Here is a 72,089-nt window from a genome sequence, read left to right on the forward strand (position 1 = left end):
ATAACTTCAAATCTGCATGTACTTAAAAAGTGTGTTAAGGGTATACTGAAGCAATATATAAAAAAAAAAAATGGTTGCAAATGTATTTATACTTTTTAAAAGCTACAACAAACCCCTATGGCTGGATTCAAATAACCCCAAGATTCTGATTTAACTGCGCACCTGGGCTCTGCATCCTATTTATATAAACCTATGTACTTTTATCTGCACAAACTAATTGTATTTATTTCAGGAAGCAGAAAAAAAACTAATGAAGTATGAACATTCTCCACCCCAGGAATTTACAAGTTTTGTTGAATATACTGTATTGCTAAGTGTAATTGCAAAGTCTCTCACTGTTTCAGGATTAAGTAAATCGAATACATGAATTAAGACTATGGTAGCCTCATGTTAGAAAGATTACCTTTTTTTTAATGCAAACTTTCACTAAATTTACACTTAACCCCTTAAGGACTCAGCCCATTTTAACCTTAACCCCTTAAGGACCGAGGTAATTTTGGCCTTAAAGGGGTAGTCCAGTGGTGAAAAACGTATCCCCTATCCTAAGGATAGGGCATAAGTTTGAGATCGCCGGGGGTCCGACCGCTGGGGACCCCTGCGATCTCTCTGTACGGGGGCCAGGCTCTCCGGCAAGATAGCGGGTGTCTACCTCTGCACGAAGCGGCGGCCGACACACCCCCTCAATACATCTATATGGCAGAGCCAGAGATTGCCGAAGGCAGCGCTTCGGCTCTGCCATAGAGTTGTATTGAGGGGGCGTGTCGGCCGCCGCTTCGTGCGGAGGTCGACACGCCCCCTTCCCGCGGGCTGTTGGGGCTCCGTACAGGAGATTGTGGGGGACCCAGCGGTGGGACTTCCCGCGATCTGCAACTTATCCCCTATCCTTAGGATAGGGGATAAGTTGTTCACCACTGGGTTCACCACTGGACTACTCCTTTAAGGACCAGAGCATTTTTTGCACATCTGACCATTGGCACTTTAACCCCTTAAGGATTTTAATTTTTTCCTCATCATCTTCTAAAAAATCATAATGCTTTCAATTTTGCACCTAAAAATCCATATGATGGCTTATTTTTTGCACCACCAATTCTACATTGCAGTGACATTAGTCATTTTACCAAAAAATCCACAGCGAAACAGAATAAAAAATCATTGTGCGACAAAATTGAAGAAAAAAATTTCATTTTGTAACTTTTGGGGGCTTCCGTTTCTACGCAGTGCATATTTCGGTAAAAATAACACCTTATCTTTATTTTGTAAGTCATCCGGGTAAAATGATCCCCTACTTATATAGGTTGGATATTGTCGTGCTTCGGAAAAAAATCATAACTTCATGCAGGAAAATGTATATGTTAAAAATTGTCATCTTCTGACCCCTATAACTTTTTTATTTTTCTGAGTATGAGGCGGTATGAGGACTCATTTTTTGCACCGTGTTCTGAAGTTTTTATCGGTACCATTTTTGTATTGATTGGACTTTTTGATCGCTTTTTATTCCTTTTTTCATGATATAAAAAGTGACCAAAAATACACTATTTTGGACTTTGGAATTTTTTTGCGCGTACGCCATTGACAGTGCGGTTTAATTAACGATATATTTTTATAGTTCGGACATTTTCGCACGCAGTGAAACCACATATGTTTATTTTTATTTACACAGTTTTTTTTATGGGAAAAGGGGGGGTGATTCAAACTTTTAATAGGGAAGGGGTTAAATGACCTTTAACTTTTTTTTTTCACTTTTTTTTTTGCAGTGTTATAGCTCCTATAGAGGGCTATAACACTGCACACACTGATCTCCTATGCTGATCCCTGAAAAGCCATAGCTTTGCAGGGATCAGTCAGATAGGGGATTGATTGCTCAAGCCTGTAGCTCAGGCTTGGAGCAATCAATCCCCGATCGGACGCAGCGGAGAGAGGTAAGGAGACCTCCGCCTGCGTCCCAGCTGATCGAAACATCGCGATGTCCCGATCAGCCCGACTGAGCTGCCGGGAATCGTTTACTTTTGTTTTCAGACGCGGCGGTCAACTTTGATCGCCGCGTCTGAAGGGTTAACAGCGCGCGGCACAACGATCGGTGACGCACGCTGTTAGCCCAGGGTCCCGGCTATCGTTAGCAGCCGGGACTGACCCGGTGTGATGCGGGGTCACGGCGTGACCCCGTTTTTCCCACCAGGACCAGGCTTAGGGCGTACAGGTATGCCTAAGTCCTTAACCCGTACAGGACCTAGGGCGTATGGATACGCCTTCTGTACCTGGGTCTTAAGGACCCACGGCGTACCTGTACGCCCGTGGGAATTTCGGTCCCCGCCGCGCGCCGGGCGGGGACCGGGCCGGGGTGACTGCTGATATCGATCAGCAGGCACCCCGTGCAAATGCCCAGGGGGGTCATCAGACCCCCCCATGTCGGCGATCGGCGCAAATCGCAAGTGAATTCACACTTGCGATTTGCGCAGATTCCGGGTCATTCGGGTCTATGGTGACCCGGAATATAAGGGGGATCGCGGTTGTCTAAGACACCCACGATCCCCCTATAGCAGTAGGAGTGAGGGGGCAGAGGTGCCACCCCTCCTATCTCTGCTATTGGTGGTCTAGACGCGACCACCAATAGCAGATTAGGGGCGGGGGGGGTTTACTTTCATTTTCCCCGTTCTGCCCACCCACAATAGGCGGGGCAGGACGGGGAAATGACGGGGATCCACTTACCCGTCGGTGGAAGCTGCGGGACCGGATCGGCAGCGGTGATCGGCGCGGGCAGCAATGTCGTGCGGCAGAAGAGGACGGCTCCCTGGATCCGACGGAAGCCGGTAAGTTGCCTAGCAACATCTAGAGGGCTACAGTCTGAGACTGTAGCCCTCCAGATGTTGCAAAACTACAACTCCCAGCATGCCCAGACAGCTGGAGGTCTACAGTTTAGAGACCACTGCACAGTGATCTCTATACTGTAGCACTCTAGATCTTGCAAAACTACAACTCCCAGCATGCCCACATAGCTGTTTGCTGTCTGTGCATGCTGGAATTTGTAGTTTTGCAACATATGGAGGTCCACAGTTTGGAGATCACAGTGCAGTGGTCTCTATCTGTAGCCCTCCAGATGTTGCAAAACTGCAAATCCCAGCATGCCGAAACAGCTGTCTCGGCATGCTGGGAGTTGTAGTTGCGATTCCTCCAGCTGTTGCATAACTAGATCTCCCAGCATGCCCTTCGGCGATCAGTACATGCTGGGAGTTGTAGTTTTGCAACAGCTGGAGGTTTGCCCCCCCATGTGAACGTACAGGGTACATTCACACGGGCGGGCTTACAGTAAGTTTCCTGCTTCAAGTATGAGCTGTGGCAAACTTTTCGCCGCAGCACAAATTTCTAGCGGGAAGCTCACTGTAACCCGCCAGTGTGACTGTACCCTAAAAACACTACACTAACACCTAATAAAGAGTAAAACACTACATATACACCCCCTTACACTGTCCCCCCAATAAAAATGAAAAATGTATTGTACGGCAGCGTTTCCAAAACGGAGCCTCCAGCTGTTGCAAAACAACAACTCCCAGCATTTCTGGAGAGCCACTGACTGTCCAAGCATGCTGGGAGTTTAGCAACAGCTGGAGGCACCCTGTTTGGGAATCACTGGCGTAGAATTCCCCTATGTCCACCCCTATGCAATCCCTAATTTAGTCCTCAAATGCGCATGGCGCTCTCACTTCAGAGCCCTGTCGTATTTCAAGGAAACAGTTTAGGGCCACATATGGGGTATCTCCGTAATCGGGAGAAATTGCATTACAAATTTTGGGGGGCTTTTTCTCCTTTAACCCCTTATAAAAAGGAAAAGTTGGGGGCTACACCAGCCTGTCAGTGTAAAAAAAATAAAAATTTTACACTAACATGCTGGTGTTGTCCTTTACTTTTTATTTTCACAAGTGTTAAAAGGAAAAAAAGCCCCCCAAAATTTGTAACGCAATTTCTCCTGAGTACAGAAATACCCCATATGTGGGCGTAAAATGCTCTGCGGGCGCATAACAAGGCTCAAGAGTGAGAGCGCACTATGTACATTTGAGGCCTACATTGGTGATTTGCACAGGGGTGGCTGATTTTACAGCGGTTCTGACATAAACTTTATCATAGTGGTAAATTTTCGTCGATACTTGCATCATTTCTTGGTGAAAAATTCAAAAAATTTCATGAAAAACTGAAACATTTTGCATTTTTCTAACTTTGAAGCCTTCTGCTTGTAAGGAAAATAGACATACCAAATAAATTATATATTGATTCACATATACAATATGTATACTTTATGTTGGCATCATAAAGTTGACATGTTTTTACTTTTGGAAGACATCAGAGGGCTTCAAAGTTCAGGAGCAATTTTCCAATTTTTCACAAAATTTTCAAAATCGGAATTTTTCAGGGACCAGTGGAGTCTTCATATTAGAAATGCCCAATAAATTACCCCATTATAAAAACTGCACCAATCAAAGTATACAAAATGATATTCTGAACGTTTGTTAACTCTTTATGTGTTTCATAGGAATAGCAGCAAATTGAAGGAGAAAATTCGAAATCTCCATTTTTTACACTAACATGTTCTTGTAGACCCAGTTTTGGAATTTTTACAAGGGGTAAAAGGAGAAAATGCCCCCCAAAATGTGTAACCCAATTTCTCTCGAGTAAGGAAATAACTCATATGTGAACGTAAAGTGCTCTGTGGGCGCACTAGAGGGCTCAGAAGGGAAGGAGCGACAATGGGATTTTGGAGAGTGAATTTTGCTGAAATGGTTTTTGGGGGGCATGTCACATTTAGGAAGCCCCTATGGTTCCATAACAGGAAAAAACAAAAAACAAAACACATGGCATACTTTTTGTGAATCAGCATCCCTCAAGGCACGTAACAAGAGGTACAGTTAGCCTTAACAGCCCACAGGGGTTTGACAACTTTTCATTAATTTCAGATGTGTAAATGAAAATACATTTTTTTTTTACAGGAGGTAATAGGAGAAAATGCCCCCCAAAAATTGTAACCCCATTCCTTCTGAGTATGGAAATACCCCATATGCGGAAGTCAAGTGCACTGCGGGCATACTACAATGCTCAGAAGTGAAGGAGCCACATTTGGCTTTTTGAAAGCAAATTTAGCTGAAATGGTTTTTGGGAAGCATGTCCCAAAATACCCACATGGCATACTATTTTGGAAACTAAACCCCTCAAGGAATGTAACAAAGGGTACAGTGAGCCTTAATACCTCACAGGTGTTTGATGACTTTTCATTAAAGTCTGATGTGTAAATAAAAAAAAATCTAATTTTTCACTAAAATGCAGTTTTTTCCCCAAATTAACTATTTTTACAAGAGGTAATAGGAGAAAATACCCCCCAAAATTTGTATGGAAATACCCCCCAAAATTGAGTATGGAAATACCCCATGTGTGAACGTCAAGTGCTCTGCGGGCGCACTACAATGCTCAGAAGAAAAGGAGCTTTTGGAGAGAGAATTTGTTTGGAATGGAAGTCGGGGGCCATGTGTGTTTACAAAGCCCCCCATGGTGCCAGAACAGTGGACCCCCACCACATGTGACCCCTTTTTGGAAACTACACCCCTCACAGAATTTAATAAGGGGTGCAGTGAGCATTTAGACCCCACTGGTGTTTAACAGACTTTTGGAACAGTGGGCTGTGCAAATGAAAAATTAAATTTTTCATTTTCATGGACCACTGTTCCAAAAATCTGTCAGACACCTGTGCGGCGTAAATGCTCACTGTACCCCTTATTACATTATGTGAGGGGTGTAGTTCCAAAATGGGGTCACATGTGGGGAGGTTCCACCGTTCTGGCACCATGGGGGCTTTGTAAACGTACATGGTCTTCAATTCCAGCCAAATTCTTTCTCCAAAAGCCAAATTCCTTCTCTTCTGAGCCCTGTAGTGCGACAGCAGAGCACTTTACATCCACATGTGGAGTATTTATCTACTCAGATGAAATGGGGTTAAAAATTTGGGGGGGGGGGGCTTTTTTCCTATTACCCCTTGTGAAAATGAAAAATTTGGGATAACACCAGCATTTCAGGGAAAAAATAAAAAATAAATAATTTTCAACGAAAATTCTTCAAACACCTGTGGGTAGTTAAGGCTCACTATACCCCTTGTTACATTCCTTAACCCCTTAATGACGAAGGACATAAATGTACGTCCTATGCATAACCGCGAGCATCGGAGCGATGCTCGCATCATGCGCGGCAGGTCCCCGCTGCTGATAGCAGCCAGGGACCCGCCTGTAATGGCGGACATCCACGATCGCGCGGATGTCCACCATTAACCCCTCAGATGCCGTGATCAATACAGATCACGGCATCTGCAGCATCGCGGTACTTTGAATGGATGATCGGATCGCCCGCAGCGCTGCCGCAACGATCCGATCATCCAGCATGGCGGCCGGAGGTCCCCTCACCTTGCTCCGGCCATCTCCCGGGGTCTTTTGCTTTGGTGTGTGATCGTGCAGACCAGAGCAGAAGATGACCGATAATGCTGATCAGTGCTATGTCCTATACATAGCACTGAACAGTAAGGGGACTATTAAAGTGTAAAAATAAAAGTTAAAAAAAAAATGTGACAAACCCCCTCCCCCAATAAAAACGTAAATTGTCCCATTTTCCCTATTTCACCCACAAAAAGTGTAAAAAAAAATATTTTATATACATATTTGGTATTGCCGCGTGCGTACATATCCCAACTATTGAAATAAAATGTTAATGATACCGTACGATGAACGGCGTGAACGTAAAAAAAATAGCTGCTTTTTTTTTATAACATTTTATTCCCAAAAAAAATTAATAAAAAAAAGTTTTATATAAGCAAATATGGTATCAATAAAAAGTACAGATCATGTCGCAAAAAGTTAGCCCTAATACCGCCGCTTATACGGAAAACATTTTAAGTCATAGGTCTTCAAAATATGGGGATTTTAAACGTACTAATTTGGTTAAACAGTTTGCGATTTTTTTTTTAAGCGCAACAGTAATAGAAAAGTATATTTTCATGGGTATCACTTTAATTGTATTGACCCAAAGAATAAAGAACACAGTTCATTTTTACCGTAAATTGTACGGCGTGAAAACGAAACCTTCCAAAATTTGCAAAATTGCGTTTTTCTTTTTAATTTACCCACAGAAATAGTATTTTTTTGGTTGCGCCATACATTTTATGGTAAAGTGAGTGATGGCATTACAACGGACAACTGGTCGCGCAAAAAACAAGCCCTCATACTAGTCTGTGGATGAAAATATAAAAGAGTTATGATTTTTTGAAGTGGAGGAGGAAAAAAGGAAAATGTAAAAATAAAATTGTCTGTGTCCTTAAGGCCCAAATGGGCTTCGTCCTTAAGTGGTTAAGGGGTGTAGTTTTTAAAATGGGGTCACATGTGGGTATTTTTTTTTTTTGCATTTATGTCAGAAACGCTGTAACGATCAGCCACCCCTGTGCAAATCACCTCAAATGTACATGGCGCTCTCTCTTTTTCCTAAGCTTTGTTGTGCACCCTGAGAGAATTTTACATTCACATATGGGTCTTTTTTTCCCTTTTACCTTTTGTGAAAATAAAAAGTATGGGGCAACACCAGCAAGTTACTGTAAGAAAAAAAATTTTTTTTACTAAAACATGCTGGAGTAGACCCCAACTTTACCTTTTCATAAGGGGTTAAAGAGGAAAAAGCCTCCCAAAATTTGTTAGGCAATTTCTCCCGACTACGGAAATACCCCATATGTGGTCCTAAACGGTTGCCTTGAAATACGACAGGGCTCTGAAGTGAGAAAGCGCCATGTGCATTTGAGGCCTAAATGAGGGATTTGCATAGTGATGGACATAGGGGCAACAATTGGTGGTAGGGAGGGCCAAAGTTCTTATTTATACTTAGTAGTAAGAGTGCATTTTAGTATTTGGTGCACTTTTTCCCCCCAGACCCTACATACTTTTGTTAGCTACCCAGTAAGTATGAGACACTGTTCATTTTATTGTGACTATTCATCTGAATGATGGCACATGATTTTTCTCTGTTTTCTTTATGATTTTTTTCAGTAATTTAATAAAAAAAGGAATTATTTTATGCAGTGGTTATGCTTTTTATTATTTCTTTTCTAGTGTACAATGTTCTCTTTATTATGTAGCTCAATGCGATTAAAAATGTATAGTTTTTATATTATTGTAATACTTTAATAAGAATTCAATTTTTATTGAACAAAATCGGTATATTTAAAATTGTCCTCTTCTAACCTCTATAGGGGAGATTTATCAAAACCTGTGTAGAGGAAAAGTTGCTGAGTTGCCCATAGCAACCAATCAGATCGCTTCTTTCATTTTTCACAGGCCTTTTTAAAAATGAAAGAAGCGATCTGATTGGTAGCTATGGGCAACTGGTCGACTTTTCCTCTGCTCAGGTTTTAATAAATCTCCCCCTATATCTTTTTATTTTTCCATATACATGGATTTTGAGGGCTCTTTCTGTGCGCCGTAATCTGTAGTTTTTATCGGTACCATTCTTGTTTTGATGTTTTTTTTATCAATTTTTTTTACATTTACACTGCTTACCATACAGATCATTAACATATTTTAAATAATCAGACATTTCTGCTCACGGCAATACCAAGAATGTTGATTTATTTTAATTTTTTAGCCATTTTTTTTTTTAACCTCTTAAGTGTGGCTAATACCGGATATCACCGATCGCGGTGATGCCCAGTAGTAACCCTTTAGACGCGGCGATCAAAGTTCATCGCCACGCGTCTAAAGTTAAAAAAAAAAAAAAACATTCTCGGCAGCTCAGTCGGGCTAATCGGGACCACCGTGATGAAACAGTGTTGTCCCGATCAGCTGTTAGGACAGGAGGAGCGTCCCTACCTTCCTACTCGTTGTCTGATTGCCAATTCACTGCTCCAAGCCTGAGATCCAGGCAGTAGCAGTGGAGCGCAGATAACACTGATCAATGCTATGCTATGGCACTAATATGGGGCATGGAACATCTTGGCTATGAGGAAAGATTAAAAGAATTACACTTGTATAGTCTTGAAAAGAGGCGTTTAAGGGAGGGATATGATCAACATACATAAGTATATAAATGGCCCATAAAAAAAATATGGACAAAAACTGTTCCAGGTTAAACCCCATCAAAGAACAAGGGGGCACTCCCTCCGTCTGGAGAAGAAAAGGTTTGGTCTCAAGGGGCGACACACCTTTTTTACCATAAGGACTGTGAGTTTATGGAACAGTCTACCTCTGGAACTGGTCACAGCAGAAACAGTTGAAAGCTTTAAAACAGGGCTAGATACATTCCTGGAACAAAATAACATTAAAGGGGTACTCCCGTGGAAAACTTTTTTTTTTTAAATCAACCGGTGCCAGAAAGATAAACAGATTTGTAAATTACTTCTATCTTAATCCTTCCAGTTCTTTTTTGGGGATGTATACTATAGAGGAAATGCTTTTTTTTTTGGGGGGGGGGGGGGGGATTTCTCTTCTGTCATGACCACAGTGTTCTCTGCTGACCTCTGTTGTCCATTTTTGGAACCGTCCAGAGCAGGAGAAAATCCTCATAGCAAACATATGCTGCTCTGGACAGTTCCTAAAATGGACAGAGGTGTCAGCAGAGAGCACTGTGGTCGTGGCAGAAGAGAAATTAAAAAAAAACATTTCCTCTTAAGTATACAGCCCCTAAAAAGTACTGGAAGGATTAAGATTTTTTAACCCCTTAACGACGCAGGACGTATATTTACGTCCTGCGCCGGCTCCCGCGATATGAAGCGGGATCGCGCCGCGATCCCGCAACATATCGCGTCGGTCCCGGCGCTAATCAACGGCCGGGACCCGCGGCTAATACCACACATCGCCGATCGCGGCGATGTGCGGTATTAACCCTTTAGAAGCGGCGGTCAAAGCTGACCGCCGCTTCTAAAGTGAAAGTGAAAGTGACCCGGCTGCTCAGTCGGGCTGTTCGGGACCGCCGCGGTGAAATCGCGGCGTCCCGAACAGCTGATCGGACACCGGGAGGGCTCTTACCTGCCTCCCCGGTGTCCGATCGACGAATAACTGCTCCGTGCCTGAGATCCAGGCAGGAGCAGTCAAGCGCCGATAATGCTGATCACAGGCGTGTTAATACATGCCAGTGATCAGCATTAGAGATCAGTGTGTGCAGTGTTATAGGTCCCTATGGGACCTATAACACTGCAAAAAAAATGTAAAAAAAAAGTGTTAATAAAGGTCATTTAACCCCTTCCCTAATAAAAGTTTGAATCACCCCCCTTTTCCCATAAAAAAAATAAAACAGTGTAAAAAAAATAAAAAATAAACATATGTGGTATCGCCGCGTGCGTAAATGTCCGAACTATAAAAATATATCATTAATTAAGCCGTACGGTCAATGGCGTACGCGCAAAAAAATTCCAAAGTCCAAAAAAGCGTATTTTGGTCACTTTTTATATCATTAAAAAATGAATAAAAAGTGATCAAAAAGTCCGATCAAAACAAAAATCATACCGATAAAAACTTCAGATCACGGCGCAAAAAATGAGTCCTCATACCACCCCATACGTGGAAAAATAAAAAAGTTATAGGGGTCGGAAGATGACATTTTTAAACGTATAAATTTTCCTGCATGTAGTTATGATTTTTTCCAGAAGTGCGACAAAATCAAACCTATATAAGTAGGGTATCATTTTAACCGTATGGACCTACAGAATAAAGATAAGGTGTAATTTTTACCGAAATATGCACTGCGTAGAAACGAAAGCCCCCAAAATTACAAAATGGCGTTTTTTTTCGATTTTGTCGCACAATGATTTTTTTTTTCCGTTTCGCCGTGCATTTTTGGGTAAAATGACTAATGTCACTGCAAAGTAGAATTGGCGACGCAAAAAATAAGCCATAATATGGATTTTTAGGTGGAAAATTGAAAGGGTTATGATTTTTAAAAGGTAAGGAGGAAAAAACGAAAGTGCAAAAACGGAAAAACCCTGAGTCCTTAAGGGGTCAATAGAAGTAATTTACAAATCTGTTTAACTTTCTGGCACCAGTTGATTTAAAATAATATGTTTTCCATGGAAGTACCCCTTTAACCCCTTAAGGACACAGCCCATTAAGGACCAGAGTGTTTTTTGCACATCTAACCCCTGTCACTTTAAGCATTAATAACTCTGGAATGCTTTTACTTATGTATTTGATTCCGAGAAAGTTTTTTCGTGACATATTCTACTTTAACACATTGGTTAATTTTTGGCGATACTTGCATCATTTCTTGGTGAAAAATTCAAAAATTTCATGAAAAATTTGTAAATTTTGCATTTTTCTAACTTTGAAGCTCTCTGCTTATAAGGAAGATGAATATTCCAAATAAATTATATATTGATTCACATATACAATATGTCTACTCTATGTTGGCATCTTAAAGTTGACAAGTTTTTACTTTTGGAAAACATCAGAGGGCTTCAAAGTATAGCAGCAATTTTCCAATTTTCACAACATTTTCAAAATCGGAATTTTTCAGGGACCAGTTCAGTTTTGAAGTGGATTTGAAGGGACTTCATATTAGAAATACCCCACAAATGACCCCATTATAAAAACTGCACCCCTCAAAGTATCCAAAATTCTGTAAGTGTGTTAACGCTTTAGGTGTTTCACGGGAATAGCAGCAAAGTGAAAGAGAAAAATAAAAAATATATTTTTTACACTAAAATGTCCTTGTACACCCAGTTTTTGAATTTTTACAAGGGGTAAAAGGAGAGAAATCCCCCCCAAAATGTGTAACCGTATTTTTCTCGAGTAAGGAAATACCACATTTGTGGATGTAAAGTGTTCGTCAGGTGCAGTAGAGGGCTCAGAAGGGAAGGAGCAACAATGGGATTTTGGAGAGTGAATTTTTCTGAAATGGTTTTTGAGGGGCATGTCACATTTAGGAAGCCCCTATGGTGCCAGGACAGCAAAAAAAAAAAAAAAACACATGGCATACTATTTTAGAAACCTCACCCCTCAAGGAACGTAACAAGGGGTACAGTAAGCCTTAACACCTTACAAGTTTTTGACAACTTTTCGTTAAAGTTGGATGTGTAAATTTTTTCACCATAATTTTTTCACCAAAATGATGTTTTTTCCCCAAAATTTTACATTTTTACAATGGGTGATAGGAGAAAATGTCCCCCAAAATTTTTTAGGCAATTTCTCCCGAGTACGGAAATACCTCATATGTGGCCCTAAACTGTTGCCTTGAAATACAACAGGGCTCTGAAGTGAGAGAGCACCATGTGCATTTGAGGCCTAAATAAAGACCCGGATGCAAGAATTTGACTTTTTATTTTGTGTAAGTGTAGTGTAGTGTTTTTAGGATACATTCACATGGGCGGGTTCACAGCGAGTTTCCCGCCAGGAGTTTGAGCTGCGGCGGAAAATTTGCTGCATCTCAAACTTGAAACTCTCTTTAAACCCAACCATGTGAATGTACCCTGCTGTTGCAAAACTACAACTCCCAGCATGTATGGTCTATCAGTGCATGCTGGGAGTTGTAGTTTGCCACAGCTGGAGGCACACTGGTTGCGAAACACTGAATTAGGTAACAAACTCAGTGTTTTGCAACCAGTGTGCCTTCAGCTGTTGCAAAAACTACAACTCTCAGCATGCAGTGACAACTGAAGGGCATGCTGGGGCTTGTAGTTATGCAACAGCTGCAGGCATACTACTAACACTCCCAGCATGCCCTTTGTCTGTCCGTGCATGCAGGGAGTTGTAGTTTTGCAACAGCTGGAGGCACACTGGTTGCAAAACACAGTTTATTACTTAAATCAGTTTCCCAACCAGTGTGCCTCCAGCTGTTGCAAAACTACATCTCCCAGCGTGCACAGACAGCCGAAGGACATGTTGGGAGTTGTAGTTTTGCAACATCTGGAGTGCCACAGTTTGGAGACCCCTGTGCAGTGGTATCCAAACTGTAGCCCTCCAGATGTTGCAAAACTACAACTCCCAGCATGCCCAGACCATCCAGGCATGCTTGGAGTTGTTGTTCTGCAACATCTGAAGGGCCAGATGTTATGGAACTACAACTCCCAGCATGCATGGACTGTCTGGGCATGCTGGGGGTTGTAGTTTTGCAACATCTGCAGGGCTACAGTTTGGACACAGTGGTCTCCAAACTGTGGCCCTCCAGATGTTGCAAAACTACAAGCATGCCCAGACAGCCTTTGCCTACGCCGGTCTCGTAGCTGCCTCCCGCGATCGCCAGTCCCGCCGCTGCCTCCCGCGATCGCCGGTCCCGCCGCTGCCTCCCGCGATCGCCGGTCCCGCCGCTGCCTCCCGCGATCGCCGGTCCCGCCGCTGCCTCCCGCGATCGCCGGTCCCGCCGCTGCCTCCCGCGATCGCCGGTCCCGCCGCTGCCTCCCGCGATCGCCGGTCCCGCCGCTGCCTCCCGCGATCGCCGGTCCCGCCGCTGCCTCCCGCGATCGCCGGTCCCGCCGCTGCCTCCCGCGATCGCCGGTCCCGCCGCTGCCTCCCGCGATCGCCGGTCCCGCCGCTGCCTCCCGCGATCGACAGGCCCCGGTACCCGCCGACATCCCCCCGCCCCCAAACGCCGACCGATGACAGGGGATAGGAACGAGGTCCTATCCCTCAGGATGATTGGGGCTGTCTCTGGCAGCTCTGATCATCCCTATTTTCCGGGCAATCTGGTCACCAGAGACCCGATCAGCCCGGAACTGCCATGAACCCTTCAAGTCCTTGTCCTTGGCCAGTCACTAAGAAAGTGTATTGGATGTGTATACAAGTCCATTTGCGTTGTCAGGGAAAAAATGGACGTCTATACACGTCCATTTGCGGGAAGGGGTTAATGCTTATGCAGAAATATAATCACTTCCCTTTCCCTTCATCCAACCACACCCCTTCCCTTCAATCCCTTGGTTGAACTTGATGGTAATATGTCTTTTTTTGACCATACTAACCATGTAACTAGGAGACTGGGTCAAAAACTGTCAGTAATACAGCAAAAAAAGTTTATTTCTATAAAAGAGGACAACTTTTAAAAACATAATTATTCAATCAGGCTGTGGAGCACTGATTTCACTGTTCAATGTTGTGCTATAGCATAGCATTGAACAGTGAATGCAGTCTAAAGATTGCATGTAAGAGTCCCCTTTGGGGATTTAAAAATTGTGAAAGTAAACCCTCCCCTAATAAAACATAAAATCAAATCCCCCTTATTTTCCCATTTTACAAATAAATTAAAAAAACTAAATAACAGTAAGAAACATATTTGATATCGCTGCATGTTTAATTGTCCAAACTATTAAAATATAATGTTTTGGATTCTTCATGGTAAATGGCGTAAAAGTAAAAAAAAATGTATACCAAAAGACAAAAATGATTTTTGGTCACATCATACACCAAAGATTAAAAAAAATATATATATAAAAAAAAGTCCCATTAAAACATAAATGGTACCAACTGCAGATCACGACACAAAAACATGATCCCTCATACGGCCCTGTATATAATTAAATTTAAAAAACAGCCAAGTTAGCGCAACTGGACGTATGCATATGTCCTAGCGATCTCCTTCACAGTGCGATGCGCTGCAGGAGATCACCAGCAGGGCCCCGCTGTCAATCACGGCCCCCGCTGCAGCTGCTGAGACTGGGAACGTGCCATTCTCGTCAGCATTAACCCCATAGAGGCAGTGATCAGTCCTGATCATGGTGACAAGGGGATGGGGGGCCCCCCCTTGTTCACCACCAGCGATCCTGCGATGCGATTGTGGGATCCCGTTAGTTGCCATGGCAGCAGAAGGCCAGCTGATGGACTCCTGTCTGCCTAGTATGACAGCCTGTGTGGTCTAGCCATAGGCTGGATAGCACAGGTTGGATGTCAGTGTAGTACTGACTGTTATACTGAAAGGGTTAAGATTTTGAAATAGAAATCTTTTACAAATCTGTTTAACTTTCTGGCAAAAGTTGATTAAAAAAAAAAGTTTTTTTTAGGGATAGATATAAGGTTATCCTTCATATAATATAGGGATAGGTATAAGGTTATCCTTCATATAAAATAGGACCAGGGACTATTCATAGTATTCAGGATATTGGGCAGACTAGTTGGGCCAAATGGTTCTTATCTGCTGACACAGTTAATATTGGTATTAGCTGAGCTTGCTTCATACATGGCAGACAAAATGTATCCCCTTGTATATGCTCAAGACATATGTGGCACACTATGTAGGAACTGTAGACCGATATTTGTCTTACCAATGAGTCTGTGGACACTTGTGTGTCTGTGGACCTTATGGAGTCTTTGAAAACAAATTTATCTCTAAATTAAAGCCCATGAACTTCAATTGTAACTTCAATATAATACTGCAGCATAGAATAAACTATAAAAGTTTTTAAATAAATTAGTGTAAAAAAATTAAATAAATGCCCCTTTCTCATACGTCTTAGGGTATTGGTGCTTAAAACTGTCCTCTTCTGAATTTTTTTTTTATTATATACAGGGCCGTATGAGGGCTCATGTTTTTGTGTCGTGATCTGCAGTTGGTACCATTTATGTTTTAATGGGACTTTTTAACATATTTGTATACTAAACAGGAAGTTCTTTTCTTTTTGAATTTCCTTTCTGCCTGACCACAGTGCTCTCTGCTAACACCTCTGTCCATTTTAAGGACTGTTCAGAGTAGGAGCAAATACCCCCCGCCCCTGGACAGTTCCTGAAATGGACAGAGGTGTCAGCAGATAGCACTGTGGTCAGGCAGAAAGGAAATTCAAAAAGAAAAAGAACTTCCTCTGTAGTATACATCCAGTTGATAATTACTGGAAGGGTTAATATTTTTTAATAGAAGAAATTTACAAATCTGTTTAACTTCCTGGCACCTGTTTATTTAACAGAATTTTTTTTCCCAGTGGAGTACGCCTTTAAATGGGCACTCTCATTAAAACTAATTTTTGCTATTGCACTCCTTATGGTAAATAAAAAATATTTATAATATACTTTCTAATATAAAAAAATGAAGTCTTGGGGGGCGTGGCCTGCTATGCACGCCGGGTAGACGCCCTTTCAGGAGCTCCGTGACTGAACGGGAGAGAGGGTATTTCTACAATCTGCAAATGGTACGGAGGATGAGGAACAAGAGCACAAAAGGTGCCGCAGGCTCCCGGGCGCCTCCAGCACCGATCTCCAACTACTTTTCCCCGCTTGCAGAGCTGTCGGAGTCGCTGAACGAGACCCCCCCCCCCCCCTGGGACAGACGGCATCTTCAGCTTCTTCGCAGCGCAAGGCCCCGCCAACCGCTGCGCGCGGCTCCGAGAAATAGGCGCCATCGCGGTCTGCTGGCGCAGGAGACATGAAGCGGAGGGACCAACCCGGCGGTGAGTGTGGGGACCTGGAACGGAGGCCTCCTTCCCCCCTGCTTATTGATCTACCTATTGGGGACCTGTGTACGCCTGTCCCCACAGCTCCTCTACCTTGGGGCTCCGCATTGCAGCCAGACTTTCCCTGTGCGGCGGGCTCAGGCATCCTCCACACTCCGCTGCAGCCCCGGCCATATCTCCCTGCGGCTCCGCTGTCCAGCCCTAAGCCAGACACGACGTGGGCTGCTGAACCTCTGCCTACATCTCCTAAGGAGTCGGGGGTGGAGTGGCCCCCCCTGGCGCTTGGTGGCCCTGCACACGCTGAAGGGACATTTTGTACTATGGCAGCCAGCCCTGGGACTCAGGCATCACCCCTATTGTACTCAGCTGTGGGGGCTCCCTCACCTCCCCCCCCCCCCCCCGAGATCTCCATTCCCTTATCTTGGATGGGGACCGTCCTCCAGCATCACCAGCCCCCTCATGGACTTCTTCTGGTGGGAGCCCGTGGCCCCTGCAGGGCCCTGCTGGGGACTCTGTCACAGATATTCCTGCAAGCTGCCCCCCACAACCCCCTCAGCCTCCCTTACTGCACCCTACTCCTGTACCTGCCGTTCCTCCGGGCACTTCTGAAGCTCAAATTTTGCAATCCCATCCTGAGCTCCAGGCCTTGCTGTCCTTTTTACCTACAAAACATGACATCTTGGCCCTTAAAGAGGACCTGCGTTCTGCCTGGAGGCGAGACCTCCAGGGGATGCAATCTGAGATAGACACTCTCACCACTAAAGTTGGGACTTTGGAAACATTTCGCTCAGACACTCAGGAGTCTCTTGCTGAACTTAGGGCTGCAGTGGCCAAGCAGGCAGTCAACCAACAACTGTTGCATTCTCACATGGATGAGCAGGAAAACTGCAACCGTCGTAATAATATTAGACTGCGGGGTCTCCCAGAGGCGATACGTCCTGATGCCCTTCTATCCACCTTAACGGATATCTTCAACTATTCTGGGCCACCCGGCACAGTCCCCAATTGCAATTGACCGGGCTCATAGGGCTCTCCGTCCTCCCAGCTTGGACCCCGCTAAGCCACGGGACGTCATTTGCCGCATTCACTACTTCTCAGTCAAGGAAGAAATTATGCAAAAAGCCCATCAACTGAGAGTCATTGATTTTGATGGGGCCAAACTCCAGCTCTTTCCCGATTTATCCAGGCACACGCTCCGTCTGCGGGCCTCTCTGAAGCCCCTCCTGCATGAACCACAATCCCGTCACATTGTGTATCGCTGGGGCTTTCCATTTGCTCTGTATGCCCATCATCTGGAGAAGTCAGCGGTTCTGCGCACCATGGATGATCTCCCTCATTTCCTTCAGACATTTGGACTGTCACCTGTTGCCCTACCAGGATGGGAGGAACTGTCTGCTGACCCATTTTCTTCTCTGCTGCCTCCCCAGCCCAGGATAACTCCTCCCAACAGGACAAGTTCTCCCCGCGGCCCCAGTGCTCCCAACGCCACCCTCGAAGCAGATCTGGCTCCGTTGAGGGACCTGGAGGTTCTAAAGATGGTTGATGGATGACTGTGTGTATTGCATGGCTTGGAAATTATACCCGTTTGCCTGTGCGGTCATATGCTGTCTATGGTTTTTATGCTGGCCTGTTGGGTGCCATCTTTGGTGTATGGTTTATTCTCCGATGGTTTATTTGGTCCGACTGTTCTCTGTTTTCTGCCCTCTCCCCCTAGTACCTCTCCCCTTTTTTCTTACTCTCCTCTTTCCCAATGCCTGTCACTGGAGCTCCGCTTCTCCATCTAGTGTTTTTTTTTTCCTACTGTGTTGCATTTGTTTCCACGCTGCCCCCCGTAGGTCGAGGTAGGATTTCTCCCTGCCTGTAGTTAGCTTTGTGCTACATATTTAGTTACTTGCAGACGTCTGTTGTTCTGCTATTTTGATTTTTCTCTTCTACTTTCCTTGTTCTTTCTACATCTCTCTCCTGTCTGTGTTCTTGCTGTCTCCTCTTCTTTTCCTTGTCTCCTCCCCTTCACCACTCTCCCTCTCTCTCTGACCCGCTAATTCTCCCTTGTCTGTTGTTTGTAACCCCATTTATCCTTGCCCCCCCCCCTCCAGCCCTGAACAGTTTCCTCGCTCTTCTCTTTGGGCATAGCCAGTCTGGTCAATGGCGTCCCTCAAGCTTGTGTCCCTGAATGTCCAGGGCTTCAATGTTCCTGAGAAGAGAGCGAAGATCCTTTACTCAATACATAGACAGAGGGCTATGGTGGTCTGTCTCCAAGAAACCCATCTCCTCCGTGACCATGGTGCTGTAGTTCGTAACCAATACTACCCTGTGTGGTACCATAGTAGTGACCCGAAATCAAAGGGTGTGGCTATTCTATTCCATAAGTCTCTCCCTTTACAAGTTCTAGACATTAAGGCGGACGAGGAGGGCCGATATGTTTTTGTCACCTGCTCTATTCAGGGTAGGACCTACACGATAGCCAACATTTATGCTCCGAATAGTGGCCAATTGTCATTTTTGCGCAAAACACTAGATGACCTTACGTTTTTTTCTCAGGGGGTGTTGATGGTATGTGGGGATTTTAATGTCTCAATGCTTCCTTCCTTAGACTGCTCCTCTGGGACTTCGGTCCTATCACATGCACAGTTAAACAAGATCCGACAGCTCCTCTACTCTATGCAACTGACTGACTGACCCATGGAGACTGACTCACCCGGACACACGTGACTACACGTTCTATTCCCATGCTCGTAAGGTGTATACCAGGTTAGATTATATTTTTGTCAGCCACTGTCTCCTCCCCCAGGTACTGTCCTCCTCTATTGGCTCCATTGTATTCTTAGACCATGCTCCGTTTTTTTGTGACATATCACTACCTAGTAGCCCGAGGAGGGACTTTATGTGGAGACTTAACGAATCGCTCCTCTCTGACTCTTTATGTTTGGCGGATCTGAAAACAGTGATTTCTCATTTCATCTTGGACCACGCGAGCGATCCCACGTTGCCTCAGTATCGTTGGGAAGCGCTGAAGTGCGTGCTCAGAGGCGTTCTCATTAAACATGGCGCCCGTCTTAAGCGGGAAGAGTCTCAGAAATTGCGATACCTTCTCTCCCAACTGAACTCTCTGGAGTCTCAACATAAATCTTCCCTATCAGAGGAGGTCTTCCGTGAATTAATTGCAGTCAGGAGGGAGATACAGGTTCGGATAGACAAAAAATATAATAGATTTCGACAAATTTGTTCTAGTGTCTCCTATGAGTGGGGCAACAGAGCCGGGAGGCTGTTGGCTAGAGCGCTAAGAGATAAGAGGGCGTCCCAATATGTTCCCTCCATTAAGTCACCCTCTGGTACCCTAGTACATCTCACCTCCCAGATTCTAGATTGCTTTAAATCTTACTATGAGAGTTTATACAATCTAGACTGCCATCCCACTGCACCTGTAGTCCCCCCCACCCCCCCCCCCCCCCGGGCCTGCTGGATTATCTACGGAGAACTGAGCTGCCATCTCTCCCGTCTCAATCTCTCCTGGATCTGGAACGGCCCTTTGGCTTGGAGGAGGTGGTGGAGACTATTAAATCCATGCCGACGGGTAAAGCTCCTAGCCCCGATGGCTTTACCTCGAAATTCTATAAGCTTCTCAACGCAGAGTTGTCTCCATGCCTCCTTGAAGCCTTTAATGCAGTCTCTGATGACTCCCCTTTCCCTCAGTCGTTTTTACAGGCCTTTATCACGGTCATTCCAAAGGAGGGGAGGGATCCTAATCTATGCCAGAGTTATAGGCCCATTTCCCTTATAAATGTTAACGCCAAATTGTACGCTAAACTCTTGGCTAACAGACTGTCCCCCCTGCTGGGCACCCTGATTCACCCTGATCAGGTGGGCTTTGTTCCTGCCAGAGAGGCTCGAGATAACATCTTGAAGACCTTCTCCCTGATTCATTACGCACAGGTCTCTCGTATTCCATGTATGCTATTATCCTTGGATGCCGAGAAGGCCTTCGATAGGGTGGCGTGGGTCTTCCTGCGTGGGTCCTCTCTAATCTAGGTCTGGGTCTGTTAATGTTACAACGTATATTTGCCTTATATGCCAATCCTCAAGCTAGAGTTCGTATTAATGGGTCTTTGTCTGCCCCGATAACTATTGGTAACGGTACCAGACAGGGTTGCCCATTGTCCCCATGTGTTAGTCCCCATTGTCCCCATGTGTTAGCCATGGAACATCTCCTTCAGGCGATTAGACATTGTGGAGAGGTAAAGGGTATCATGGTTCGTAGCGAGGAGGTTAAATGTGCGGCCTTTGCAGATGACCTGCTACTTTATCTCTCCTCCCCTGACTCCAGTCTACCGGCTCTCCTCTCCATAATTGAGGAATATAATGGTTATAGCAATTTTAAACTGAATTTGTCAAAAAGTGTGGCTCTGGATGTTTCCCTTGGTCCTGGGGTGCCTGCCCTTAAAGTTAAATATAAGTTTAGGTGGGCCTCTTCGTCCATCAAGTACCTGGGTATACACGTTTCGAGTGATCTTGCCTGTATTTATGACTTGAACTTTGTCCCTTTGCTTTCTTCCTTTTCTTCTGACTTGACTAAGTGGGACAGACATGACTTTTCTTGGATCGGGAGGGTAAACATCGTTAAAATGAATCTCTTACCCCGTCTTCTCTATCTTTTTCAAACTATACCTATTTTTCTCCCTCTCATTTTTTCAGGCCCTGAATAGATTATGGACTAAATATCTATGGGGATCAGCTGGCCACCGTATGGCCCAGAAGGCCCTGGTGAGTCCCAAATCTGAAGGGGGTCTGGCGCTCCCTGACCCCTTCCTGTATTACCTATCTGCAGTAGCCACTAGAGTTCTTAATTGGTTTCACCATTCCCGAGGGAAGCTTTGGGTGCGTCTGGAGGCCCTCTTGACCCCTATCCCGCTCACGTCACTCCCTTGGATACGTGTGTCATACTGGACCTCTACTCGAATGGCGAGCCTCCCGTATGTAGCGCAGTCTGTGCTCCGGGTGAGCCATCGCTTTTTTGGCAAAGAGGGTCTCCTCCGCCCCGATGGTCCCCTTACACCTATACGGGATAACCCTGACTTTTCTCCGGGCACTGTCTCCGGCCCCTTTCTGAATAAATCTAGGGGGACGGTTTTTGTTTTCTCTCACGTCCTTCACTCTGGTTCTCTGAAATCCTTGGAGATTGTGCAGGGTGGCGCCCCTATTCCCTCCCATGTGTGGCAGTACACGCAACTCTTTTATTCTACCTGGAAGCAGGTGTTGAACCTCCATAGGATCCCACTCCCCTTTGAGTTACTGTGTCTAGCTGCTAACCCTCCGGGTCACCTAGTGTATGTTCTTTATACTCTCCTTCTTAGTCGTACCCGTTCGCAGCCGTTGGCGCACCAGGGGGGTTGGTCTTGGGAGTTGGGCTGCACCCTGAGCTTGCAGGATTGGTCCAAGGCCTATGCCCTCTGCCATGGCTCATCGGTCTCTGTGAAATTACAAGAGACCAACTTTAAAGTGTTGGCTAGATGGTACCGTGTGCCTGCCTTGCTGCATCGCTTTTATCCGACAGTGCCAGATGTATGCTGGCGGTGCTTCTCCCTGGTTGGATTGTCCCCGTCTCCTCCAATTCTGGTCGGGGATCCTGGCGACCATTAAGAGAGTGACTGGAGTCGAGGTCCCTAGGACCCCACAGGCTGTCTTGTTGTCATTGATCCCGGGCTCCATTAAATATCTGAGGAAGGGACTGACCTGCATTCTTCTGTCTGCTGCGAGAAGGGTTTTGCCACGGAAATGGAAGTCGGATCAGCCTCCGACTGTTTCCGAATGGATACAGGAAGTGTTGTATGTCTATGGGATGGAGGAGTGTATGGCACAATCTGCATCCAAGTCTGAGCAATTTTTGTTGCGTTGGATGCCGTGGTCTGAATTCATGAACTCCTCTGACTATAGAGCTCTCTGTCCGTCCCCATAGGGGTCTGTCCTATAGATGCAATACTTAGACTATGAATTACTATTCTCCCCATGGAATGCCTGTTCCCTCACCCCCCCCCCCAATTCCCAGGCTTTCCTTTTGTTTTTCCCCTGGTGTGTCTCCCTCCTTTCTTTTTTCTTCGCTTTTTTCTTCCCTCCCCCTCACGTGTGTTGCTCCTCCCCCTTCCCCCCTTTTCTCTGTGTCGTGTTTTGTTTGTCCTCTCTTTTCCTTCTCTTGGTAGTTTAGGTTCATATATAACCGAACTCTGTTGGGTTAGTTGTTCATGTTTTCTACCTACTTTGGCTCCGCCTTATACTTACCCTGTACGGTAGCCCACTTGGGTGTGTGGCTCGACTTTTTTATTTCTTTATTTTTTTTTTTAGTACTGGTTGAACCGTTTTTACATGGCTGACATTGCATTCCTGATGTATCTAGCTATCCTTGGGGCAAGTCCCCTGGGACGTTATATATGTCCCTGCCTTATATTTTCACTTCACATGTTGTTACTGTTACTTGTGTATGTTTTTGGCCAATGATTTGTCTGTACTTCTTTTATTGTTCAATAAAAATCTTTTGAATCAGGAAAAAAAAAATGAAGTCTTTCATGTTTTATTTGTGCTTAAAAAAGCTCAAGAGCACATTCCCTCCATCTCATACACAGACTAATGGCGGACATCTGTGGGATTGCCAATGTCCACCATGGACTGTGAGTGAGCACAGCTCTTGCACTCATTTCATGGACAATTACATTTGCATCAACCCTGTGTCATCTAAGGGTTAAACAGTCACTAGAATGCCCAATGGTGGCAACGTACCGAGACCCCTCCCATCTCAGCATTACTAGACAGAATTAGGGAGGTGAAATGGATGGAATCTGTCTGCCCTCATAGACCATACCATGTCTCAATTTCAGTTGATTTGGTGACCTTGGGACTTGTGGGAAGAGGGACCAGAGGGGATCTAGATAGATTTCATATCTCTCTCAAACCTGACCGTGCGGGTCTGAGTTAAAAAAAAAATTAAGTTTTCTATGTTTTATTTGTGCTTAAAAAAGCTCAAGAGCACACACACAGACTTTGGACCGAAGCCCAAACACAGGAAGTGCAGCCTGGAGTGCTGAGGGGGGTGTGTCCAACCAACAGCATATGGCAGTTAAGTGTGAGAGGAGCTATGATTGGATGAGGCTGGATACACCCCCCTCAGCACTCCAGGCTGCACTTTGTGTTTGGACCTAAGTGTGTATAAGATGGGGGAAAATGTGCTCTTGAGCTTTTTTAAGCACAAATAAAACATAGAAAACTTAATTTTTTTAAACAAAGTACCATATTTATCTGCGTAGAACACGCACTTTTAAAACTTAAATTTAAGGCAAAAAGCCTGCCTGCGTGTTATACGCTGATAAGTCTTCTGATCACTGATTTAACCCCTTAAGGACCAATGCAATTAAACCTGTACGCCACTGAAAGACCAGGCCTGTTTTTTCAAATCGGGGATGTCTGTCTTTATTAGAGAATAACTCTGGTAACGTTTTGCCAATCACGATAATTCTGACATTGTTTTTTTGTCACAAGTCGTCCTTCATGTACATAGTAAAAGTAAGCCGATATCATTTGTAGTTTTTTTTTACAATGCAAAAAATCATGAAATTTTTACAAAAAATTAAGATTTTTTGCTATTTTAACACTAATTGGTTGCATATATTTATACATACTGACCAAATAGTTTATGAAACTTATACTTTCAGATGTCTACTTTATTTTGACATCATTTTTTAGTTTTTAATTAACTTTTTAAATTAGTTAGAAGCCCAACAATTTAACTTGAAATTTTGAAAATTTGAAAAGTACATCTTTTTTTATGTGCTATGCAAGGTTTGCAGAAATTAAAAGGTAGTAGAACATAGGAACACCCCCCCAAATGACCCCATTTTAAAAACTAGACCCCTCAAGGTATTCGCTAGGGGGTACAGTGAGTATTTTAACACCATAGTTTTTTGGCAGGAATTATTACAAAGTCAGTGTTAAAAATTTGAAAATTGCAATTTTTCACAAATGCATCATTTGGGGGGCATATTTTTTGTACATCACTTCTGATATTGAAAGAAATGCACCCTATATTTTATTTAGCTGCTTGTCCCATGTTCGGAAATACCGCCGCTATGAGTGGACGCACAAAGCTACCCAGCCGCAGCAGCGAGCTCATTACCGTGATATAAATGTATTTAATAAATGTATTTTTAATATATATAATTTTTTTTACACTTATTACATTTTTATTTATTTTTACACCTTTATTTTATTTATTTATTTATTTTTACACTTTTTAATGCTTTGGAATACTTAGTATTCCAAAGCATTGCAGTTATATGCTGCCTGCCAGTTTTCACTAGCAGGCAGCATATTTCACTAGCAGGCAATACCCAGGGCAGACCTGGGGGTCTTTGTAGGACCCCCAGCTGCCCAGGTATGCAGCAGCACCCCGCGATGCTCCGGGGTGCTGCAGGAGAGACAGAGGGAGCCCCCTCCCTCTGTCAGAACTCCTTACAGCGCGCGGTCACTTCTGACCGCGGCTGTAAGGGTTAAACTATCGGGAGTGAAGTGAACTTCACTCCCGGCAGTGCGGCAGGTCCCGGCCAGCCGCCTATTACACGCAGCACCCCGCGATCGCGATGCGGGGTGCTGCAGAGGAGACAGAGGGAGCTCCCTCCCTCTGTCATAACACTTACAGCCCGCGGTCACTTCCGACCGCGGCTGTAAGGGTTAAAACTGCCGGGACCGAAGTTTACTTCGGTCCTGGCAGTGCAGCAGGGTCCCGGCTGTGTGATACAGCCGAGTCCCTGCCGCGATCTCGTGGGTGCACTGGGCAGCACCCACGAGAAGAATGGACGAGTATAGACGTCCAGGTGCGGGAACGCCCGCCAACCTGGACATCTATACTCGTCCATGGTCGTTATCGGGTTAAAGCGGCTGCTGCAGCGTCTGCTTGTTAAGTATTAACAGCTCGGCCGCGGCCACTTTAAATCAGTGACCAGCGACGTCTCCTCCCCGCTCTGTCACTTGTTTTCTCCCGCACTATCCACAGGTACTGGTGTGGTGGATAGTGCGGGAGACACTGATTAAAAGGAGCCCTACGTTGCCCGGATCTGCCCTACCTTTTAATCAGCGTCTCCCGCACAATCCACCAGTACCTGTGGATCGTGCGGGAGACAAGCGAGTTTTACTTTTCATTTTCTCTCCCCATCATCCCCCTCCCTCATCATTCCCCCTTTCCCTGCTTTTTATAGTTTTGTTTATTTTCCTTACCTGTCTGCGCTTCGGCAGTTTGCTTTCCTGGCATGCTGGGAGTTGTAGTTTTGCAACATCTGGAGGTCTGCAGGTTGAAGACCACTGGATGCCATAGGAGGAACATGATTGGGGGGGGGGGGTGATGAGACGGGGAAATGATGAGGGGGGGGATGACACAGGGGGAAATGATGAGGGGGGGGGGGTGATGAGATGGGGAAATGATGGTGGGGGAGGCACTAAATGCTTAATGTCTGTATGGCTAGTGGTGGTCTATGACAGGGGGAAATGATGAGACATGGGGAGATGATCAGACATGAGGGTGGCGATGAGAGGGGTAAATGTGGCACAGGGACTGATAAAAGGAAAGGAATGATGTGGCACTGGAGGGGACAGGACCAAACTGAGGTGCAGTAGAAAACAAAGTTGGGGGGATGATGTGGCATTTAGTCCAAGTCATTTATTTTACATTAAATTTGTTTTACTTAAATTTCCCTGTTAAAATGGGGGTGCGTGTAATACGCCAGTGCGTGTTATACGCCGATACAGACGGTATATTAGAAATATTTTTTATTTACCATAAGGAGTGCAATAGCAAAAATTTGTTTTAATGAGCGTTACCCTTTAAGGACTCAGGGTTTTTCCGTTTTTGCAATTTCATTTTTTTCTCATCACCTTTAAAAAACATAACGCTTTCACTTTTGCACCTACAGACCCATATAAGGGCATATTTTTTGCACCACCAATTACTTTTTAAAGACTTCAATAATTTTTCCACAAAATTTTAAGCGAAACCAGAAAAAAAATATTCGTGGGGCAAAATTTGAAAAAAAAATGGCATTTTGTAATTTTTGGAGGCTTCCGATTCTACGCAGTGCACTTTGCGGTAAAAATTACACCTTATCTTTATTCTGTAGGTCCATACGGTTACAAGGATACCTAATTGATATAGGTTTTATTATTTTACTACAAAAAAAAACTACATGCACCAAAATTTGTATGTGTAAAATTGTCCTCTTCTGACCCCTATAACTTATTTTTCCGCATAGGGGGCGGTGTGAGGGCTATTTTTTTTTGCACCGATATATGAAGTACGTTTTTTTGGAGGAATCAAACGCCGATCAATGAGGAGCATGGTAAGGTGCCTCTCAGTCCTCTCAGCTGTACGGGACACAGCGATTTTACCGCAGCGGTCCCAAACAGCTCCACTGAGCTAACTGCCAGAATTTTCTCCCCGTTTAGATGCCGCAATAAACTTTGATCGCGGCATCTAAAGGGTTAATACCGGACATCAGCCTGATGGGCGACGTCCGGTATTAGCCACGGGTCCAGGTTGCCAAAAGCAACCGGAACCTGCCAGGTATGAAGCGCGCTCAGCTCCTTAGTGCGCTTCACATAACGGAAGCCGGCGCAGGGCGTAAATATACGTCCTGCTTCGTCAATTTTACAGTTTTTAGATGGCTTGATCAACTTCAATCACAGTGCCTAAAGGGTTAATGCCGGGCATTAGCCAAATTGGTGATATCAGCCGCTGAGGTGGGTAACAGACCTGCTACATACCTGAACTCCGGAGATCTGTCCCTCTGAAGATCGGCATTCATGTTCAGTGAATTGAACGGTGGAGGTGGCCCGCCGGCTCAATTTAAATATTTATTGTTGCGGGTCAAGTAAGGGCTCAGTCGGCGCAGTGCTCACATGACCCGCGGCAATGTATATACATATTGATCTGGCGGGGCACCTCCAGTGCGCAATTCACTGAAGATGGATGCCGATCTTCGAAGTGTCAGATCTTCGGAGTGCAGGTATGTATTTAACCCATTAACCCCTCAATGGTCTCCTATTCACCCACACTATAACCCAGTGTATTGGGTTTAGTGTGGGTGAACAGATGACTGTTTTCCTTTAATTTTCCTCCTCCTTTATCACGGCACCTAATGGCGGACATCTGTGGGATTGCCAATGTCCACCATTGACTGCGAGTGAGCACAGCTCTTGCACTCATTTTATGGACAATTACCACTCCGGGACATTTGCATCCACCATGTGTTAAGGGTTAAACAGTCACTAGAATGCCCAATGGTGGCAACGTACCGAGACTCCTCCTATCTCAGCATTTCTAGACAGAATTAGGGAGGTGAAACGGATGGAATCTGTCTGCCCTCATAGACCATACCATGTCTCAATTTCAGTTGATTTGGTGACCTTGGGACTTGTGGGAAGAGGGACCAGAGGGGATCTAGATAGATTTCATATCTCTCTCTCGCTCTCTCTCTCAAACCTGACCGTGCAGGTCTGAATATCTCCTTTCTTTCTTTATTTCCTTCTTCCATTCTCGTTTTGTTCTCTTTTCTTGTCTTACTCTTCTTATTCTGTTCTTTATTTCTACATATATTCTTTACAAATTCGAATGGCATATCACATTCTACAATGACTTATGTGTCCATCATGGGGATTCTTTCCTTTTGTCTCCTTCTGGGTAACATCCCCAAAACAGTTATTATCTCACCTATGATAATCCGTAGAGATCTTGGCCGGTATTTATCATTGTAGGTGTAAGTGAAGCATTTATCATTGTAGGTGTAAGTGAAGCATTTATCATTGTAGGTGTAAGTGAAGCATTTATCATTGTAGGTGTAAGTGAAGCATTTATCATTGTAGGTGTAAGTGAAGCATTTTTCGACACCTTTTTTGTGTGCTGGTAATGTGTAGGAGCACCACATTTATGAAATGGTCGCAGAGGAATTGATAGATTTTGTGCAGGTCACATTTTCTGAAATTTCTCTCTTCACATACACCATAAAGCTAAGCTAAGTCTGGGCTGGTGTAGTTTTAGATACTTTTCAGTGGCTTTGCGCCTTTTCACAAAAAGGCGCAGTTTATAAAACCCATCCATATCATGTGTATTGACAATATCAGTGGATTGCAACTCAATCAGCAGAAATGTGTAAACCAAAAGGGGCCAAAAAGGCGCAAATAATCCCTGCTTGCTTCTAGACACAAAAAACAGTCTAAAGACAATGATAAATATTGGCCCTTATACATATTATCCATATGAAACATGAAACTCAGAAAAGCCTATTTTTTTTTGTTATCGTAGACAACTTGCGGACTGTTACTAGATGCTTATAATGTATTGTTATCATTTCACTGGATATATGTTTCTAACGTGTTCGCTTTCCCTTTATATATTGTCCTTTTTCTGTACTTTATTGTGAAAAAAAAATTTAATAAATAAAAAGCAAAACGTCTTTAACCTGTTAAGAACCAGGGCGTACCTGTACGCCATGAGTCCGCTCCCGATCTATAACGCGGGGCCACGGCGTGGCCCCGCATCATAGCAACAACGGCCGGGACCTGTGGCTAATAGCGCGCAGCATTGATCACGGTGCTGCACGCTATTAACCCTTTAAACACGGCGTTCAAAGTTGAACGCCGCGTTTAAAATTAAAGTGAAACCATGGCGGTTAATTCAGGGAGCTGTTCGGGATAGCCGCGGCGAAATCTCAGCGCTGTACAATCGCCGAATGACTGCTCAGTGCCCGAGATCCAGGCATGAGCAGTCAAGCGGCAGAATCATAGATCACTGGTTTCTTATGAGAAACCAGTGATCAATGTAAAAGATCAGTGTGTGCAGTGTTATAGGTCCCTATGGGATAAGAATGATCAGTGTGTGCAGTGTTATAGGTCCCTATGAGAGCTATAACACTGCAAAAAAAAAAAAAAAAAAGTGAAAAAAAAGTGAAGATCATTTAACCCCTTCCCTATCAAAAGTTTGAATCACCCCCCTTTTCCCATAAAAAAAAAAAACTGAAAATAAAAATATACATATGTGGTATCGCCGTGTGTGGAAATGTCCAAATTATAAAAATATATTGTTAATTAAACCGCACGGTCAATGGCGTACGCGCAAATAAATTCCAAAGTCCAAAATAGTGCATTTTTGGTCACTTTTTATATCATGAAAAAAATGAATAAAAAGATCAATAAGTCCTATCAATGCAAAAATGGTACCTATAAAAACTTCAGATCACGGCGCAAAAAATGAGCCCTCATATCGCCCCATACACGGAAAAATTAAAAAGTTATAGGGGTCAGAAGATGACAATTTTAAACGTATAAATTTTCCTGCATATAGTTATTTTTTCCAGAAGTGCGACAAAATCAGACCTATATAAGTAGGGGATCATTTTAACCGTATGGACCTACAGAATAAAGATAAGGTGTCATTTTTACCGAAAAATGTACTGTGTAGAAACAGAAGCCCCCAAAAGTTACAAAATGGTGGGGGTTTTTTTCAATTTTGTCTCACATTGATTTTTTTTTTTTCGTTTCGACGTAGATTTTTGGGTAAAATGACTGACGTCATTAAAGTAGAATTGGTGGCGCAATAAATAAGCCATAATATGGATTTTTAGGTGAAAAATTGAAAGAGTTATGATTTTTTAAAGGTAAGGGTCCTTAAGGGGTTAAAATAAACAATTATTTAAAAAAATTTAAAAAGTCACTAGAAAGCAGTATGACACTAGAGTAGTAACAGCAGCCATATTGCTATATAACTTTTACCAAATAAAAGCTTAATTGGAATATTGATAGATTTCTATAAAAAGACACCACCTCACACTATACTCACACACTGTGGTGTAAAGTGTAACGTTTCCGCCATTCATGAGGTGACCAGGTCTACCACACAACATTAAAAACTTCCCGCCAAAGGAAAACCGTTATCCAGCCAAAAACATGTCTCCCGCCACTCGGGACTGAGTCACTTATATCAACCAATCACAACTCCCGTTGTTAGGACACGCCCATACCCTCAGTGCGGGAACAAATGTCAACGTCAAAACATCCTGACGAGTAATCCTGACGGCAGCCATTTTTAATACGGGCAATTCACTCAACTCCAATGATAATAACCCCCTCACCATTCCGGGCACTTTGTAATAATGACTCCCATCTTTATCTACTGACATAAAACCATAAACAATACGGACGACGCTTACAAGCTCTGATTGGCCGTTGGTTGTGATGACGTTTAGTGGGCGGTGCATTAAGCGGAAACAGGGTTTTCTGTTTGGGCGGATGGTGGGCGTTACGCTGTTGGCGGGGAGAGTGACTGCAGCATATGGTCGCTGAGAGAGGAACGAAGCGGGACTTTTGATGCTTGTTGATGGCAGTGGGCGGGGCTGGTGGCGTAGCAGCGGAGGGCAGTGGGCGGGGCTGATGACGTCGCTGCGGAGGGCAGTGGGCGGGGCGGAGGTGAGGTTGGCGCAGGAGGGAAAGGGTTTGTGCGCGGGAGACAAACGGAGGGCGGGAAAGACTGCGCGGTGAAGCTGACACACCGAGAGGCGAGGGGGAAATCACCGGGAGAGCACACCGGAGGAGCAGTCACCTGGTAACCTCCAGGTAACAATCACAGGACGACGCCCCCTGCTGGTCATTGTCCTGAGGTGTAGAAGTGGTTGGCGGGAGCTGCTTGTGTTTGTACAAAGGGGACTATGGGGTCTGGGGCGACTGTGGTGAATGGGGCATGTGTGTGTACAGCGCTCCAGTATGTGTCAGACACATTATCTGTACTCAAAGCAGGTTGGAGAGTGGAACACATCTATGGCGCCATTCTTGCCTAGGATATGGGAACAAAAGTTAGGTCACCTGATATAAAGGGGGCTTCTGTAGCCCTGCTTTATTGGGGATGGGTATGAGGTGGTCTGGTTGTCAAGGCAACAGTCCAGAAGGGTCAGGGACTGGATTGCTGCCTTAGTGGTTTGTGGTCTCCAAACTGTGAACCTTCATCTGTTGTAAAACTACAACTCCCAGCATGCCCGGACAGCCAACGGCTGTCCGGGCATGCTGGGAGTTGTAGTTTTAAAACAGATGAAGGCTTACAGTTGGGAGACCACTGTTATAACCAATATGGCGCTGTCCACACACATGCCAGGCCTCCATACACATTAGTCAGTCGACCGGCGGACCGTTCTCATGTGGATGGGAGCCTTAAAGGGGTACTCCGGTGGAAAACATTTTTTATTTTAATTTTTAAATTTATTTTAAATCAATTGGTGCCAGCAAGTTATACAGATTTGTAAATGACTTCTATTTAAAAATCTTAAGCCTTCCAGTACTTTTCAGCTGCTGTATAAGGGGTATGAATTCAGCGAGCGGAGATTCAGACAGGCGGCAGGACCGCGCGCCCCACTGTGCCGTCACCATTGACGGCTATGCGGTGCCCGTGGACTTCTGCGGAAAGAATGAACATGTTCTTTCTTTGCGCCGAACAATTTCGGCGCAATTGTCCACCGCTGAAATTCCGCAGTGTGAACGGGTCTCGCGGAAGACCCATTCACATTAATATTAAGTTCACACTTCGGAATTCTGCGGGAATTCCGTAGTGTGAACATACCCTAACACAGGAAGTTCTTTTCTTTTTGAACTTCTTTCCAGTCTGACCACAGTGCTCTCTGCTGACACCTCTGTCCATGTCAGGAACTGTCCAGAGCAGGAGAGGTTTGCTATGGGGATTTGCTCCTACTCTGGACTAGGGATCGACCGATTATCGGTATGGCCGATATTATCTGCCGATAATCACGATTTTGGGCATTATCGGTATCGGCAATTACCTTGCCGATAATGCCCCGCCGCCCGCACCGTGACCGCCCCCCGACCCACCGCGTCGCACCCCCCTCCGTAGTGCTGGGCGGATACCGTTTTTTTTTTTTTCTCCCACGGTATGGATTTTTGCCCATACCGCTATACCGGTCGGGCCCCTCCCCCACCCTCTGAGTCAATAAAAAAAATTAAACTTAACCGTAATGGGGGTGGTCCGGGCCATCCATCCTTCCTGTAGTGTCCGGCGGCATTCCGGGTGGAGGGTGAACCGGTTCGGGGTCTTATTCTCCACTCCGAGTAGGCTCCGGCCTAGTACGCTGCATAGACGCCGGGACGTCAGGTGCGTCGCTGCGCAGCGGCGTCTATGCTGCATTACTAGGCTGGAGCCTGCCCGAAGTGGAGAAGTACAGCCCGGAACGGTTCACCAGGAATTCTGCCGGACACTACAGGAAGGATGGATGGCCTGGACCACCCTGACAGGTAGGGGGAGAGAAGCGGGTGGTGCTGACGGCGGCCTATGGCACCGCAAAAGCCACTGCAGATCATTGATTTAAAGCGCCCGCTTTAAATTAATGATCTGCAGCGGTGTCGCAGGGGGTTAAATAGCCGATAACTTATACCTGAATATCGGTATAAATTATCGGCTATCGGCCCTAACCTCCACCGATTATCGGTATCGACCCTAAAAAAAACGATATCGGTCGATCCCTACTCTGGACAGTTCCTGACATGGACAGAGGTGTCGGCAGAGAGCACTGTGGTCAGACAGAAAGAAAATTAAAAAAGAAAAGAACTTCCTGGAAGTACTGGAAGGATTAAGATTTACAAATCTGTTTAACTTCCTGGCACTAGTTTGGAAAAAAAATTCCACCGGAGTACCCCTTTAAAGCAGTATTTCATTACTTTAAAACTTATCCCCCATAGGTATCTGATCATTGGAGGGGGGGGGGGGGGTGGGTCTCAGACAGCGAAGACTGCAATCCCCAGAACAGGGCTCAGTCTCTCCCTTTCGTCAGCACGCGCTCCATGCACTGTCTATGGCAGTAGAGTACACCTTTCTAGTATCTCTGATTCTTCCATATACCCACACGCTGCTCCATGCACAGGGAGAGGCGGAGACCCATTCTGGAGATCGTGGAGGGTCTCAGAGGTCAGACCCCCCCAGGGATAAGACACTTATACCCTATTCAGGTGATTTAATGGGGTGCTTCAGTGGAAAACATTATTATTTTTTTCATTTAATCAACTGGTGCCAAAAAGTTAAACAGATTTGTAAATGACTTCTATTAAAAAATATTTACCCTTCCAGTACTTATTAGCAGCTGCATACTACGGAGATAATTATTTTCTTTTTGAATGTCTTTTTTTGTCTTGTCCACAGTGCTCTCTGCCCGTATCAGGAACTGTCCAGAGCAGGAACAAATCCCCATTGCAAACCTCTCCTGCTCTGGACAGTTCCTGACATGGACAGAGGTGTCAGCAGAGAGCACTGTGGACAAGACAAAAAAAATTAAGTAAAAAAAAAGGGTAAGGATTTTTTAATAGAAGTCATTTACAAATCTATTTAACCCCTTAACGACCACGATCGCGCGGATGTCCACCATTAATCCCCTCAGATGCCGTGATCAATACAGATCGCGGCAGTGCGGTACTTTGAATGGATGATCGGATCACCCGCAGCGCTGCCGCGGTGATCCGATTATCCAGCATGGCGGCCGAAGGTCCCCTCGCCTGGCTCCGGCTGGCTCCCGGGGTCTTCTGCTCAGATCGAGCAGACCAGAGCAGAAGATCACAGATAATACTGAGCAGTGCTATGTCCTATACATAGCACTGCACAGTATTAGCAATCAAATGATTGCTATAGATAGTCCCCAATGGGGACATAAAAAGTGTAAAATAAAAGTTGAAAAATTTAAAAAAATAAAATAAAAAAAAAGTGAAAAATCCCCTCCCCCCAATAAAAATGAAAATTGTCCGTTTTTCCCATTTTACCCCCAAAAAGCGTAAAATTTTTTTTTTTATAAACATATTTGGTATCGCTGCGTGCTTAAAGTTTTATATATACAAATGTGGTATCGACAAAAAGTACAGATGACGGCGCAAAAAATGAGCCCTCATACCGTCCTGTATACGGGGAAAATGAAAAAGTTATAGGTGGTCAAAATAGGGGGAATTTAGATTACTGATTTTGTACAAAAAGTTTTAGATTTTTTTTTTTTTAAGCGGTACAAAACTATAAAAGTATCTAGCCATGGGTATCATTTTAATCGTATTGACCCACAGAATAAAGAACACGTCATTTTTACCGTAAAGTGTACAGTGTGAAAACAAAACCTTCCAAAATGAGCAACATTGTGGTTTTCATTTAAATTTCCTCTCTAAAAAATATTTTTTTTTTGGGTTCGCCATACATCTTATGGGATAATGAGAGGTTTCATTACAAAGTACAATTGGTCACGCAAAAAACAAGCCCTTATATGGGTCTCTAGATGGAAATATAAAATAGTTATGGATTTTAGAAGGCGAGGAGGAAAAAACGAAAATGCAAAAATAAAATTGGCCTGGTCCTTAAGGGGTTAACTTTCTGGCACTAAATGATTTAAAAAAAAATAAAAGGTTTCCACTGGAGTACCCCTTTAAGTGCAAAGTAAACACATAAAATGTTTATCATGACTTGTCCAGACATGTCCAGTGTTTTGATTGCACCAGGTTTCAGAAGCAGCGCTCGACTACTCGGGTGTCAATCAATTCTGACCCTTTCTCTGCATAAGTCTATGCAGAGAAAGTCAGATGGTGCACTGTTGTCCGGAGCACAAAGGCCGTGTGATCGAGATCTGAGAGCTGTATTCCTCAACCTGTAGCTCTCCAGCTGTTCCGAAACTACTTCCATTGTGAACTGACAGCTGCAGGTTTTGCAACAGCTGGAGAGCCACTTGTTGGAGATCATTGAACCCAAACATTTTAGGGTGTGGCAGACCACGTAATCTGTATGAGGACCTAGCAACTTACCCCAACTTCAGATCTCACCAGAGGAAAGGATCAGACAGCTGGGTCCCAGTATGCCTGATCCTTTTGTTCCCAGGATAGATGCAACCATAGCAGTCTGGAGCTTTAGGGTCTATTCACACGTTCAGTATTCTGCGCAGATTTTCTGCTTCAGATTTCAATGTAAACTGACTGAACACAGCTTGTAATCCTGCACATCAAATCTGCGCAGAATGCTGTACGTGTGAATAGACCCTTAGTGTCTGTCATGTAATTAAAATAAAATATATATATGTGCTTTTGATGTGTCAGACATGTCAAAAGATTTAAACTCTCTAGGTCTCAGTGCTCAGATCCCCACCATTCTGTACATAATTCCAGAAGCTTAAAGGGGTACTCCAGAGGAGAAAAAAGTTTTCAAATCAACTGGTTCCAGAAAATTAAATAGATTTGTAAATTACTTTTATATAAAAATCTTAATCCTTCCAGTACTTATCAGCTGCTGTATGTTAGAGTAATTTGTGTAATTCTCTGTCTGACCACAGTGCTCTCTGCTGCCACCTCTGTCCTTGTCAGGAACTGTCCAGAGCAGGAGATTTGCTTCTAATCTTTACAGTTCCTTACGTGGACAGAGGTGTCAGCAGAGAGCACTGTGGTCGAACTGGAAAGAACTACACAACTTCCTCTGGAGCATACAGCAGCTAAGTACTGGAAGATTTAATATTTTTAAATAGAAGTAATTTAGATATCTGGTTTGGGGGGGGGGGGGGGGAGGAGAAAAAAAATTATTCCAAGTACCCCTTTAATCTTGCACTTTTCCCATCTCATTATAAGGGTATATTCATTTGGGTGCTTTCTGGCTTGTGTGGATTTTGCGCAGATTCCGTGCAGTGTGAATGGGAGTGCCATTGAAGTCTATTGGGCTTTAATTTGATGCAGAATCCTCAAGCGGAAATTTTTCTGAGGGAATATAGCCTTAGGATTAGGGAACGACCAATATCGATTTTTTTTTTTTTTTTTTTTTTTTTTAGGGCCGATAAATCCCCCCATCTGTCCCCCAAGCAGGCGCTTTAAATCAATGAACTGCAGCGGCTTTTGCGGTGCCATAGGCCGCCACCCGCTTCTCTCCCCCTGCCTGTCCGGGGTCCTCCTGAGTCCTATCACCGCAACCTAACCCCCACTGCACCCATTGCCTCCCCCATCCCCGGTTTTATAATGACCTGTTCCCAGGGCCCGGGGTACACTCTACATCTGGCTCCGGTGGCGTCCTCCTGAGCTGTCACTGTGCGCACCGACGGTGATGTTGAGTCACGTCACTCGACATTGCGCACAGCGTAACGCAGGACGCAGCAGGAGCCAGAAGTAGAGTTGACCCTGGCCCCCGGGAACAGGTAATTATAAAACTGGTGATGGGGGCGGTGCGGTGGGGGGTGCAACGCGGTGCGGCATGGTGGGGGGGGGCGGTCGCAATGCGGTGGGGGCGGGGCATTATCACCAAAGTAATTGCCTATAACGCACAAAATCGTGAATATCGGCCGATAATATCGGCCAAACCGATAATCGGTCAATCCCTACTTAGGATCAGTTGAGATCTCAGCACTTAGACCCCGAATGTTCAAAATTGTGACATGAAAGCGGGTAGGTACCTTACCCAACACAGTTTTCCTGCTTTTAGATGACTTGATTAACTTTGATCAAGGTGCCTAAAAGGTTAATGCCAAACATGCGCCTGATAGGTTTAAAAAATAAATAAAACTGGTTTCTTCCAAAACAGCACCACATCTGTCCTCAGGTTGTGTGGTATTAAATATCAGTTCTATTGAAGTTAAGCCAAGTAATCCCTCTGTAGTGTAGTTGTAGTGCTGTTTATGGAAGAAATATGCTCCTTTTTTTTACATTCCTGGATAACCCCTTTAAGATAGATTCCAAACCACCCCTTTCCCCCCTGCCTTTGGAGAGGCTTCAGCTAAACAAGGATGAGGGACGATGTGTTTTTTCTGGTTAACACGGTTTCTCTGTTTATTCCCACCAGTTTATATAGGAAACACATAAGAACATCACCAGAATCATGGCGAAAGTCCAGATATTGAACATGGTGGTCCTCGATAACCCGTGCCCCTTCCGTAATCCTTTCCAGTTTGAGGTCACTTTTGAATGCATAGAGGATCTACCCGATGGTAAGTGTTCACACCCACCCACCCAATCTGATATCAGACAAGAGGGTTCAGTCAGTATGGTTGGTAAAGTGAGCGGTGGGCACCTGTCGAGAATCACGCCCTTTGATATAAATTATAATATTCCTATAGGTGGTGGCTTCCATTTTACCATTTATATTCTAATCTTGTAGTTTTCAGTCTGTCCACTAAGCCTAAAAAGTTATTTCATGTTCTGTGTAGAGAACTTTTCAGCATTCTGTATTAGGGTGCGTTCCCACAGGGCGTATACGCAGCGTATTTGACGCTGCGCAAAATTTACGGCAGCAGCGGGAAATACGCTGCGTATCCCTTGCTCACTATACACACAGGGCTTTCCGGCGGCAGCCCTATGTGTGTAGTGAGTTTTGGAGGCGGGGCTGTGTGCCGGCGTGTCTGTGACGCGCGGCTCCGCCTCCAAAACTCACTGCACACATAGGGCTGTCGCCGGAAAGCCCTGTGTGTATAGTGAGCGAGGAATACGCAGCGTATTTCCCGCTGCTGCCGTAAATTTTGAGCAGCGTCAAATACGCTGTGTATACACCCTGTGGGAACGCATCCTTAACATCACTATAATCACATGCAGGATTAGTGAACTCTGACACCATGGTATAATTAAGACTAGATCAGACAATTCACAACAAATAATGGACAGAGTTCCCCTCCCTGCACATTAAAGGGGTTATCCAGGAAAAAAAAACTTTTTAAATCTATCAACTGGCTCCAGAAAGTTAAACAGATTTGTAAATGACTTCTATTAAAAAATCTTAATCCTTTCAGTACTTATGAGCTGCTAAAGTTGAGTTGTTCTTTTCTGTCTAAGTGCTCTCTGATGACACCTGTCTCGGGAACTGTCCAGAGTAGAAGCAAGTCCCCATAGCAAACCTCTTCTACTCTGTGCAGTTCCCGAGACAAGCAGAGATGTCAGCAGAGAGCAGTGTTGCCAGACAGAAAAGAACAACTCAACTTCAGCAGCTGATAAGTACTGAAAGGATTAAGATTTTTTAATAGAAGTAATTTACAAATCTGTTCAACTTTCTTGAGCCAATTGATATGTATAAAAGTTTTTTTTTTTCCCATGGAATACCCCTTTAACCTCTGCACAGGTCAGAGCATGCCTAGAAAACTCTCCTGTAGAAGTCAATAGGGTTCCCTCAAGTCTATGTCCATAAGGCTGCTGTAAATCCTCTCTGTAAATGGTAACAGAGCAGAAGCTCAGGCAGTACAGTTGCCCATAATGTCCAAAATAACATTTGTCAGAAATTAGGAAAAAAAATGTCAGTAATTGGCTCTACTCGGTTAAAAAAATTATATAAAAAAATATATAGATAGAATATGCAAAGGAGCTCTATCACACCACCTTTACCTGTTGCATTCCCTAAAGGTGGTGTAATTGAGATCCTTTGCATATTCCTTTTCCCAGAATGCCCAGTGGGGTGCTAATGGCCTTTGAATCGCCACACACCAGATGTGGTGTCTCCGCTAGGAGCGTACTTGTCCCTTATGTCTCTCTCTAGGTGACCCTTTCCCTTTAAGGGTATGAGAACAGCTTCTAATGGGCAGTTACAAATCCTGCGCAGGATCCTGTACGTGTGAACGTACCCTAAGGGTTTATTCACACATACAGTATTCTGTGCAGATTTAATGCGCAGGATTTCTAGTTGTGTTCAGTCATTTTACAGTTTACACTGAAATCTGCAGTAGAAAATCCTGCGCATCAAATCTGCACAGAAAACTGTGAATAGACCATTAGGTTACGTTCACACGTACAGGATCCTGCACATATTTGATGCACACATTTTGAGCCTGCAGATTTGATGCTGTGTTCAGTCATTTAGTTTACATTGAAATCTGCAGCGCAATCTGTAGGTTCGAAATATTCGCATCAAAACTATCAGTAGAAATCAAATTTATCAACCCATGGAGGTCTGGATATGGAGTCACACTCAAAATCATAGTGGAAAACCGCACTACAGGCTGATCCAACTTTATGTAATGTCCTTAAAACAAGTCACAATGAGGCTCAGTAGTGTGTGTGGCCTCCACGTGCCCGTATGACCTCCCTACAATGCCTGGCATGATCCTGATGAGGTGGCGGATGGGCTCCTGAGGGATGTCTTCCCAGACCTGGACTAAAGCATCCGCCAACTCCTGGACAGTCTGTGGTGCAACGTGGCGTTGATGGATGGAGCGAGACATGAAGTCCCAGATGTGCTCAATCGGATTCAGGTCTGGGGAATGGGCGGTCCAGTCCATAGCATCAATGCCTTCCTCTTGCAGGAACTGCTGACACACTCCAGCCACATGAGGTCTAGCATTGTCTTTCATTAGGAGGAGCCCAGAGCCAACCGCACCAGCATATGGTCTCATAAGGGGTCTGAGGATCTCATCTTGGTACCTAATGGCAGTCAGGCTACCTCTGGCAAGCACATGGAGGGCTGTGTGGCCCCCCAAAGAAATGCCACCACCCCCCATTACTGATCTACCCTCAAACCGGTCATGCTGGAGGATGTTTCAGGCAGCAGAATGTTCTCCTCGGCATCTCCAGACTGTCATGTCTGTCACATGGTGAGTGTGAACCTGCTTTCATCTGTGAAGAGCACAGGGCGCTAGTGGCGAATTTGCCAATCTTTGTGTTCTCTGGCAAATGCCAAAATGGCCTGCATGGAGTTGGGATGTAAGCACAATCCCCACCTGTGGACATCGGGCCCTCATACCCACCTCATGGAGTCTGTTTCTGACTGTTTGAGTGGACACATGCACATTTGTGGCATGCTGGAGGTAATTTTGCAGGGCTCTGGAAATGCTCCTCCTTGCACAAAGGTGGAGGTAGCGGTCCTGATGCTGGGTTGTTGCCCTCCTACGGCCTCCTCCACATCTCCTGATATACTGGCCTGTCTCCTGGTAGCGCCTCCATGCTCTGGACACTACACTGTCAGACACGGCAAACCTTCTTATCACAGCTCGCATTGATGTGCCATCCTGGATGAGCTGCACTACCTGAGCCACTTGTGTGGGTTGTAGACTCCGTCTCATGCTACCACTAGAGTGAAAGCACCGCCAGCATTCAAAAGTGATCAAAACATAAGCCAGGAAGCATAGGAACTGAGAAGTGGTCTGTGGTCACCACCTGCAGAACCACTCCTTTATTGGGGGTATCTTTCTAATAACTTATAATTTCCACCTGTTGTCTGTTCCGTGTGTACAAGAGCATGTGACATTGATTGTCAGTGTTCTTCCCGAGTGGACAGTGTGATTTCACAGAAGTGTCATTGACTTGAAGTTACATTGTGTTGTTTAACCCCTTAAGGACTCAGCTTTTCAGTTTTTGAACTTTAGTTTTTTCCTCCTTACATTTTAAAAATCATAACTTTCAATTTTCCACCTAAAAATCCATATGATGGCTTATTTTTTGCGCCACCAATTCTACTTTGTAATGACAGCAGTCATTGTACCCAAAACTTCACGGCGAAAGGGAAAAAAAAATTGTGCAACAAAATTGAAGAAAAAAAACACCATTTTGTAAATTTTGGGGGCTTCAGTTTCCACGCAGTGCATATTTCGGTAAAAATGTCACCTTCTATTTATTCTGTAGGTCCATACGGTTAAAATGATCCCCTACTTATATCGGTTTGATTTTGTCATACTTCTGGAAAAAATCATAACTACATGCACGAAAATAAAAATGTTTAAAAATGTCATCTTCTGACCCCTATAACTTAAATTTATTTTTTTTTCTTCCGTATATGGGGCGGTATGAAGGCTCATTTTTCCGCCGTGATCTAAAGTTTTTTTCGGTACCATTTTTTTCATGAGACTTTTTTGATTTGTTTTTTATACACTTCTTTAATTTTTTTTTTTTTTTTTTAATGATATAAAAAGCGACCAATAATACGCAATTTTGGACTTCAGAATTTTTAACGTTTACGCCATTGACCGTTCGGTTTAATTAACTATATATTTTTATAGTTTGGGCGTTTACGCACGTGGCAATACCACAGGTTTATTTACAGTTTTTTTATTTTTTAAGGGAAAAGGGGGGTGATTCAAACTTTCATTATGGAAGGGGTTAAATCACATTAACTCTTTTCTTTTCCTTTTTTATTTTTTGCAATGTTATAGTCTCTATAGAGGGCTATAACATGCACTACATTGCCAGCACTGTTTAATGCTATGCCACAGCATTGCATTGATCAGTGTTATCGGCGGTTGATTGCTCAAGCCTGGATCTCATCGGCGATTGGACACGCCAGAGGCAGGTAGGGACCCTCCTACTGCGTCCTAGCTGATCGGGACACCGCGGTAGTCCCGATCAGCCCAACTGAGCTGCGGGGAATGCGTTTTTTTTTTTTTTACTTTTTAGACTCTGCGATCAACTCGCCGTGTCTAAAGATTTAATAGTGCTATTAGTCCCGGCTGCTGGGACCAATCCGATATGACGCAGGGTCACCGCGTGACTCCGCATTGTGTCGCGGGTGCAGGGTGTATAGGTAAGGAGTTAAGTCTTCCCTTTTGTTTTTTTGAGCAGTGTATTTGTGGCGGGAAATTGATAAGACCTCAAGTTGATCTTGGTCTCATCTGTCCATAGGATGTTGTTCCAGAACTGTGAAGGCTTTTTTAGATGTCGTTTGGCAAACTCTAATCTGGCCTTCATGTTTTTGAGGCCCCCAATGGTTTCCATCTTGTGGGGAACCCTCTGTATTCTCTCTGGTGAAGAATTCTTCGCTCATCCTCCACAGTTGTTTTCCTTGGTCTTCTGGGTCTTTTGGTATTTCTGAGCTCACCGGTGCATTCCTTCTTTTTAAGAATGTTCCAAACAGTTGTTTTGGCCTCACCTAATGTTTTGGCTATCTCTCTGATGGGTTTTTGTTTTTTTCAGCCTAATGATGGCTTGCTTCACTGATACTGACAGCTCTTTGCATCTCATTTTGAGTTGACAGCAACAGATTCCAAATGCAAATAGCACACTTGAAATTAACTCTGGACCTTTTAATTGCTCATTGTAATTGGGATAATGAGGGAATAACACACACCTTGCCATGGAGCAGCTGAGAAGCCAATTGTCCCATTACTTTTGGTCCCTTAACAAGTGGGAGGCACATATGCAAACTGTTGTAATTCCTACACCGTTCACCTGATTTGGATATAAATACCCTCAAATTAAAGCTGACAGTCTGCAGTTAAAGCACATCTTGTTTGTTTCATTTCAAATCAATTGAGCCAAAAAGTTTAGAATTGTGTCGATGTCCCAATATTTATGGACCTGACTGTATATGTGATATATATTCTCATTAAGAAAATATATATATATATATATATATATATATATATATATATATATATATATATATATATAACGTTACATTATATTTTATATTATTTGTACAATGGGAAAAAGGGGTGATTTCATACATTTTATTTTTAAAATTGGGGAAAAAAGGGGTGATTTAATTTTTTTTATTGGTGACTTAACATTTAAGACCCCAGAGGGACTATTTATAACAATCTATTGATTGCTATTACTGTTTAGTGCTGTGCATTGGCATAGCACTGATCAGTAATATCTGCTAACCACTTGTATAGTCTGCCAGACAGACAATCAAGCCATCATCTTGACTTATCGGACACCCGCAGTCCTGCTCCTGGTGGCTCCATGAGTCCCACAAATCCCCCCCCCCCCCCTATTGCTTAAGATTTTGTGATCAGTATTGATCACCACATCTAAAGGGTTAAGGTTGGACATCAGTATGATCGCTGATGTCTGCCATTATTCATAAGGTCCTTGCTTACGATCACTGTAGGGAGATGCGGTGATCGCGAAACCCCACAACGTGTGTGTACTTTGCTGTGCACGATGTACCAGGCCATAGCAACATAGATGTGAGTTACTTGTCCTCTAGAGGTTAATAATGCTGCAAAAAAAAAAATTGTGTATTCTCAAACCTTGCTAAAAAGAATAATTTCAAGAATCCACACAAGCATGACCAGTAAAAAAAATATTAGACTGCTTAAATGTAGAGGGACAAATGGAAAAAATGAAGGCATTAAGGCCCGGACAGTCCTGTTCAGTGTTGTCCATATACATTTTTCTATAGTTGGGTAAAGACACAATTTACTCATCGGCCTCTTGACTTCCTGCTGCTGCCTTTATGGTACTGAACCCAATGCTGAACACTTTGTTCCCCTTCCCAATAAATAAGATATGGAGATTCATTTTGAAGAACAAGAAGTACTCAGCAGCAGCTATCGGTGAGTTTAAAAAAAAGTTATTTTTTTCTGTAGCTAGAAAAATAACGTAAAAAAAATTGCAAAAAAAAATTGCAGTTATACTTGAACAGTGCACCTCCAAAATGGTATTATTCATAGATGCAAGTTTGTGCCCACCTGTCCTTCCTCTATAGGAGCGCTACAGGGGAGCACCGCCATGTTCTGGAAAATGGGCTCGTAGGTCAGACGCCCACAATCACACACTTATCCCTATTGCTGGCCATGCGGGTGGGTGGACTGGATCCACCTTCATATCTTATGGTTTATCCTCTTTATCTGACCCTGCATTCCTTTGGGAAAAAGTATTTGAAACTGCACCTGCTAATACTCCTGGCGGCCAAAACACTGATAGCTAAATTCTGGAAGGGGTCAGCCCCAGTCCTTGGAATCACTCGCCTGAATGACTAGGGGGATCTGTTTTCTGCCATTTGTGAAACCTGGGATCGGTTCCTTTAATAGGCAGCCTCCCTGATCTTATCCCCTCCCTCCTCTTTTTTTATTTTTTTTTCATTTTACTTTTTTGTCTCCTTTTTTTTTTTTTTTTTTTTTGCTTTTTTATGCTGTCTGTGGAACTGCCTTCATTTTGTATGATTTATTTAGTTATTTCAAAAATTCTAATAAATATTACTCAAGTATAAGCCGACCCGAATATAAGCCGAGGCCCCTAATTTTACCCCAAAAACCCAGGAAAAGTTAATGACTGGACTTTAAGCCTAGGGTGGAAAATACATCATCCCCCATGTAATCATCCAGACCCCCGTCATCACCTCCCCCCCCCCCTCCCCCCTTCATCATCACTGCCTGTCAATCCTTCAATCAGTGGTCTTCAACCTGCGGACCTCCAGATGTTGCAAAACTGCAACTCCCAGTCATCATACAGCTCCCCCCCCCCCCCCCCTTTGTTTTGTACTCGCCTCCCCTTGGTGGGAAGTTAGGGTGATCTGGTCTGGGCCATCTATGCTGCAGGGACCGTCTGGTGGGGATGGTTAGTCGTTGCAGGCTGTCCATTTTCACCGGGGGGGTGGCCTCTTCTCCGTGCTTCGGGCCCGGACTAGTGCGTTGCTTTGACGACGACGCACAGGGACGTAGCGCAATGAACGTCCCTGAGCGTCGTCGTCAAGGCAACGTCACTACTCCGGGGCCGTGTCCGAAGTGTGGAGAAGAGTTCCCCCCCCCCCCCCCCCCCCCCCCCCCCCCGGACGGTCCCTGCAGCATAGCTGGCCTGGACGAGCTCACCCTAACTTCCCACCAAGGGGAGGTGAGTATAAAAACAAAAGGGGGCTGGATGATGACGAAGGCCGCAGTGGTCTTCAACCTGCAGACCTCCAGAGGTTTCAAAACTACAACACCCAGCATGCCTGGACAGCCGATGCTGAAAAACTCGGCTTATACTAGAGTATATACGGTAGTTTTTAAATAAATCAGACACTTAACCTCTATATCTTTTTAAGTAGTGGAGTACATCCTTTAAGTGATCAGTTTTCCTTATAAGGTTTTGGCACCATATATTGTGTTTTGTGGATAAAATTGCAGAAATATTCTTTTATTTTTTATCTCTCTATAATTTGTTCCCACAGATCTGGAGTGGAAAATAATATATGTGGGTTCAGCAGAAAGTGAAGAATATGACCAGGTTCTGGACTCGGTGTTGGTTGGCCCTGTCCCTGCTGGGCGTCACATGTTTGTTTTTCAGGTAAGCAGCTTAGTAATGATATCGGTCTGACACCTTTATGGAAGGGAAGATAAGGCTACGTTAACTCATGGCAGGTTTCTTGTAAAGTTTTTCACTCTTTTTGAATTTAGTCAGGCAGCACGTGGATTTCTGCAAACACTATTCAGATAAATGCGACCATTGCAGAAATTTCATCAACTGGATAAAATCGCATATATCAAATCTAAAGCTCCTTGATACTGTGTTGTTTTCAATTCTTCCTAAATGCTCACTGTCATTTCAAATACCTTGACTGCAAGTAATAATCGATGTGATGATTCCTAAGATATTTATAAATCACTTAATGTACCAAAAATGACTCCTAACCCCACAATAAAGCCCTAAAATCTTGACCACTAGATGTCTCCCTTCCCTGCAATTTGCTATCCACTGTCTGTTAGGGGAATCTGTCTCTAGTTAGAGTACTGTTGTGCACATTTTTTTCATCCTATTGTGCCTGGGCTTAAAAAAAGAAAACAAACATTAATTCACCGTCCTCTGGTCTCCTTCCTTACTTCTCTGTGACAGGATCGTCACGCTGCAGTCAGCGTGTCGCCGGCCGCAACAATGTCCCTCCTCGGTCGGTGATACACTGAGTGCAGTGTTATGTCAGCGTATCACCGGCCGAGGCGTAACATCGCTGCAGCTGGGGATGCGCTAATTGCACTGTGACGATCCAGTCACATGAAAGGAGGAGACCGGGACCAAAGAGCTATCGCAGGAGAACGGAGGAAGGTGAATTATGTTTTTTTTTTGTTTGTTTTTTTGGCAGACCGGGCTTAATAGGATGAAAAAGCTAGATCAGGACAGAATGCAGAAGGTGGGGTGGAAATTTTGTGAAAAATTGGAAAATTGCTACTGAACTTTGAAGCCCTCTGATGTCTTTCCAAAGTAAAAACTCGTCAATTTTATGATGTAGACATATTGTATATGTGAATAAAAAAAAAAATTATTTGGAATATCCATTTTCCTTACAAGCAGAGAGCTTCAAAGTTAGAAATATGCAACATTTTTCAAATTTTTCATCAAATTTTGGGATTTTTCACCAAGAAAATTTCACCACAAAATTTTACCACTATGTTAAAGTAGAATATGTCACGAAAAAAACAATCTCGGAATCAGATTGATAATTAAAAGCATTCCATAGTTATTAATGCTTAAATTGACAGTGGTCAGATGTGCAAAAAAATGGCCGGGTCCTAAGGTGTAAAATGGCTGGGTCCTTAAGGGGTTAATATATTTAATTTTTTATTTTATTTTTACACTTTAATAGTCCCCATAGGGAACTATTTATAGCAATCACTTGATTGCAAATATTGTTCAGTGCTATGCATAGGGCACAGCACTGATCAGTATTATCGCCAATCTTCTCTGGTCTGCTCGATCTCAGACCAGAGCAGAAGACTAGAGATGAGCGAACTTACAGTAAATTCGATTCGTCACGAACTTCTCAGCTCGGCAGTTGATGACTTTTCCTGCGTAAATTAGTTCAGCCTTCAGGTGCTCCGGTGGGCTGGAAAAGGTGGATACAGTCCTAGGAAAGAGTCTCCTAGGAGTCTCGTAGGACTGTATCCACCTTTTCCAACCCACCGGAGCACCGGAAAGCTGAAGTTCGTGACGAATCGAATTTACTGTAAGTTCGCTCATCTCTACAGAAGACCCCTGGAGACTGCCAGAGGCAGGTGAGGGACCTCTGTCCGCCATTATGGATTATTGAATCCCTGCAGCAGCAGTGCTGCGGGCAATTTGATCATCCATTTTAGTGACCGCATTGCCGCAGATGCTGTGATCTATATTGATCATGGCATCTAAGGGGTTTAATGGCACACATCAGCCCGATAGCTGATGTGCGCCGTAGACGGCGGGTCCCTAACTGCTGTTATCAGCCGGGACCTGCTGCGCATGACCCGAGCATCGCTCCGATGGTCATGTACTGGACCTAAATGTATGTCCTGGTGCGTTAAGTACCATCGCACCAGGACATACATTTTAATTCCCAGTATGCCTGGACAGGCTTCGGCTGGGCATATATTTAGCAACAGCTGGAGGCAAGCTGGTTGGAAATCGCTGGTATAAATCTCTGTAGGCCATGTTCACATGGCAGAATTTCCATCGTGGTAATTTAGCATTTCACAAAAGTATAAGTGCGGAATTCCATTGAAGTCAATGGGTCTTAAATTTTGACTGAATGTTTGCAGAAATTCTGCCTTATTGAGAAGTCAAAAATGCAAAATCAGTCAGCTTTCCACATTCTAAGTTTCCTACTTTTCTGATCAGGACAGAGGGAGTTTATTCACTTGGGAGGGAGGTGGCAATTGTCGCCTATGGACACTACACAGATTTTATTGATTTTTTACACAGCAGTCTTCTGATCTAGAGACCTTCAGTGACTCTGTAGCTGGATTTTAATAGCAATAGCGGGAATTTATACATGAAAAAAATCTCAGAACTTGGATCAATGCTTACATAGAAACTTTCATTTTTTTTTAGCATTGTCTACAATAGTTCTGGTCAATTTCCTCTCACATCTGATAACCTGCAGTCTGTAAACTTTTTCGGAGTCCAGTACAAAGTCACATTGATTATTGGCACCAGATTCCCTTTAAACCAAGAGATGGGTTCCTGTTGGGTTCATCTAATGTAAGTCTGCAGCAGACGCACAACTTGAATACAGGCATAGAGATGTCTCCTGCTGGGAAAAGCCTTACACATCACAGAATTTCCTGTTCATATTGAGCGCTGGGAACTGAGCAGCTTATCTCCTGGCGGGCTTCCTTGGATGTTGGCTATAGCCAAGTCTAATCTCCCCCGGCTGCCTCGTACTGTTGTATTACGTTGCCGATTTACTGTGCTCCGTTATTTGTTTACTTTCACATCTGAAAGTGATGAGGAGGGAGCAGTGAGGAAATGTGGTAGCTCCTTATGGCATCTGTTTCATGTAGTACAGGGACAGGCTATATATTGTACAGCAGTGTTTTCCAACCAGGGTGCCTCCAGCTGTTGCAAATCTACAACTCCCAGCATGCCCGGACAGCCTTCGGCTGTCCGGGCATGCTGGGAGTTGTAGTTTTGCAACAGCTGGAGGCACCCTGGTTGGGAAACACTGTTGTAGATAAATGTGCAAATATCACAATGGTGAAGTCTTACAGGGCTCTATAGATAACTTAAAGGGGTTCCCCAGCTCATAACTATCCTAGCAATAGGTCATCACTTAATTATTGTTTGTTAAAAAATGGGAAAGGGGGGGGATTCAAGCTCTTATTAGGGAAGGGGAAAATGGGAAGGAGTTAAAGTAAAAAAAATTATATATATATATATATATATATATATATATATATATATATATATAATCTTTTTTTTTTTTTTTATATATATATATATTTTTTTTTTATTTCCTTTTTGTAATAGCTCCCATAGGGTATGTGCAGACTGCAGAGCATTGCACTCTAGGGTCTGTAGAAGACCCTTCAGTGCAATAGTCTGCACATACCCTCCCATGTGTATAGCAGTGTGTATGCACAGAGCATTGCATCCTTGTCTGAAGTACAGACTAGGATGCAATGCTCTGCACATACACACACTGCTATACACATGGGAGGGTATGTGCAGAGCATTGCATCCTAGTCTGTACTTCAGACAAGGATGCAATGCTCTGCACGTACCCTCCCATGTGTATAGCAGTGTGTGTATGTGCAGAGCATTGCATCCTAGTCTGTACTTCAGACAAGGATGCAATGCTCTGCACGTACCCTCCCATGTGTATAGCAGTGTGTGTATGTGCAGAGCATTGCATCCTTGTCTGAAGTACAGACTAGGATGCAATGCTCTGCACATACACACACTGCTATACACATGGGAGGGTACGTGCAGAGCATTGCATCCTTATCTGAAGTACAGACTAGGATGCAATGCTCTGCACATACCCTCCCATGTGTGTATGTAAATTCCTTTACAGGTGGGGGTATGTGTAGACTGCAGAGCATTGCACCCTAAGGTCTGTAGAAGACACTAGGGTGCAATGCTCTGTCTGCAGTCTTCTCTGCACATACCTCCCATGTGTATATCAGTGCAGAGCAGACTGCAGATACAGATGGGAGGATCGCCGACCGCTTGGGCCCCGCAGCATAACGCACAGTGTATGTGCTCTAGATTTTCATTTTTACCTATTGGAAAGGGGCCCAGGGGAGGCGGCATTGGCAGCTGAAGATGGCAGGCCAGGCTGAGCGGGGGAAGGAATGGCGGCACTACGGCGGTGGGAGGAGACAGTTAGGAGGAGCAGCAGCCCCACCCTGGTGAGTGATTGGTGAATGTACTCGGAGGGTGGGGCTGCCACTGAGTGCTGCAGAATATGCGGGACCCGCAGGCACCTGACCACCCGCAGCAGCCTCCTGACTGGTATTACGGTATATGAAACATTCTTATCGTAAAATTTACTGTATTCGGTATGAACCGGTATACACCCAGCACTAGGTTCTGACCTCTGGTACAAACTGCTGAGAATAAAGGGGGTTTCAGCAGCATTGGAAGTAAACAGTGTGTGGTCACAGAAGCCTCTGCTCCTTACATTTGTGTAGTGGTTTCTCCAGGCTACTGCAACACAACTTCCATTCAGTTCGGAGTTCAACCTGGTGCCGCAATTACACAAATTACACACTTTAGTTCATTATATATTTTTTTCTTCCTCGCCCTATAATAGCCATAACTCATTTTTCCCATCTACAGACCCATATGAGGGCTTGTTTTTTGTGGGACCAACTGTACTTTGTAATGACACCTTTCATTTTTTACTATAACATATACTCTGAAAAAAAAATTAAGTTGAAATTGACTTAAATAAAAAGCAGCTTTACAATAGTTTTTTTCTTTTTTCACGCCATTCACCTTGTGGTCGAACTAACATGTTATTTTGATACTTTAGATCGGCCCAATTACAGCGATACAAATTTGTATAGTTTGTCATGTTTTACTAATTTGAAAAAAATTCTGAACTTTTCAGAATTTGATGAAATTTTTTTTAAATTGCCATTTTCTGACCCTTATGTTTTTATAAAAATAAAAAATAAATTGTATACTGGGCTAAGTTTTTGCACCATAATCTGTTGTGTTGGTACCGTTTTGTTATTGATCAGACATTTTTTCTTAATTTTTATTTTTTTTATGGGATATGATGCTATAAAAAAAATTCACTTCTGGGGGTTTGGTATTTTTATTTTTTTTTACCATTTATGCCATGGACTGTACGCCATAAATGTTATATTTTAATTGTTCGGACAATTATGCACATGGCAATACCAAATATGTTTATCATTTTGTTAAAATGTTTCGATATGGGAAGGTGGGGAGGGTGTACTTTTTAATCTGAAAGGGGTAAATGTGCTAGCCCACCCTCACTTACTGGACTTTGTCTATGCCTGTACTTCAGCGAGTGCTGGGCGGTATACCGGTATGAACCGGATACCGTTTTTTTTTTCTCCCCCGGTATGGATTTTTGCCCATACTGCTATACAGGTCGGGCCCCTCCCCAACCCGCCGAGTCAATAAATTTTTTTTAACTTACCCGTAATGGGGGTGGTCCGGGCCAGCCATCCTTCCTGTAGTGTCCGGCGGCATTCCGGGTGGAGGGTGAACCGGTCCGGGCTGTCCTTCTCCGGGGGTCCTCTTCTCCACTCCGGGCAGGCTCCGGCCTAGTACGCTGCATAGACGCCGCTACACCGTGACGTCAGGTGCGTCGCTGCGCTGCGGCGTCTATGCAGCGTTACTAGGCCGGAGCCTGCCCGGAGTGGAGAAGAGGACCCCCGGAGAAGGACAGCCCGGACCGGTTCACCCTCCACCCGGAATGCCGCCGGGCACTACAGGAAGGATGAATGGCCCGGACCACCCTCCCCGGATGGTCCCTGCAGCAACTGGGAAGGTGAGTCAGGATTCTGGGATGGACAGGGGTCTGTATAATATACTATACCTACAGTAGGCCCTCCAGCTGTTGAGGCCCTCCAGCTGTTGCAAAACTACAACTCCCAGCATGCCCGGACAGCCAATGGCTGTCCGGGCATGCTGGGAGTAGTAGTTTTGCAACAGCTGGAGGCACCCCTAGTTGGGAAACACTGACCTATACTATACACTACTATATAGTCCAACATGCTGGGAGTAGTAGTTTTGCAACAGCTGGAGGCACCCCTAGTTGGGAAACACTGACCTATACTATACACTACTATATAGTCCAACATGCTGGGAGTAGTAGTTTTGCAACAGCTGGAGGCACCCCTAGTTGGGAAACACAGTCCTCTACTATACACTACTATATAGTCCAACATGCTGGGAGTTGTAGTTTTTCAACAGCTGGAGGCTGTAGGGTTGTTTGTTACATCTATTTAAAAGGGTACTCCACTGCCCCAGTGTTCAGATCATTTACTTCCAAAAGCCCATTTAGTTCCGCTACCCCACCTCAATGCAAGTCTCAATGTAAAAAACAAAAATACCGTGAAATACCGTGATACTTTTGAAAAATACCGTGATACTCATTTTTGGTCATATCGCCCAGCACTAGCTTCAGCCATGATTTCTATAAAAAGTAAATAACATTTTCTTATAAAGTATACTTAAAAAGGTAAATATTTTGCCAAGATGCACAACATATAAAAAGCTTTTTAATCTGACAGTGCCCATTTAAGCATTGGAATCCTCCAATTGGGGGGGGGGGGGGGGCGCCACAACACTTTCCATGCAGCTGAGGCCCCATGGTTCTCTCTGGCTGTTGGCTCTGCTTCATCACTATCCTCTGCCATGTTAATGATTGCCATAGGCAAATTACACATGGGGTTTTGAAAGAATCTGCAGCAGAAATCCAAGGCCGGTGTTGACTTGTGCCAGGGATTCTGCACATGGTTTATCCCCATTGTGAATCAACTGAGCTAATCTGTTATTTTTTTTAGTGGGTTGTAAGATCTACAGCACATTCATTATTCCTATAACCTCCTTCTATCTGCTCTGGTTCATTGCTTTGTTTAGCAGAAATAGAAGCATCTGACACTTTATATTGTAGAAGCAGTTCCTGAAGGCATGTGTAGTGTGCGGAGCCTCTGCTGCTTAAAGGGGTATTCCAGGCAAAAACTTTTTTATATATATCAACTGGCTCCGGAAAGTTAAACAGATTTGTAAATTACTTCTATTAAAAAATCTCAATCCTTCCAATAGTTATTAGCTTCTGAAGTTTTCTGTCTAACTGCTCAATGATGATGTCACGTCCCGGGAGCTGTGCATGATGGGAGAATATCCCCATAGGAACTGCACAGCTCCCGGGATGTGAGTCATCAGAAAGCAGTTAGACAGAAAACAGCAACTCAACTTCAGAAGCTAATAACTATTGGAAGGATTAAGATTTTTTTAATAGAAGTAATTTACAAATCTGTTTAACTTTCCGGAGCCAGTTGATATATAAAAAAAAGTTTGCCTGGGATACCCCTTTAAGGGGGGAATACTTTGCAAAAAATCAGGGGGTAGTCTCAATAAGTGACCTTACTAACTTTACAGTACTGTATGCAAATTCTAGGGTGGACAGACCGTAGAAGTAGATCGACAATATTACTGATCCCTGCTATGGCTAGTGATGGACAGTAAAAGCAATAAAGACTGAAATTAATAAAGATCTAAAAAGTTTACAAAAATAAAAAAAAGCTCCCTGAATAAAAAATCACCCTCTTTTCCCAAGTAAAGAACAAAGCTATAATTTTTTTTTAATTGTCCAAACTGTTGTCTATTATCCCACACACAGAACTGTGTAAATGTGTGTAAAAAATAAATATCCAAAATTATTAGGTCATATCACATCCAAGAAAAAAATGAAAGTGTTAATCACATACACTAAAAAACTTCAGATCCTTGTGCAAAAAATACAGCCCGGTATATGGGAAAATAAGGTTATATGGGTCAGAATAAGGCAATTTTTAGCATAAAAAATAGGGCTGGTGTTAATAGCAGACATGTGGCAATCGCCGTAGCCAGCTATTAACCCTTTAGATTGCTGCTGTCAAAGCTGACAGCCAGCGGCGTCTAAAGAACCCTGTAAACATTCCCTGGTGGTCCAACCCTGCAGCGCAGTTCGGGGGCTTGCGATCCACTTCTGAGGTAGCTGGAGGGCTTACCTCTTTCTTCCTGGTCCCGCCTCTCGCTTTGATAAAGCCCGGCAGGACCAGGCTTTATCAATCGAGCGCAGATCACACAAATCAATGTGGTTCTATGGAGCTCTATTGATCTGTATGAGAAATCTAATGATTCCTTCTAAAAGTCCCCTAAGGGGACTAATAAATAAAAATAAAAAAAATAATAATATATAAGTTTAATCCCTTAACGACCTATAACGTAAATGTACGTTGTGTACTTAACGCACCAGGACGTACATTTAAGTCCTATACATGACCGCGAGCACCAGAGCGGTGCTTGTGTCATGCACGGCCAGTCCCGGCTGCTATCAGCAGCCACAGACACACCGGTAATGGCGCACATCAGCGGTTGCGCTGATGTGTGCCATTAAGCCCTCAGATCCCGTGATCAATACAGATGATTGCATCTACAGCAGTGCGACACTTAATATGGCCGATCGGATTGCCTGCAGCGCTGCTGCAAGGATCCGATCATCAGCATGGCAGCAGGAGGTCCCCTCACCTGCCTCCGGCCGTCTCCAGGAGTCTTCTGGTCTGAGATCGAGCAGACCAGACCAGAAGATCACGATAACACTGATCAGTGCTATGTCCTATACATAGCACTGAACAGTATTAGCAATCAAATGATTGCTACAGATAGTCCCCTATGGGGACTATTAAAGTGTTAACATTTTTTTATTTTAATATATCCAAATGAGAATCAATAAAAAGTACAGATCACAGTGCAAAAAATTAGCCCTCATACTGCCGCTTATAAGAAAAAATGTACCGTAAGTTATAAGTAATCAAAATAGAGGGATTTTAAATGCACTAATTTTGTTAAAGTTTAAGATTTTTTTTTAAAGCGGTACAGTAATCGAAAAGAAACTACTCATACTCGTCTGTGGATGAAAATGTTATGATTTTTTAGAAGGCAAAGAGGAAAAAACGAAAACGGAAAAGCAAAAATAAAATTTTCTGTGTCCTTAAGGCCAAAATGGGCTGTGTCCTTAACCCCTTAAGGACCTGGGGTTTAACGTTTTTGCATTTTCGTTTTTTCCTCCTTACATTTAAAAAATCATAACTCTTTCAATTTTGCACCTAAAAATCCATATGATGGCTTATTTTTTGTGCCACCAATTCTACTTTTGTAATGGCATCAGTCATTTTACCCAAAAATCCCGAAACGGAAAAAAATCATTGTGAGACAAAATAGAAAAAAAAGCCATTTTGTAACTTTTGGGGGCTTCCGTTATAGACCGGGAGCAGACTCATGACGTAAGTGTACGTCATGGATCCTTAAGAGGTTAAGGGGTTAAACACATTAACCCCTTTCTTATTAAAAGTTTAACCACTTAAGGACTCGGCCCATTTGGGCCTTAACCTCTTAAGGACGTAGGGTGTACCTGTACGCCCAGTCACAGTATTTAAAACGGGTCACAACGTGATCCGCGTCATACCGGTTCGGTCCCGGCGGCTAGTGATAGCCGGGACCCTGGGTTAATAGTGTGCGGCACCGATCGTTGTGCTGCGTGCTATTAACCCTTTAGATGCGTCTAAAGTGAAAGCTTCCCAGCTGTTCAGTCGGGCTGATTGGAACTATCGTGATAAAATCGCGATGCCCCGATCGGCTAGCATGCGAACGAGCTGAGATACAGGCTTGAGCAATCGACCGCCTATAACACTGATCAATGCAAAGCTATGGCTTTGCAGTGATCAGTGTAAAAGATCAGTTTGTGCAGTGTTATAGCCCCCTATGGGAGCTATAACACTGCAAAAAAAAGTGGAAAAAAAAGTTAAAGGTCATTTAACCCCTTCCCTAATAAAAGAATCACTTTTCCCATTAAAAAAAAAGTGTAAATAAACGTGGTATCGCCTCATGCGGAAATGTCTGAATTATAAAAATATATCTTTAATTAAACCGCACGGTCAATGGCGTACACACGAAAAAATTCCAAAGTACAAAATAGCGTATTTTTTATCACTTTTTATATCATGAAAAATGAATAAAAAGCAATCAAAAAGTCCTATCAATGCAAAAATGGCATCGATAAAAACTTCAGATTACGGCGCAAAAAATTAACCCTCATACCGGCCCGTACGCAGAAAAAAAAAGTTATAGGTGTCAGAAGATGAGAATTTTTAACGTATACATTTTCCTGCATGTAGTTATGATTTTTTTTCAGAAGTCCGACAAAATCAAACCTATATAAGTATGGGATCAGTTTAACCGTATGGACTTACAGAATAAAGAGAAGATGTCATTGTTACCGAAAAATGCACTGCGTAGAAACGGAAGCCCCCAAAAGCTACAAAATTGCATTTTTTGTTCAATTTTGTCGTACCTCCCCAAAAAAATAAAAAAAAATACGTCTTGTATGGCAGTGTTTCCAAAACAGAGCCTCCAGCTGTTGAAAAACTCACAGTATTGCCAGACAGCCTCTGACTGTCAAGGCATGCTGGGAGTTTTGCAACAGCTGGAGACACCCTGTTTGGGGAAACTCTGCCGTAGGGTATTTTTGTGACTGATTCAAATCACCAATTTAGGCCTCAAATGCGCATGGTGCTCTCTCACTTTGGAGCCCTGTCGTATTTCAAGTTAACAGTTTAGGGCCACATATGGGGTATCTCCGTACTCAGGAGAAATTGCCTAACAAATTTTGGGGGGGCTTTTTCTCCTTTTACCCCTTATGAAAAGGTAAAGTTGGGGTCTACACCAGCATGTTAGTGTAAAAAAATTTTTCTTTTTACACCAACATGCTGGTGTTGCCCCATACTTTTAATTTTCACAAGTGATAAAAGAAAACAAATTTACAAAATTTGTAACACAATTTCTCCCAAGTACGGAACTACCCCATATGTGGGTGTAAAGTGCTCTGCGGGCGCACAACATGGCTCAGAAGTGAGAGCGGGCCATGTACATTTGAGGTCTAAATTGGTGGTTTGATTTTACAGCGGTTCTGACATAAATGCAAAACAATACCCAGATGTGACCCCATTTTGGAAACTACACACCTCACGTATTGTAACAAGGGGAATAGTGAGCCTTAACACCCCACATGTGTTTGACAAATTTTTGTTAAAGTTGGATGTGGAAATGAGAAAAAAAAAAAAATTTCATTAAAATGTTGTTGTTACCCTACATGTTTCATTTTCACAAGGGAGAATAGGAAAAAAGCCCACAACATTTGTAGCCCCATTTCTTCGGAGTAAGAACATACCCAATATGTGGATGTAAAGTGCTCTGCGGGTGCACTACAATGCTCAGAAGAGAAGGAGCGCCATTGGGCTTCTGAAGAGAGAATGTGTCCGAAATTGAAGGCCATGTGTGTTTACAAAGCCCCCATAGTGCCAGAACAGTGGACCCCACCCATATGTGACCCCATTTTGGAAACTACAACCCTCATGTTTTTTTTTAATAAGGGGTACAGTGAGCATTTACACCCCACAGGAACAGTGGTCTGTGAAAATTGAAAAATGTATTTTTTCATTTGCACAGCCCACTGTTCCAAAGATCTGTCAAACGCCAGTGGTGTGTAAATGTTCACTGCACCCCTTATTACATTTTGTGTGGGTATAGTTTCCAAAATCGGGTCACGTGTGGGTGGGGGTTCCCACTGTTCTGGCACCACGGGGGGCCTTGTAAATGCACACGGCCTCCCACTTCTGTCACCAAATGCCCAATGGCGCTCCTCCACTTCTGAGCATTGTAGTGCACCAGCAGAGCACTTTACATCCACATATTGGGTTACAAATTTTGGGAGGCTTTTTCTCAGATTACCCCTTGTGAAAATGAGAAATTTGGGGTAAAACCAGCATTTTAGTGAAAAAAAATCGAATTTTTCATTTTCCCGTCCAACTTTTGCGGAAATTTGTCAAGCTCCTGTGGGGTGTTAAGGCTCACTGTACCCCTTTTTACATTCCTTGAGGGGTGTAGTTTCCAAAATAGTATGCGATGTGTTTTTTTTTTTTGCTGTTCTGTCACCATAGGGGCTTCCTAAATGCAACATGCCCCCAAAAACATTTCATCAAAATTTGCGTTCAAACAGTGGAATCTACGCTCGCTGAATATCGCTTGCGGAGATTCCGCCTGGCAGCCGCCGCCGGGGGTGCTTCGGCGCTAGGGCCATGGGGCACTGAGCAGTCACCATTGACTGCTATGCAGTGCTCGCGGAATCCGCGCAAAAAAGGAACATGTTTCTTTGTGCGGAACAACGTCAGCGGCGGAATTGTCCGCCGCAGAAATTCTGCAGTGTCAACGGGTCTCACGGAGACCCGTTCACACCGCAGAATTATAAAAAACGGTAAAGTCCCATCGAAACAAAAATGGTGTCTTTTCAGATCATGGCGCAAGAAATTAGCCCTCATACCACCACTTGGAAAAATAAAATGGTACCGTATGGAAAAATAAGTTTTATAGGGGTTAGAACAGGAAATTTTAAACCTACTAATTTTCATGCCTAACGTAATAATTTTTTAACAGAAGGGGGAAAAAAATCAAACCTATATAAGTTGGGTATCATTTTAATCGCAAGGACCTATAGAATAAGGTCACTTTTACCAAAAGTTGCGTTACATAGAAACGAAAGCCCCCAAAAGTTACAAAATCCCTCTTTTATTTTATTTCGCCCCACAAGTATATTTTTATTTTTATTTATTTTTTGTCTGGTTTTACCGTAGATTTTGTGGTACAATTATAGATGTCATTACAAAGTAAAATTGGTGCAAAAAAACAAATCCTCTTGAGTCTGTAGGTGGAAAATTTAAACAGTTATGAGTTTTAGAAGGTGTGGAGGAGAAAAAACGAAAGTGCAAAAAAGGGGTTATTAGTACAGGATCAGACATACATGTAAACAGGGGTATCATTTTAGTAGTACTGATCAAAAATGAAACCCCCCTAAGTTGGAAAATTGCATTTTCTCTTCAATTCCTCCTCACAAATATGATTATATTTTTATTTATATATATATATATATATATAATTTTTTTTAATTAAAGCTGGCTGTCTCCTTAAGGGGTTAAACTATGCTACCATGATGATCAGCTGACCTCTATGGTTCTTGCAGGGAGATGTCCCCATTTGGCTGCTGATCTTCCCAGCAGCGGCCACTACTGGAAAGATGTTGAATTTCACTCTGACTTTCAAATGAATAGTAATGTGTGTGTAATATATGGACAGCTCGAGTTGGCTGTCCAGGCATGCTGGGAATTGTAGTTTTGCAACAGTTGGAGGGACATAGTTTGGAGACCACTGCTTTAGAGCAAACAATTGCTTACTTGATGGCATCAATCTAGCTTGTAGAGAGGTATCTGAAGCATAAAATCCCCACTGCTCGAAGAGAACAAACTGCTCATTGCTTCTAATGGTTCTTTAACAATGTGTCTATAAACTCTGGAGGCCTAACATGATATGTTGCGTTTTGCAGGCGGATGCTCCAAATTCGAGCCTTATTCCAGAGTCTGATGCTGTGGGAGTTACGGTCGTCCTGATCACTTGCACCTACAGAGGACAGGAGTTCATCCGAGTCGGCTATTACGTCAACAACGAGTATTCTGACCCCGAACTGAGGGAAAATCCTCCTCTGAAGCCAGACTTCTGCCAGGTACCGCTCCTCTATACCTAAAGCTTTTCATCTGCAGGTACATGGAGCTTATGTAGTGAGGCTGACATACCTGCTCCAAAATTTCTGTGGTTGTTTTGTACATCTTTAGACTACATCCGTGTTTCCCAACCAGGGTTCCTCCAGTTGTTGCAAAACTACAAATCCCAGCATGCCCGGACAGCCGAAGGCTGTCTGTGCATGCTGGGAGTTGTAGCTTTGCAACCGCTGGAGGCACCCTGGTTTGGAAACATTACTCTACGTCTTAGATTTTACATCTATATAGCTTACTTTATGCAACATGATAGTGTATTTCCTGCCACTTCCTCTTTCATCTTATCCATGCTACTTGCCAAAGGAGATGCAAAACCTCATAAGATGTGGTGCAAGGAAGGTTTTATTTTTAAAAAATAATGATAGATTTTTGGCTCACTTGAAACCTAGTAAATTTGCCTCAATGATCATAGACTTGCATTGAGGGGGCTTGGCCGTGACAACATGACCCCCGCCGCCTGCTCCAAGTGTACGGAACAAGAGAGAGACCCCCCAGTGGTGGTGGTTGTGTTATATATATATATATATATATATATATTTTTTTTTTTTTTTATTCAAGTATATTAGGAAAATGCTTAATTTTAAAGGAAGTAAAAGTTGATTCTAATGACAGTAACGCTTTAATGTTCTTAATGTCTAATCTCTTTTAGCTCCAGAGGAACATCCTAGCATCAAATCCACGCGTGACACGCTTCCACATCAACTGGGAAAGTGTTAACGAATCAAAGATGGAAGACATCGAGAACGTGGACCCTGCTTCTCACGCCATGCTTCCCCCATCCTGCGCCCCCACCAAAGGCCTGTCTGGAGCACTTAACACAATCCCAGAAAACTCTATGGACTGCATCTGAAGGCAGCAGCGCTGGGGCACATGTGAGCCTTCCAAAAGGGAACCTGTGTACCGCCCACATTGTCCGAAAACCTAAAGAACGTACAGCAGCAACATCTCACCTCAGGCTCGGGTCTGTCTGACCATAGCCATTCTTATTGGGTATGATGTCCTCAGACACTGCCTTGTCCCATGACGGTGGTCATGTCATCTGTATATACTTTTTTTAGTCTCACACTGCCTCCTTTTTAGGCGAATAATTTGGCTTCTGCCTTTCTCAGATATCGGTGACTTGGCACTGCCATCCTATTAACTATACGTCATCCTTGGCAGCGAAGATAACACTTGGTGGAATAGATCAGCTCTTGTGCGAGTCTTTCCTGACTACGGTCCTTTGTTACTGCCGTTTATAGGTTCCCTTCACTCACCTGAGTCGCTGCCATTTACCTCATGGCCGAACAGCATTCCTCCAGCCCGAAGATCTGCTCCCATGGCCTCACTGAGACGTCTTTGTCTCTTCTGGGACACCTTAAAGAGAAGTGATCACTGCCAGTAAAAGCTTCATTGTTCTGCCTTGAGGTTTGAGCCAAAAGACTTCCTGTAGGGTGAGGATTTCTACCGAATATTCACGTTCACTCTAGAACCTTAAATACAGTTTAGTTATCGGTGCTACACAGAACACATTTAGTACTTAACACCCACTCCATGATGGAAAGTCTATTGGGGTCACCGCGGTGTATGACACACCCTAAGGACCGTCCATTTGAAGGAAGGCTTTTCTAAGATATGGACCCTTTATACCACACGCCTGTTTAAGGGGGCAGGATTTTTGATATGGCTGCCTCCCACACACGTTACATTTTTTTGTGTTGTACCTAGAAACAAATGGGATTTTTTTTTTCCTTATTTTATATATTTGTGATTAGGATTTCCTTAAATAAAAGCACTTGAGCAAAGTGCCCTAAGATGTGTATGTCTTTCATTGCGTTTAGACAGATTTGAAAGGAGGTTCTGATGCCGTTATTAATACAGATACCCTCAGTTTCTTCACAGGTAAGAGCTACTAAATGGGGTCATCCCTTTTTATATGCAAATATTAGTATTACGAATAGATAGCTGTGTTCTTATGCTCTGCGCAGACTGGACATCATCAGTGTAGGGCAGTGTTTACCAACTAGGGTGCCTCCAGCTGTTGCAAAGCAACTGACCTCATGGGGTTGAGGTCAGGGCTTATTGTGGACAGTCAAGTTCTTCCACACCAGACTTCCTCCTCCTCCTTGCTTTGTGCATCGTTACCCAGTCATGCTATAAAAAGGGCCGAAAACATACTGGTTGGAAGCAGCAATTGTCCAAAATCTTAGTATAATGGAGCATTAAGATTTCCCTTCACTGGAAGTGGCCTAGGCCAACAACTGAAAAACAACCCTATAGCGTTATTCCTCCTTCCCCTTAAGCAATTTTACAGCTGGCACAATGCAGTCAGTCAGGGAACGTTCTCTTGGCATTCACCAATCCTAGACTCGTTCATCGGACAGGGAAGTGTAATCATTCACAGAACAAGTCTCCACTGCTTTGGAGTCTGGTGGCGGTGGTTAGAGATGAGCGAACTTACAGTAAATTCTGGGTTCACACCACGTTTTTCAAATATGGTAACCGTATACGGTTTTCCGCAGAAAAAGTATACGACCGTATCCGAAACCGTATGCATAGAGAATGCATTGTAAACCGTATTCCAAATGTTGTGTACGGTTGCATCCGTTTTGCCTCGGATACGGTTTTGCCGATTTTTCAACCGTAGGCAAAAACGCTGTCGACCACGTTTTTGCCTCGGTTGGAAAACCGTATGCGGTTCTTTTAACATTGCTGTCTATGAGAACCGTACACAGAATTTCAGAATACGGTTGTATACGGTTTTTCTAATCCGTTTTTGGAGTTGACACATGCGCAGATAGGAATTTCAATAGAACAATAGTAACTTTATTAAATTGCTGGAAAACTGATTCCAACAAAATGGCAAAACCACGCGCAAAAACTGATGCAAACGGATAGAACCGTACGGGGAAAAACCGTATACGTTTTAATTTGGAGTCATACGGTTGTATAAGGTTGCATACGGTTTTTGCCATACGTTTTTTAGCGGAAAACCGTATACGGTAACCGTATTTGAAAAACGTGGTGTGAACCCAGCCTTAGTTCAGCTTTCCGGTGCTCCGGTGGGCTGGAAAAGGTGGATACAGTCCTAGGAAAGTCTCCTAGGACTGTATCCACCTTTTCCAGCCCACGGGAGCACCGGAAAGCTGAAATAATTTATGCAGGAAAAGTCATCAACTGCCGAGCCGAGAAGTTCGTGACGAATCAAATTTACTGTAAGTTCACTCATCTCTAGTGGTAGTGGTGTGCTTTACACAACTTAATCCAACTCCTGGCATTGCGCTTGGTAATGTAAGGCCAGGTTCACACTATGGAATTTTTGAATCAGTTGGCGATAGGACCACTTTTGGATTCTGCTGCACCAGGATTTGTTAGCAGAGTTACTCGGAAGGAAATTCCATAGTGTGAACTAGCTTAAAGGGGTACTCCAGTGGAAAACAAATTTATACATACATACACACATATATATACACACACAAACATACAAGGTGGGCCATTTCTATGGATAATGCCTTAATAAAATGGGAATGGTTGGTGATATTAACTTCCTGTTTGTGGCACATTAGTATATGTGAGGGGGGAAACTTTTCAAGATGGGTGGTGACCATGGCGGCCATTTTGAATCCAACTTTTGTTTTTTCAATAGGAAGAGGGTCATGTGACACATCAAACTTATTGGGAATTTCACAAGAAAAACTTTATTCTTTCATGAGTTATTTACAAGTTTCTGACCACTTATAAAATGTGTTCAATGTGCTGCCCATTGTGTTGGATTGTCAATGCAACCCTCTTCTCCCACTCTTCACACACTGATAGCAACACCGCAGGAGAAATGCTAGCACAGGCTTCCAGTATCCGTATACACTACTATATACACCGCAGGAGAAATGCTAGCACAGGCTTCCAGTATCCGTATACACTGCTATATACTACTATATACACCACAGGAGAAATGCTAGCACAGGCTTCCAGTATCCGTATACACTGCTATATACTACTATATACACCACAGGAGAAATGCTAGCACAGGCTTCCAGTATCCGTATACACTGCTATATACTACTATCTACACCGCAGGAGAAATGCTAGCACAGGCTTCCAGTATCCGTATACACTGCTATATACTACTATATACACCGCAGGAGAAATGCTAGCACAGGCTTCCAGTATCTGTATACACTGCTATATACTACTATATACACCGCAGGAGAAATGCTAGCACAGGCTTCCAGTATCTATATACACTGCTATATACTACTATATACACCGCAGGAGAAATGCTAGCACAGGCTTCCAGTATCTATATACACTGCTATATACTACTATATACACCGCAGGAGAAATGCTAGCACAGGCTTCCAGTATCTGCATACACTGCTATATACTACTATATACACCGCAGGAGAAATGCTAGCACAGGCTTCCAGTATCTGTAGTTTCAGGTGCTGCACATCTCGTATCTTCACAGCATAGACAATTGCCTTCAGATGACCCCAAAGATAAAAGTCTAAGGGGGTCAGATCGGGAGACCTTGGGGGCCATTCAACTGGCCCACGACGACCAATCCACTCTCCAGGAAACTGTTCATCTAGGAATGCTCGGACCTGACACCCATAATGTGGTGGTCACCATCTTGGTGGAAAAACTCAGGGAACGTGCAGCTTCAGTGCATAAAGAGGGAAACACATCATCATGTAGGCCACTGGATATGCGAAATTGCTACATGATGATGTGTGTTCCCTCTTTATGCACTGAAGCTGCACGTTCCCTGAGTTTTTCCAGCAAGATGGTGACCACCACATTATGGGTGTCAGGTCCGAGCATTCCTAGATGAACAATTTCCTGGAAAGTGGATTGGTCGTCGTGGGCCAGTTGACTGGCCCCCAAGGTCTCCCGATCTGACCCCCTTAGACTTTCATCTTTGGGGTCATCTGACGGGAATTGTCTATGCTGTGAAGATACGAGATGTGCAGCACCTGAAACTACAGATACTGGAAGCCTGTGCTAGCATTTCTCCTGCGGTGTATATAGTAGTATATAGCAGTGTATACAGATACTGGAAGCCTGTGCTAGCATTTCTCCTGCAGGGTATATAGTAGTATATAGCAGTGTATATAGATACTGGAAGCCTGTGCTAGCATTTCTCCTGCGGTGTATATAGTAGTATATAGCAGTGTATACGGATACTGGAAGCCTGTGCTAGCATTTCTCCTGCGGTGTATATAGTAGTATATAGCAGTGTATACAGATACTGGAAGCCTGTGCTAGCATTTCTCCTGCGGTGTATATAGTAGTATATAGCAGTGTATACAAATACTGGAAGCCTGTGCTAGCATTTATCCTGCAGTGTATATAGCAGTGTATACGGATACTGGAAGCCTGTACTAGCATTTCTCCTGCGGTGTATATAGCAGTGTATATGGATACTGGAAGCCTGTGCTAGCATTTCTCCTGCGGTGTATATAGTAGTATATAGCAGTGTATACGGATACTGGAAGCCTGTGCTAGCATTTCTCCTGCAGTGTATATAGCAGTGTATACGGATACTGGAAGCCTGTGCTAGCATTTCTCCTGCGGTGTATATAGTAGTATATAGCAGTATATAGAGAAGAGGGTTGCATTGACAATCCAACACAATGGGCAGCACATTGAACACATTTTATAAGTGATCAGAAACTTGTAAATAACTCGTGAAAGAATAAAGTTACGTTAAAACCAAGCGCATCATTGTTTTTCTTGTGAAATTCCCAATAAGTTTGATGTCACATGACCCTCTTCCTATTGAAAAAACAAAAGTTGGATTCAAAATGGCCGACTTCAAAATGGCCGCCATGGTCACCACCCATCTTGAAAAGTTCCCCCCCCCCCCCCTCACATATACTAATGTGCCACAAACAGGAAGATAATATCACCAACCATTCCCATTTTATTAAGGTGTATCCATATAAATGGCCCACCCTGTTGTGTGTATATATAATAACTTTATTTTTTATTTATTTTTTTTCCAACTGGTGCCAGAAAGTTATACAGATTTGTCAATTACTTCTATTTAAAAATCTTAACCCTTCCAGTACTTATCAGCTGCTGTATGATCCACAGGAAGTTTTTTCTTTTTTAATTTCTTTTCTGTCTGACCACAGTGCTCTCTGCTGACACCTCTGTCCGTGTCAGTAACTGTCCAGAGCAGGAACAAATCCCCATAACAAACCTCTTCTGCTCTCGACAGTTCCTGACACGGACAGAGGTGTCAGTAGAGAGCGCTGTGGTCAGACTGGAAAGAACAACTCAACTTCCTCTGGCGCATACAGCAGCTAAGTTCTGGAAGTATAAAGATTTTTAAATAGAAGTCATTTACACATTTCTTTTAACTTCTGGCACCAGTTGATTTTAACCCCTTAAGGACTCAGGGTTTTTCAGTTTTTGCACTTTCGTTTTTTCCTCCTTACCTTTTAAAAATCATAACCCCCTCAATTTTCCACCTAAAAATCCATATTATGGCTTATTTTTTGCGTTGCCAATTCTACTTTGCAGTGACATCAGTCATTTTACCCAAAAATGCACGGCGAAACGGAAAAAAAAATGTGCGACAAAATTGAAGAAAAAACGCCATTTTGTAAATTTTGGGGGCTTCCGTTTCTACGCAGTGCATATTTAGGTAAAAATGACACCTTATCATTATTCTGTAGGTCCATACGGTTAAAATGATACCCTACTTATATAGGTTTGATTTTGTCGGACTTCTGGAAAAAATCCTAACTACATGCAGGAAAATTTATACGTTTAAAAATGTCATCATCTGACCCCTATAACTTTTTTATTTTTCCACGTACAGGGCGGTATGAGGGCTAATTTTTTGTGTCGTGATCTGAAGTTTTTATCGGTATGATTTTTGTTTTGATCGGACTTTTTGATCACTTTTTATTCATTTTTTAATGGTATAAAAAGTGACCAAAAATGCGCTTTTTTTGACTTTGGAATTTTTTTGCGCATACGCCATTGACCGTGCGGTTTAATTAATTATATATTTTTATAGTTCGGACATTTACGCAAGCGGCGGTACCACATATGTTTATTTTTTTTTTTTTACACTGTTTTATTTTTTTTATGGGAAAAGGGGGGTGATTCAAACTTTTATTAGGGAAGGGGTTAAATGACCTTTGCTAACACTTTTTTTTATTTTTTTTTTACTTTTTTTAAACTTTTTTTTTTACTTTTTTTAAACTTTTTTTTTTTTTGCAGTGTTATAGGTCCTATAGGGACCTATAACACTGCACACACTGATCTCTCATGCTGATCACTGGCGTGTATTAACACACCTGTGATCTGTGTTATCGGCGCTTGACTGCTCCTGCCTGGATCTCAGGCACGGAGCAGTCATTCGCCGATCGGACACCGAGGAGGCAGGTAAGGGCCCTCCCGGTGTCCTGTAAGCTGTTCGGGACGCCGCGATTTCACCGCGGCGGTCCCGAACAGCCCGACTGAGCAGCCGGGCCACTTTCACTTTAGAAGCGGCGGTCAGCTTTGACCGCCGCTTCTGAAGGGTTAATACCGCACATCGCCGCGATCGGCGATGTGTGGTATTAGCCGCGGGTCCCGGCCGTTGATGAGTGCCGGGACCGACGCGATATGACGTTTTCCCATTTTTAAGGCTAGTATGTAGCTACTTGACCATAGAATCCCATGCCATATATTTCCTGGAGGGGTACAGTTTTTGTGCTGATTTTTAAGAGTGCTCTGTCAGGTAAAAAAAAAAAAAATGCTCAATACTACAATTCCCAGTGTGCATTGCATTACTTTAGCTCTTTATCCCACAGCACTCCTGCCAGTTCCCTGCCCAGTGCTGTTGCAGAACATCTCATAATCAAAGTTTGCAGCACCTGCTGTATGCATTCTTTACCTGCTCCTCTGCCTGTGGCATTGCTTAGCAGGAGGCAGCATGCTATTAACACACCTCACTTTCCCTAAATGTCCCAGTAAAGCTATATATGTATGTGACTGAGATGGTGATGTATGCTGAAGGGGCTGGTTAGAGGTGATGACATCACTTAGGGTTGGAGACTGGACCAGATCCAGCCCTATTATACATCTGTGGCAATGGGACTTAATGATGATTAAGGGTAGGATCACACGTGTATACTCCTGAACCGACACACAGGGCTATCTGTGACAGCCTTGTGTGTGTGCACAGTGAAGTTTGCACCGTACTCTACACTGGCCTGCCTCTATACCTGCACAAATTGCTGCCATGGGGGGGGGGGGGGGTCCCTGTGTCTCTGATCATAGGAGAATACGCAGAATATTTCCCACTGTGTACGTGTGACCCTACCCTTAGTGGTGAGCCCAATACTTTTGCCTATGTAGTGTCATTTGTTCAGGATCCATTCACACTTCATATTTTTCAAGTGGAGTTTCAGTGAAAGTTCTACCCATTGTTTCCAATGGGATTCTGCTGCACCTTTCACAATTCCGGATTCCCCAATTTCGCCAAAAAGAATAAACATGTTCGTCCTATTGGCGGAATTCCTCCCAAACACGCGATCCTAGCGCAGCCATGTTCTGCTGGCACCTGCTACTTATGGATTCTGTAGTGTGAATGGGCTTGTAAACCAGTATTTCCCAACCAGTGTGCCTTCAGCTGTAGAAAAAAAAAACTGCAACTCCCAGCATGCCTGGACAGCCAACGGCTGTCTGGGCATGCTGGGAGTTGTAGTTTAGCAACAGCTGGAGGCACCCTGGTTGGGAAACACTGCCTTAGACCTACAAACATGTCTTCCCTCCTGAAAATATTTCCCAGATACTCTTTATTATGGAGGCTGTTGCCATGACAGGACATGTAGCGTCTCCGAGAACTCCTTGACTGCTGTATTTTCAGTCCCCAGGACCCATCAATATGCTCCTCACCAAATCTTTGCTTGGACTCTGTCCTGGTACTAGCAAAAAAATATACACTGACCTGTTTGGATGGAAAATACCGCTATGTGGTTGTGTCCCCACAGGGGGGAAAACTTAAAAATCAGGCGATCGGTAGTTTGACGTTTAGTCCCGTCCTGCCAAGATGGACTTTCTGGTGCATTTGAATCTCGCATCTGAATCGCCGCCATGTAATACTCCGGCTCACCTGCAGGGGAATTGCCCGGCCAGCTGTTGCAAAAATCTATTGGCAACTATATCTCTGCAGCGGCGCGCCAAATTAACAAGGACTTTCTCCGATGAGACGTCTCTCGACATTTCGGTCTTGCATACCTGACGCACGTAACATCAGGTTGGGAGGAGAGACCTGGACACGCTCTGAACATTTCCTTGCAGTGTCTTTCGTACACTATGATTTGTTACTGTGTTCCGCTCGTAATAAGAGATGCTGCCTGGTAAACATGGCTGCTCATGAGCTCGGAACCGCACGCTGTGCTGCGACCTGTCAGAACTTGGTCTTTGTACAAGCTGGCGAGCATTTGTGGACTAGAAGAACGTGCCATGTTGCCGATTGAGAGACACTGTCAAGCTGCTGAGTGTTTCAGAGCTCAGGGGGATGTAATTACACAAGAAAGCATGCTAATGTATGCAGGAGGGGCACAGTGTGAGGCAAGCTGGTGTGTGAACAGGAGGGAAGACAGAAATGTGTTGTATAACGGGTGTGGACTATGTACAGCAGGCAGATCACCGTGGACAGTGCCGTCACCAACCCTGACAACTAGTACCATGTAAATAACCGCTGTGTTCTGACAGGGAAACAAATATTCTGTGGTCCCTCAACATATTAATTGGTTCCAGGAGAACCATCATATGTTGAAACCATCATATGTCGAGTACATATGTCTATGTAAAAATGGTAATTGGTTCTGGGGCCTCGGAACCATTGTATGTTGAATACATATCTCTATGGGAAACTGCTAATTGGTTCTGGGATGACCATTGTATGTGGAGTGTATGGGGAGTGTTTAACAAACCAGGGTGCCTCCAGCTGTTGCACAACTACAACTCCCAGCATGCATGTACAGCCATTGACTGTCTGGGCATGCTGGGAGTTATAGTTTTGCAACAGCTGGAGGCACACTGATAGGGAAACATTGATGTATGGGGTGTATAGTGTGTATATGTATTGTATGTGATGTGTGACATCGCATACAGTACTGTACAGTTCTTTAAATACCTTCAGGGGGGACAGAATGTCCTCCATTACGATCCTGCCGACTACAGCTCTATAGGAAAGGAAGGGGAGGGCAGCCAGCAGATCATTGGATGCCTGCAGCAAGATGCTGCAGGCTATTGGCTATGGCTGCACTGGGGGGGCGGGGCTTACACGGAGCTCACAGTGGAAGCCTGCGTGAGTTAGCAGGACAGCATGTGAGTAACAGGAGGCAGAACGGGGCACACAGGACATTAAACAACTATCTGTCAGTTGCTGAAGTTGTCAGTTCTGTCAGATAGCTGTTTGTACGATGGCCCCGACACACAGCAGCATCATATGTCGAGGCTGCCTTCAACATACAATGGGCTCTGAGAGGCCATCATATGTTGAAATGATCATATGTCGAGGCCATCATAAGTCGGGGGGTCACTGTATATCTATTGTTTAGTTCTCCATTTTTCCTCATTTTAGGTGGTTGCCCATTATGGCTCTATAGAGAGAGTAGTGGCGAATGTGCATTTTATTGGGGGGGGGGGACGACTAAGAATAGGGATGTCCCGATACCATTTTTAATACCGAGTTCGAGTACCGATACTTTAATTCTAGTACTCGCCGATGCCAAGTACAAGTACTTTAATTTTAAAGGGAATCTGACACCAGGGTGAGCCGGTCTCTGGCGCTGCTTAACGTGCCGATATGTAGGTTCCTTGTTGTGCGCAATTGAAGCGGCTGCTGTAGTATGAGCCAAGATTTCTCTCTTCTCCATTGGACAGAACAGGGAATTTGCATTATGGGCGAGACCGATGACCACATGGTGAGCAGCGGTATAAACCGGTCACCTGCACTATCTACCTATAAATTCAAGTTAGTGCAGGTGACTCTGCTGTAAGATTGCCTTTAATAGTAGGTAGTATCCCCCTGCAGACGTTAGTAGCAGCCCCCCTGTCGAACACAGCCCCCCTTGTAGACAGTGCCCCCCCCTGTAGACATTAGTAGCAGCTCCCCTTGTAGACAGCAAGCCCCCCTGTAGACCGCAGCCCCCCTGCAGATGTTAGTAGCAGCTACCCTGTAGACCGCAGCCCCCCTTGTAAACAACAAGGCCCCCTTTTAGACATTAGTAGCAGGTCCCCTGTAGACCGCAGCCCTTACCCTTGTAAACAGCTCACCTGCAGCTGTCCTCTGACAGGTGCTGCTGCCCCGTTCTCCCGTCCGCATAATGGCGTTCTATGGAGGAGCATGTGACACACACGTCGCTCTGCTTCCTCCGTAGCGATACGCTCGGCGCAGTGGTGGAGGTGGAGTGACGTGTGTCACATGCTCCTCCATGGAACGCCATTATGCGGACGGGAGAACGGGGCAGCGGAGCGGCAGCTGGTATCGGATTTGGTATTGGGGACATTGAACAAGTCCTCGATACCAGGGAAATGGCTAGTATCGGCCCCGATACTAGTATTGGTATCGGCACATCCCTAACTAAGAACATTAAAGGGGTAGTCCGACAAAAAAAAGACGTATCCCTGGTGTCTGACCGTTGGGACACCCTGCTATCTCCTGCCCTGTGCCCCGACTGTGAGAGAAGCGCATGTTACAGATGGTACTTGCTCCATTCATGTTTAAGGAAGTGCCGAAGAGACCCAAGTGCTCACCAATCAGAGAGCTAGGGGGCTGGGCAGGAGATTGCGGGGTTCCTAGCGGTCGAACCCCCTGCGGTCAGACACTTATCCTCTATCCTGTGGATAGGGGATAAGTTGTTTTTTTCCGGGCTACCCCTTTAAGAGAACAGTAATCCAATGTCTATGGCAACATTATTTATTTGGTTCCAAGATGCTTTACACGTGATAAGGGTTAAAATACATGACACGTACGCAGGTGCAGAGAATATGACAGAGTAACTGACCAATATAGAGAGGGCCCTGCCCGTATGGGCTTGCAGTCTACAAGTAGAGGGAAGGGAAACAGTAGGTGAGGGGGACAGTTGGTTGTCATAAGAAGTTAGGGTAGTAGCCATTTCCAGAGCAGAGGCAGCAGGGTTATTGTAGGTCATAGGCTTCCTTGAACAGAAGAGTCTTCAGGTTACTCTTGAGGTCTTGATGGTGGGTAAGAGCCAGATATGTTGGAGTAGTGAGTTCCAGTGTATGTTTAAAACATAAGAGAAATCTTGGACACAGTTGAGTGAGGTGCGGACGAGGGGAGAGCACAGGCGGAGGTCTTGTGAGAATCGGAGATTATGTGAGAGGCAGTATCGGGAAATCATGTCAGAAATGTATGGGAGGGGCAGGTTGTGGATGACCTTGTATGTCATGGTAAACTGCTTAAACTGAATTTGATTGGCAATGGGTAGCCATTGAAGGGATTGGCACAGGGAAGGCAGAGAAGAGAGGTGATAGGTGGATTATTTGGGTAGCAGAGATGGGATTGGAAAGGAACATTGGTGTTTGATGGAAGATCAGAGTCCATGCGGAGATAAGGGCATTACATTAATAGTTTAGTTGATCAAAGTTGAGAATGAGCGGATTTAAGAAATTCTTTTGATGTAAATGCGGCAGGAGGTGGTAATAGTCCGGATGTGTAGTTTGAATAGCAGCGCAGAGTGGAAGGTGATGCCCAAGGCAGCAGACAAGTGGGACTAGGCAGAGAGTGGAGCTATTGACTGGCATAGACATTGATAGATCAAGTGGAGGGGTGAAGCAAGATGGGGAAAAATTATGAATTCCGTTTTCTCCGAGTTATGTTAAGAAAGCAGGAGGAGAAAAAGGAAGATATAGCTGACAGAAAGTCTGGGATTATGGATAGGAGGGAGGTGACTTCTGGACCAGAGAGGTAGACTTGAGTGTCA

General features: G+C 44.0%; 1 protein-coding gene across 1 annotated transcript; it reads left to right on the top strand.

Moving 5' to 3' along the window:
- Positions 1-30,833: 30,833 nt before the first annotated feature.
- On the top strand, positions 30,834-60,422 carry ASF1B (anti-silencing function 1B histone chaperone). The gene is made up of 5 exons (XM_056570746.1): positions 30,834-31,003; positions 37,221-37,365; positions 45,225-45,340; positions 58,920-59,096; positions 59,798-60,422. The coding sequence occupies exons 2-5, from the start codon at positions 37,257-37,259 to the stop codon at positions 59,996-59,998; spliced, it is 603 nt and encodes a 200-aa protein (XP_056426721.1). The 5' UTR covers positions 30,834-31,003; positions 37,221-37,256; the 3' UTR covers positions 59,999-60,422.
- The last annotated feature ends 11,667 nt before the right edge of the window (positions 60,423-72,089 follow it).

This window comes from Hyla sarda, chromosome 4 (assembly GCF_029499605.1).
Source record: "Hyla sarda isolate aHylSar1 chromosome 4, aHylSar1.hap1, whole genome shotgun sequence".
Lineage (NCBI taxonomy): Eukaryota > Metazoa > Chordata > Amphibia > Anura > Hylidae > Hyla > Hyla sarda.

Excerpts from the sequence above, each read along its gene's own strand:
- ASF1B (XM_056570746.1), top strand. The coding sequence starts at position 37,257 with ATGGCGAAAGTCCAGATATTGAACATGGTGGTCCTCGATAACCCGTGC. Across the intron at positions 37,366-45,224 it reads CATAGAGGATCTACCCGATG|ATCTGGAGTGGAAAATAATA; the intron begins GTAAGTGTTCAC and ends TTGTTCCCACAG. Across the intron at positions 59,097-59,797 it reads TGAAGCCAGACTTCTGCCAG|CTCCAGAGGAACATCCTAGC; the intron begins GTACCGCTCCTC and ends AATCTCTTTTAG.